Source organism: Saccoglossus kowalevskii, chromosome 22, assembly GCF_978046115.1.
Source record: "Saccoglossus kowalevskii chromosome 22, keSacKowa6.1, whole genome shotgun sequence".
NCBI classification, from domain to species: Eukaryota; Metazoa; Hemichordata; class Enteropneusta; family Harrimaniidae; genus Saccoglossus; species Saccoglossus kowalevskii.
This window is the reverse complement of record NC_140662.1, coordinates 28,668,438-28,729,521: the sequence shown is the minus strand read 5'-3', so window position 1 is coordinate 28,729,521 and position 61,084 is coordinate 28,668,438. Positions and strand designations below refer to the sequence as shown.

Genomic DNA, 61,084 nt, shown 5'->3' with positions numbered 1-61,084 from the left:
TTTAAAATATGGCACTTCCTGTTCAACCTAAATCCAATATGGCTGCCAAAGTGAAACCATGTGACATATCAAATTTCATTTCTCAAACGTGCAAGGTCTTCTCAGGGAAATGATATTTACAAACTTTCAAATCAATCGGCCTAGCCATTCAGTATAAGAAGATATTTCAGCATTTTTGCCATTTTTCAATAAATGAATGATGTTATGACATAATTTTGAAATGGCTAGATGCCTGACAAGTTTGCAAAATAGGACACTTCCTGTTTAACTTAAATTCAATATGGTCGCCAAACCATGTGATATATCAGTTTTATCAAATTTGAAAGGTCCAGTCCAGCGATGTTATACACAAATTTTCAAGTCAATTGGCCTTGCCATTGGCATTCAGTAGAAGAAGATGTTTCAGTATTTTTACAGTTTTCAATCAAAAACGAAAATGGCGGCCAAGAATTTTATTCATGAACTTGGTAGTAAATGTGCCACTGATGGTGTAATTTTAATAGGGCTAACCCCCTAACAAGTGTGCAAAATAGAGCACTTCTTGTTCCTGTTCTTTCCTTAAATCTAATATGGCCGCCAAATCACGTGACATTTTGTTTCGCAAACTATGAAGATGCTATACAGAGAGTTTCAAGTTACTAGGTCAAGCTGTTCTGGAGAAGATGTTTTAGTATTTTTTTAGTATCAAAATCACTTTAGGTTGAACAGAATGGGACCATGGTGCATTTCATTTTATTTGCTGACTGGAATCAAAATTCACAGATATGTTAAACATAATAACAATAAAATTGAAATAATTCATTGCCATCTCCAAATAAGTACATATTATTTTTCATGAATCCTGAATAAAAACAGACTATGAACTGGCATGGTAGACAGTAGACTAACTACCTTTTAACATATTCTTACAGGTGAGAATTGAACGAAGGATGAGAATTCCCACTGAAACTAATTCCGGAATTTCCTTGCGATTTAGATTACAGGATGGAAAATACTTGCAACGAAAATTTGATACATCTGATCATATACAGGTAAGGTTTTATATGTGTGTTTTTTTCAGAATTAGTTATGCATATTAAAATTTATCTAGTATTGAATATGGTCACTTCCGATTACATACTTTCAAAACAATACATTATTTACTAAAAAATTTTCTTTGTTATAGGCTGTACTAGATTATGTTGGATCATGTGAGATGTCAACAGAGGACTTTAGTCTTATAACTCCAGATAGAGACAACATACAAGTTGACAGTCATGTAGACAGTACACTGTCTGATTTGAAAATCTTACAGCCAACTACATTTACTGTAATGTGGAATGCTAATGAGTTTAATACATGGAGTACCAGTGCTCAGGCTAGCTCTGACAAAATGCATATTGTAAACATAGTTCATGTGTCTGATGGATTCAATTGGAAGTTATTTAACTCAAATCTTGAAGACGAAATAGTTCTCTCTGTAGTTAGAGCAAACATCGTTTCAGATATGTTAAGTATATACAACAAGTGTATTGGTCTTGTGGGAAGACGAATTACGGTTGATTTTAAAGGAGAGGAAGCAACCGATTTTAGTGGTTTAACAAAAGAACTGTTTACTCTTTTTTGGGAGGAGTTAGTAAAATACTATTTTGACGGGGAACATGAGTGTGTTCCACGTGTGGATCCTGATATACATGATGACTTTTATCATGCTGTAGGTAGAATTATTACTCATGGGTATGTTTTGATGGGATTTTTACCTCCCCAGTTGTGTAGAGTTGCTCTTCTTAAAATGGTGACAGGTCATGTATCTAATGATATTTTAGTAACATCATTTAAACGTTACCTATCAGAAAGTGATGTAGCATTTTTGACGAAATGTCAAAATATGACTGAAACCTACTCAGGAAGGTGTTTAGATCGGTTAACGGGCATATTAAGTCGTTATGGGTGTCATACAATTCCAGAACCGAACAAGCTTGAAAGCAGTATAATAGAAATAGCTGAGTGTCAACTCATTAAAAAACCATCTCATGCATATCAGGTAATTCGTGAAGGTCTTGTCGAGCAATTTCCGGGACTATATGAAGGGGTCTCCAGTGAGACGATTATGAAAACATATCAAACTCTAGAACCGACTGCTGAAACTTTTCTGCAACTTTTGACAACTGAAGGAGATTATCTTCCATATGAACAAGAAAGAACTAAGGATTTTTTCGAAAGATTCATTGAAGATTGTAACATTCATGACTTACAACTCTTATTGAGATTTTGTACTGGAAGTAGTGTTTTACTTGGTAAAAATATAAAATTAATATTCAATGGTAGTCAGGGTGTAGGCAGGAAGCTGTCTGCACATACTTGTTCCAATACTATTGACATTCCTACAAGTTATGTATCTTATAACGAATATAAATCTGAAATGTTTGCCATTTTGCATTCTTCCTACGCGTGGGATTTCAACTTAATGTAGAATACATTACTCATTGAAATATATTAGGTATATACTGTAACACATGTTTTAGCTAGCATGTTATTTTAGCTAATTTAGATGACTTTGCTATTGTAAGATGTATAGCTAATTTAAAAGTATACATTCACAATGAGATTGTTTTCAGTTTAGCTACATTAAGATTGTGTTAATTTGTGCATTGTGGCAAAATCGCTAAAATCGTATAGAGGTATTTCATTATATTCTACACTTGAAACAAAGTTCTGTTTAATGTTTGATTTTGGTTGATTTGCAGTTATAATATTCGTAACGTTTTCAAAACCTAATTGCATTTTATGCATATACGTGTTCAGTAGGATTCTTGTATTATATGCATGATTAGTAGTGTTTATTGTGTTGACAATATCTTTTAATGTGTATTTTTAATACATTCTTTTTATATTGTTATATCGATTGTTTAAATAAACACCATTTTTGAGACTGTATCATTCTATTAATCGATATTTGTTATTTAAATTCTAATGCATTTTTTACTTCAAAAAATTATACAATTTATGTAATTATGTGTTTATGATTTCCATCAATATTTTTCCAAGAACTGCTCTCAATAACGCATTTGAAAATTTGCTTATAGGCAAAGGATATACCTAATTTGTAACCAATTCAATTATTCTAATTATGTAAATTAGCTAAATACCGCTAAATTACATATAAATTTATTCTGTTTTTGTCTTTAAAATGGAGATAAGCTCTTCATGCGGCGGCCATTTAGCATCCATGGAACATGTCGGCAAATTATGTTGAACAAGTCAATGACACCCTCCCCCTGCATATTTTGGTGACATTGACATTAAGAACCCGCAAATAAATCAAGATAACCTGATGTGAAAAACTAAATGATTGTACCAAGTTTGAACAGAATATATGACACGACAGTAATACAGTTCTGGAATGGTGGAAATCAGCAATTTTGATGATTTTTCAATATTCAGATGGCCGACAGTCAGCCATTTTGAATCCAATCTGAAAAATAATGGTAAATGTATGTACCAAATTTGAACGGAATCCGTCCATGCATGACTGAAATCCGGTTGCCGAATCATAAAAATTGTCTATTTTGATCCATTTTTAGCGCCAAAACTCTGCTATCAGACCGCAAAACAAATTGGTGCGCATATGTAGCCCAATTTGGTTGAAGTTTGAATAAGATCGATGTAGGCATGTCCGAGAACAGCTCCGGATGAACGCACGGAGGTCAAAACTATAAGTCCACTAAAACATCGGGTTAATTGTAACTATATTCCAGAAATAAGGCAATAAATTAAAAAATGCCATGTAATTTTATCATTTGAGGCTGATACAAGAATGATATTAAACTTAATAGTCTGGAAATAGGTCTTAGATCGATATTAGAAAGGCCTTTTTATGATTTCTAATATCTTACTTCAACGATTTTTCGAGAAATTCATGAATTGTAGTATAGAAACTAAATCAATAATATTGAACAAGTCATTGAAAATGACACAGTCCCAGTTACATTTTTGAAAGTTCTCTTTGTGCTCGTCATATTAAAAGCGGAGGGGTTGTCGCGAGCGTGTCCTTGAAACTTGAGTACCAAGTGGCGTATACAACAGATTGTTTATTTACATCAAAACATGTGTTCCGTGTAGGAGTAATGTGGCCAAAAATAAAAACAGCTGTTATTCGGCCATCTTTGATCTGATTTTGAAACACACTGATATGTATGATGTATGTGCCAAATATGAATGAAAATGGTACATAAATTGTGGAAATATAGTAGTAAGACCAAAAAGTTAGATGGCTGTCAATCGGCCATCCTTGACCAGATTTTGAAACAAATTGTCATGGACATGCATCCTAACATGTATAAAGTACATGTATGTGCCAAATTTGAATGAAAACTGACAGAGCACTTCCAAGATACCGCATACAAAAAACAAGATGCCTGCCAGTCTACCATCTTTGATCCAATTGCGAAATAAATCGTCATGGACATGTATCCTAACATGTATAATCTATGTACCAAGTTTGAATGAAAACTGACAAAGCATGTCCAAAATACAACATTTTCAAAAAACGAGATGGCTTCCAGTCGGCCATTTTGAATCGAATCGCTGAACCACTGCATGTGCATATGTCCCACATAAAGTACTAGGCACATGCAAAGAATAAACGAAATCGGTCCAAGGGATTTTGAGATATGACTCCGGACGGACGCACGGAGACCGAATTATAAGTCCCCGTTTTCGGACTTCGTCGGGACTAATAAAAAAGTCAAGAGTAATATCTCATAATGACTAAAATTGCAATGTCCCAATTCCATCTTACAGCATGTATGAAAAGAAGCTAAATAAATGAATTTACGCTTAATTTCTATGGTTCATATGTCTTTTGTGCCAATGAATGTTTTCCAGAAAGATTTTACTTATAAATAAGAACTCTGAAACTGTTTCCATTGGAATCAGACCCACATTTTTACGAAAGCATGCCCACTTTCTCTGACACAAAGACGGTTATTCCTTGATATTTCATAACCCCAAGAACATGTTTTTATCATGTAAATTAATATACTGTTTGTAAACATTATATTATTAAAATGTAATGTTTATTGACCACAAAATAAATTACTAAATTTAACTAAACTAAATTTAAATGACAATCACATTGAATCACGAGCTTACAAATAAATAATGTCGTGGTACAAATAGTAGCGTAACAAATGAATAACACATAACAATCAGAAACAATAACAACATAAAACGTGCAAATGTGGATTGCTGCGCATCCGGGTACGTTTCCGGAAATTAATTGGGATATTTGGATTCCGCGAACTAGCAAATGTCCGAGGCACACAGCACAATGTAATAACCATTGTTGAAACTTGTGTTATTATATTTTACAAATCATGCAATTGTTGTCATGAACAAACATGCGAGTATGAGAATACTTTGATCTACTATTAAGAGTGATATGCCCTAATTAAATGATCAAAATTAAGATATATTGAGCACATGAATACTATGCTGTATTAGAATATTGGGTAGGAAATATTTTAAGGGCGACGTGGGTGTGATCCTAGCAACTAATTAAATACCCATGATAACACAACCGGAAAAGGCATTAATGTCATATTCAACACATATTTATTTGTATTTGCAATATGGAGTGGTGGACATTGTAACATTTTATTACATTTACAAAGAATGTTAGAAAAGTTGTCAATCCTAATTTGTTAAATAGTTGTATATGCCGTACAGTATAGTATAGTTTTTTGATATTTTTACGTTGATTGTAGAACTAATTAAATTGTTTTATTAGTTTCATTTTATAAATTTGCAGAATGCAAGTCTTGGAAATGCTGGTATATCTTTTGTATGAAATGACACATAACACCCATAGTTTATACTATACTACGCTAAATGCTAAAATGAGATAATTGTTATTACTAAACAGTGCATAACAACTAATTAAAAACAATATAAAATAATGTGACATAAATTGTAAGTTAAAAGTACAGAGCCCTGGCTGTGTGAATGAAAAGCGCACATGTTTGGATACTTTGCAACAACCCATTGCACATGTTTATTTTTAAGACTGCTGATACAGTCACTGGATTGTGTTGTCAGCAGAAGTTGAGATACATACATCCTGTCTCTCCCTGTGGCATAATGGTGTGTCTCAGACAGTGACATGGTGATTGTGAAATACCTTGGAATGTGCTGAGCCCAGTGTTGTTGGCAATGAAAATAGATATGACATCATTGACCCGAGTCTCCTACTTTAAATTGGTAGAGCTTGGATTAAGAGTGGTTTATTCCACTACCAAAATTGGCATCCTCTGTACACTGATTTGTCGACTATTTCGAGATAACCAATCATTTCGTTATATACATTTTATTATTTGCATGGCCATAAATTAACTAAGGTATTTAAGTTGAGACATAAGGGAAAATCTTTAGTCAGGAAGGTGACCTGACTTGATCCTGTAACATCTTGTGATGCTGATTCCTGACTCCAGTGAGCTGTACCCTATATAGGGGTACATATGCAGACGTGCTGTGCAGTAATCCCTGCTGATCAACAGGAACCACTGAAGCTCACTGCCTGAACTACTCCCGTTGTACCAGTGCTACCAGTAGCAGCAGATAGCAGTGCAGTTGCCGATACTCCCTGGACACAGAGCACGAGTTTAAATTGTAGTGCAGCTGCTTCGCCAGTGTGCCAGATACGAAGGAACGCAACATTGCACATTGCTGTTCAATGGAGAGTGGAGTGTTCCCTGCAGCATCGATCAAGTCTCTAATTTATTTTATTTTACAGTGTACCCCCACCCCCTGCTGTTATTTGTTCATTAAAGTACAGGAAACCGTATATATTGTGTTGTGTTAATTTGTTATAATCGTTACTGGTATATTTCTTTCTCTGCACAGTCTCAGTTGTGGTGATATACATTCACCAAACGATCCCCACCCCGTGACAGCGGATGAGCTGAGAGGGAGGAAACTTATAAGATAAGCACGCTACCAAAGACAAAGACTATTAGACCGGTATTAAAGACAAGCTCCCCGATCCTGAATACGGTGTAGCCCCATAAAGGCCCCCCCGCATTTAACGTCACAATATCATAAGGACACTAATAACTGCACAGTTCGTTGCAAAACAAAATTCCTATCTGTACTAGTTATGATCTACATTTCGTAAACATTCTACTACGTATAGAAGCACCTCTGCATAAATGTCTATTCCATGTGAATCGCTTTGTCGTAAAGGATTTGACAGTCGTTGTACGTTTTGTTCACTAAGATGAATGTCAATGTCAGGAACTATTACAATCTCGTCATCAGCCGGTTCTTCCAATAACACGTTATCAACTTCGAACTCATCCAAAATATTCTCGGGAATATTCCCTATGTGATTGTTAAACACGCTCTGAACCCCAGTGGACTGCAGATTTTGTTGTTGGATCAGACCACCAATCCAGAGTTAAAGGGGTGTCCAGTTATGCTCTGAGCTTAATCTATGGTTGTTATACCCATTTGCCCAACGATGAAGTGCATCGTTGATCCGAGGAATATAAACGTGATGCAAGGCATATAAATGCATTTCATTGTTGCAATCTAATAGCCCTGTATCTTCCATGTGATAGAACACTTTATAAAATGTGTCACAAACGAATTGGTAAACATCTCGCCAAAGTCTTTCTATCCTTTGATTGTGAACAGATCTTCCAGTCAAATGGCTTCCACGGTTTGCTCCACGCACACGCTCCATAAAATTGCCAATGTGCACATTCTCCCCTCCCTTGTCTGTACGAACACGGCTCGGTAAACCAAAATTCTTCACACATGACAGGAAAAAACGAAATGCTGTTTTTGCCCTGTTGTTTGGTGACACGTACAGGTATGGTATTATTCTTGAATATCCATCGATTGCACCGTGAATAACCAATCTCCACCTAAAACGTGAAAAAGGATAAGTACAGAATCCTCAACAAAGTATTACTGTTATCTTTTTCCCTAATATTTATTCAATTGATACAGCACAGCAACAAAATAGTAATACATTTATGTATTCGCATAGAACAGAATGAAACATTAGTTGAAGACGTATTAAAACAACTTAATGCGCACTTGTATCACAGATATGCAATTGGCGATACACCAGGATCTGATTTGAGTCCTCACCTAATAAGAGCATGATGTCCATCAATATGCCAGATGGAGTTTGGCGAATTTACTCGATATCTTCTTCTCATCACAACATGTGACCATCGTGTGGCTACGCCAACAGGGTCAACCCGCAACAATGATTCTGGGCATCGACGTCTCTGTACACGTATTTCCTGGGCCAAGAGCTGACCATGCATTCCTTTATATCCTATGTTTGGTCTTTCATGATTTATGCCACGTACTATGGAATCTAGTTCATTATCTCCAATCTGTGTGTATTGCGAGCGTACGCTGAGTCCGTATTGTTTCATAGCATTAAAGAGGGTTCTTCTTGATACCCAGCCGAATAATTAATTTTTAACAATTTTCGCAACGCTAAAACCACACTTAAGCAATATTTCTAGCTGTTCTTTCGGTATGTCATACTTTGAAGCACCGCGACTACCTGTACATATACGTTGAGACGTATGGCCATTTACAAATTGATGAGAAATTGTAATCGACATATGATGATTCCGTAAAAAATCAATAAGTTGTTGAATGTTTTGGCACAAATTATCATACAACACTGCAGGTGAAGCCAATCGAAGACTCATTCGATGAACATTTAACTGCAACTGTTGTAATTGTTGGATGGCATCTTCACAGTCTCGTACATTATTGACTTGTCTGCGTTCAAACCTAAAGTTAAATTAAACAGAAATTGTAATTAAATAAGCTAATACATTTGTTTACAAATCATAATAAAAAAAGCTTAAGAAAGAACTCTCATTTGCTGCAGGAATCGAAGGCATGAAATAGAATTAACAATTAAAAAAAATATATCAAAAAATATAATACGATATCACCAACATTCATCTGTTTATATAGTAAACATAGTTTGTAGACATAGTTTCAATGTTGTTTGGTATGTCTGTGGATTAGTCGAGAGCATTGTTCGCCAAGTTTGAAATATCAGTGAAGTGGTGTGATGTGAATTGAATAATTTATGCAAATTATGCATTAATATGCAGGAATATCAACCCGAAATAATTATAAGTAGATTATTCTAGAACAACTATAATATGTTTCGTTGAAATATGTTAAGTACTTGTGAGATGTCTGCTAACTATCTGATTTAATAATTATATGCACAGATGCCAACACAAACACAAACTTTATGTGGATAATGCTAAGCTTTGTTGGAATGTGTTGAAGAGTTCTAGAAATACCAGTAGAACAGCACAACATTTGGTAATTATAATGCAAAGCATAAAAGTAATATGGATGGATTTCAACTAAAATATAATCAGGTTTATACACTGTCTCTAAGTATCAAATATGAACTCAAAAAACCATAGTGCAAAATGAACGAATTTACACATACCAGATTACGTACTGTACATATAATAACAACAAATGTGGCCTCATAAACGCAATCAAGCAAAACAATAACATTATTTTAAAATTGTACTGAAAATGTAAATGGTAACTAGAAATAACAACAATACAACATTGAACAAGCGAGCACGTTAGAATACTTCGTACCTTCTTTGAATATCCAAAATCAGCCGGACTGATCTTTCGAGAAAATCTGGAACTCTGTCATTATGAACTCTTTCTGCCCTGTTCGGTAGAGGTGCTCGCACTTGAATATTGCACACGTAAATCAACAAAATAAACAGTGTACAAAAACAATAAAACCAAGACGCGAATTTAACCCCAACACCCATATTGCTAGTTTACAATATGGCGCAAGCACGTGACTCATTAGTGAGATACAGTGTACTGCCAACGCCGTACTAACAACTTTAAATCGATAACGCCTTACGAATGGCGTTATTGGCATCTTTACACCAATAACGCCATAAGCTATGTCGATATCGCCTAAATGAATGGCGTTATTGACACTTTTACATCGATAACGCCATACGCTACAGCGATATCGCCTAAATGAATGGCGTTACTGACATCTTTACATCGATAACGCCATTAGCTATGGCGATATCGCCTAAATGAATGGCGTTATTGACATCTTTACATCGATAACGCCATTAGCTATGGCGATATCGCCTAAATGAATGGCGTTATTGACATCTTTACATCGATAACGCCATAAGCTACGGCGATATCGCCTAAATGAATGGCGTTATTGACATCTTTACATCGATATCGCCATTAGCTATGGCGATATCGCCTAAATGAATGGCGTTATTGACATCTTTACATCGATAACGCCATACGCTACAGCGATATCGCCTAAATGAATGGCGTTATTGGCATCTTTACATCGATAACGCCATAAGCTACGGCGATATCGCCTGAATGAATGGCGTTATTGACATCTTTACATCGATAACGCCATAAGCTACGGCGATATCGCCTAAATGAATGGCGTTATTGGCATCTTTACATCGATAACGCCATAAGCTACGGCGATATCGCCTAAATGAATGGCGTTATTGACATCTTTACATCGATAACGCCATAAGCTACGGCGATATCGCCTGAATGAATGGCGTTATTGACATATTTACATCGATATCGCCATAAGCTACAGCGATATCGCCTAAATGAATGGCGTTATTGACATATTTACATCGATATCGCCATACGCTACAGCGATATCGCCTAAATGAATGGCGTTATTGGCATCTTTACATCGATAACGCCATAAGCTACAGCGATATCGCCTAAATGAATGGCGTTATTGGCATCTTTACATCGATAACGCCATACGCTACAGCGATATCGCCTGAATGAATGGCATTATTGACATCTTTACATCGATAACGCCATAAGCTACGGCGATATCGCCTAAATGAATGGGGTTATTGACATTTTTACATCGATAACGCCATAAGCTACGGCGATATCGCCTAAATGAATGGCGTTATTGACATCTTTACATCGATAACGCCATACGCTACAGCGATATCGCCTAAATGAATGGCGTTATTGGCATCTTTACATCGATAACGCCATACGCTGCAGCGATATCGCCTAAATGAATGGCGTTATTGGCATCTTTACATCGATAACGCCATACGCTACGGCGATATCGCGTGAATGAATGGCGTTATTGACATCTTTACATCGATATCGCCATACGCTACAGCGATATCGCCTAAATGAATGGCGTTATTGGCATCTTTACATCGATAACGCCATAAGCTACGGCGATGCCGCCTGAATGAATGGCGTTATTGACATCTTTACATCGGTAACGCCATAAACTACGGCGATGCCGCCTGAATGAATGGCGTTATTGACATCTTTACATCGGTAACGCCATAAACTACGGCGATATCGCCTAAATGAATGGCGTTATTAACATCTTTACATCGATAACGCCATAAGCTACAGCGATATCGCCTAAATGACTGGCGTTATTGGCATCTTTACATCGATAACGCCATAAGCTACGGCGATATCGCCTAAATGAATGGGGTTATTGACATTTTTACATCGATAACGCCATACGCTACGGCGATATCGCCTAAATGAATGGCGTTATTGACATCTTTACATCGATAACGCCATACGCTACAGCGATATCGCCTAAATGAATGGCGTTATTGGCATCTTTACATCGATAACGCCATACGCTGCAGCGATATCGCCTAAATGAATGGCGTTATTGGCATCTTTACATCGATAACGCCATACGCTACGGCGATATCGCGTGAATGAATGGCGTTATTGACATCTTTACATCGATATCGCCATACGCTACAGCGATATCGCCTAAATGAATGGCGTTATTGGCATCTTTACATCGATAACGCCATAAGCTACGGCGATGCCGCCTGAATGAATGGCGTTATTGACATCTTTACATCGGTAACGCCATAAACTACGGCGATGCCGCCTGAATGAATGGCGTTATTGACATCTTTACATCGGTAACGCCATAAACTACGGCGATATCGCCTAAATGAATGGCGTTATTAACATCTTTACATCGATAACGCCATAAGCTACAGCGATATCGCCTAAATGACTGGCGTTATTGGCATCTTTACATCGATAACGCCATAAGCTACGGCGATATCGCCTAAATGAATGGGGTTATTGACATTTTTACATCGATAACGCCATAAGCTATGGCGATATCGCCTAAATGAATGGCGTTATTGACATCTTTACATCGATAACGCCATACGCTACAGCGATATCGCCTAAATGAATGGCGTTATTGGCATCTTTACATCGATAACGCCATACGCTACAGCGATATCGCCTAAATGAATGGCGTTATTGGCATCTTTACATCGATAACGCCATACGCTACAGCGATATCGCCTAAATGAATGGCGTTATTGGCATCTTTACATCGATAATGCCATACGCTACAGCGATATCGCCTAAATGAATGGCGTTATTGACATCTTTACATCGATAACGCCATAAGCTACGGCGATATCGCCTAAATGAATGGCGTTATTGGCATCTTTACATCGATAACGCCATATGCTACAGCGATATCGCCTAAATGAATATCATTATTGACACTTTTACATCGATAACGCCATACGCTACAGCGATATCGCCTAAATGAATGGCATTATTGACATCTTTACATCGATAACGCCATATGCTACAGCGATATCGCCTAAATGAATGGCATTATTGACACTTTTACATCGATAACGCCATATGCTACAGCGATATCGCCTAAATGAATGGCATTATTGACATCTTTACATCGATAACGCCATACGCTACAGCGATATCGCTTAAACAATTGGCGTTATTGACATCTTTACATCGATAACGCCATACGCTACAGCGATATCGCCTAAATGAATGGCGTTATTGACATCTTTACATCGATAACGCCATAAGCTATGGCGATATCGCTTAAATGAATGACGTTATTGACAATTTTACATCGATAACGCCATAAGCTACGGCGATATCGCCTAAATGAATGGCGTTATTGACATCTTTACATCGATAACGCCGTACGCTACAGCGTTATCGCTTAAATGAATGGCGTTCTTGGCATTTTTAGATAGTTATGTCAATAACTTATGCTAATTGCCTATGTGGATCACGAATTTAATGTTTGCCTCACTATTTATGCCGAAATCCTTTACATGCGTGACGTTACTGACATTTACGTTTGATATAAAAAGGAAAAATTACATTGAACATATCATCCAACACACTTTGTTATCGACAAATCGCCATTGATAAAGCCTCGATGATTTGATTTAATTCTAAACACCATTGACTACTTCTCGGTTAGTTATTTCTTCATGGTTAAACACTTATAACACGTTTATATCGATATCGCCTAAAACCAAATATGATCTATTGATAACGCTTCTTGCTAAACACTTGTGCAATCGTTATCGCTTCCCAGCTAAACACTGTTTAATTGTTAACGTTGATATCGCCATTTAGTAACAACTCCATGTCGATATCGACTTTCAGTCTAAACACTTGTTACCCCACCATGTCAATAACGACCCAGTGATGTCGTTATCGCCTAATTAACAGCGTTATCGCCAAACGCTTCTCAAAACGCTGCGTTATTTTTTGCACTAACGGCGCATAAATATCGATAACGGTGTTAGGACAACGATAACGACAAATACACATCGATAACGACATTTGGGCATTCTGACTGGGTAATTTTAGTCGATATCGTCTTATATTTTTGTCGTTATTGCCATCGCTTAGTCGATATCGACGCATGCTATTTATTGCACTAATGGCCCGCCATAAGCCTGAGCATACAAGATCTAGCCTGGAAATGGCTCTCATCATACATAACGGACATGCATCAATCTATTGTCATTAACAACCACTCATCACAACAAGTTAAGCTTCATTATGGGGTTCCCCAAGGCTCGGTACTTGGTCCCCTGTTATTTTCACTGTACATTTATTTCACCACTTGGTAAAATTATTCGTCGTCATCAACTAAACTTCCACCAATATGACAAACAACTATACCTATCATTCACCAGAACCAATACCTCATACCAATACAACTGAGAATTGCCTCCTTGAAATCAAAGATTGGATGACCAACAACAAACTACAGCTCAGCGATGGAAAAACGGAAGTTATGCTAATCCGTTCCAAATATGACCTGTCTCTCAATCCACTTAAATGTCTTCAACTTGGATCTACATCTATCAAACCAGTACAAGCCGTAACATTTGAGTAATATTTGATGAAACCCTTCAATACAGAAAACATATCACCACTACATGTCAAAGTATTTACATGCACATCCGACGTATTGGACACATCCGACAGTATCTATCCGCTGAAACCTGTTCTAAATTAGTATGTTCCATTCTTGTTGCTAAACTGGACTATTGTAATGCCTTACTGTATGGCTTACCCGACACACAAATACATCTACTTCACAGGACACAGAATTGCGCTGCTCGTCTCATCACACGTTCAAAGAAGTTCAATCATATTACCCCTGTTCTAGATCAATTACATTGGCTCCCAGTTATTTACAGAATTCAATTCAAGATCCCTCTACTCACACACAAGGCACTTCATGGATTAACACCAACCTACATATCAGACCTGATTCAACTCCGTCAACCTGGTTGAACTCTTCGTTCAAGTAATACATCTACACTTACAGTGCCCAGAACCAGACTCAATACATATGGCGATCGCTCATTCTCACATGCTTCTCCGTCATTATGGAATCAGTTACCAACATACATTCGTTCTGTAGCCAGTTTAAACATTTTCAAATCTAAACTTATATGTTTCAGAGAGCATTTCTGTGAACTGACAGCGTCATTGGGCATCATCATGATGGATATTAGGCGCTATACAAACTCCTAATTATTATTATTATTATTATAATTATAATACTTGAGTGTTAATTTTAAACATACAAATATTTCAGTGTTTCAAATAAGGACCAGTTAAACACAATAGTGCAGTACTACAACTCTGCAACTATTTAAAAGATATACTTTAGGGATAAAGTGTTTTGATTACAAAGCTGGACTATAACCCTCATGTTTACACCCCAACTATCCTTGCTGTGTTGTAATCACTGAGGCACACACAGTCAAAATGTACATATTGGACCACAACTTTCTTAAAATCTTTTTGAACAATCAAACTAGTACAAGATTTTATACTGATGAATAAAATTGGATTAAAATTATCCATGAATCATACACAATAATTATTAATGACACAAATAAGAACGCCAACTGGCAAAGTTTCCTGCTATAACTAACCCTTCATTATCATCAAAGACGAGATATACTTGTAGTTCCTTACAATACAACCTCTAGGGATGTCATGTATACATGTATACTCTCACTGTACTCTATGGCATGTGGTTTAAATACTATTGATATATAAACAAAACATAGCAATGTCAAACTGAATCATTGTTTAAGTCATTTCTTGGTAAACGTGGTAAACAGAAGCAGATAATTTTTCAAGTAAGGTAGTGTTTCCAAATTTTCAATAGTTTGGAATGTATTTGCTTCTGGGAGTGTCAAAAATGGGCTAAGTAAAACAATGATATTCGTACTCAATATCTTGTAAACCTTGCAGTAAACATGCACGTTCATGTCTTTCTATATCATTTCTCCCCGTTACTATGTGTTATATGTATGACAGGAGCAGCATAGCCGTTACAACATAATACGATGGGCATAAATATTAATACATTTTAAATACCGTGCTGGATCTAAGTACTTTTTGTAAACCTTCTATATGTGGTTAATTTATCAAGGAATGAGATTTCGCCATGCCATTTAGAATACAGAATAGAACTTTCTGTAACCCCTTGTTCTTTTGGTTTGTACTATGAGAAATGAATTACAGATTTTACACGAGTGATGTAATTATGCATTTATTTATTATAATCATTAATTAATATCATAGTACAAACTGATAACAGTCACAATCAGAGGTAGAATTGTATAGTCTAGAGTTAGTTAGTTTGACAGATACGAATTCAATATTATAAAGCATTGTATAACATTTACCGGGATCACAGTGAGTTGACATATTACTGGGGTGCATACAAGATTCGTACGGTAAGTTTTTTAACTTTCAAGGAAATTCCTGATAAACATTTCAACACAAAGCAGGGGACTTTATTATTGGCGCTATGCAAACAATTTGACTCATTTTGCAACGATTTTACCTCAAATTTGTTTTTATTATCAGAGATATTGCAACTTTTTTGTGATTAGTAAGTTGTTAATTATCGTTTGAATATTGCACTTTCGGTCTCCTCAACCGTTTGGAGGACCTTCCCAGGGAATATTGTTAGTCTCCGCTGTAATTACTTTTGCCAAATATTTTTGCCAAATGTTTTTGCTGTTATTAATAAATTGGGTCACAGCCGCACTTCCCGAGGACAGTTTTTTCGAATCACCTAAATACATTTCACGAGCTGACAGGATAAACACAAAACGTTGATAATTCCAAACTTTAGAACCATTCTTTGACATCGGAAGAATCATTGTATAAAATATTTTTAAATAGTCCCAATAGAGAGATGACCACGTTTTTTAATTTTTCATAATACATGATTTCCAGTTTGTGAGGGACAATAATTTTGTAGCATATATCATAGAATAGAATAATTCTTTATTACATGCTTGATGAAATCTGACATTTCAGTTTTGATAATTGCTACAATTAAACTAAAATAAACTACAATTAAACTACACATACAATACAATAATACATTTCAATAAACAACTAAATCACACTGAAAATATAGCACAACAATACATTAATTGATTTTCACTTCTTCTTTTCTTATTTTGTAAGCTTTCTGTATGTAACTATCTATTTTAAGTATGATTCAACTTCAATTCATTTGTTTCAATATTCACAGACATATTCCTATTTCTTGCTATGATCTCCGAGACTGCAGTCCAATATCACTACGGCCGGTGTCACAATTCGTGTGTGATAAGTAGATAAACAGCGTTAAAAAACGGGGAAAAAGATACATGTTACGGGAACCGTCATTGGTGAATTAAACCAACGGGAACCAGTCTCTGGAATTAGAATAAGAGGATTCATTCCAGACTAGAGCAGTGTACGGTGCATTGTGTAAAATACTATGGATTTAAAGCAATTAACGACATTTAGAACTCTTCACTTATATAAAGGAAGCGAGTGCAATCACCAACTGTCTGGAGTGAACACATATCACGCAATTATTACGCATGTTGTGCTAGATAAGATAAAGATAAAAAACTAAATCGGGTGCAAATTGAATGCCTTTTTAGTGTTTGTGTCAATTTATTTATAACACAAAGAAACTGTCGGAAAATCTGTGTAGTCGTATTATCTCAAACGCTGCCGCCATCAAACAAACTCTTACCGCATATTGTTCATGGCTGGTATTAGTAGATAGATTACGCAACATCCTGTGTGTAGATAGTTTTAATGCCGCCTTTCATGTCTGAATTTATGTTTAGTATTAGTAGTAGTTGTTTACTTCAACTGTATAAACAACACATGTTAATTATCTCTGTATTACTGAGAAATAAAGCAGTTCTTCTTCAGGTTTGAAACAGTCAACATCGCCTTGTTTTACTCTCTCGCACACACACATACGTCGAACCTTTTCCCACATTAGAATTTATGGTGCCGAGACCAGGATCTTGAACTGAAACAGAGAGTAAACCAAGACATCATCGATATGGCAGAAACTGACGGTCAGAAAGCAAGCAAGAAGCGTAAGGGCAACAGAGGACAGATGAACAAACAGATTCACAAAGCCGAAGAACTCATGCAAAAAGACGAATTCCTGACATCCGATAAAGATGTGATGACTGCAACAATACAAGATATAAGGCAACGTCTAAAGACCATTCAAGAATGCGATGACAAAATACTGGATGAAGCCGAAAACGATGAAGTATACGCCAAAATATTCGAAGAAGCAGATAACTACGGAATCAAGATAAACGAAACTTTGGTGCATTTCCAAAGCTTTCTAGAGAGAAACACTGAACAAAGACCGGTAACAGAGACACCCACATCACCCGATACTTCGATGACATCAAGAACAACAAGAACGGTCAACCTACCCAAGTTACAGTTACCAACGTTTGAAGGTAACATTCTGAAATGGACCACGTTCATTGACGCCTTTAGGTCGTCCGTAGATAATGACTCTAGTCTGGAAAACATCCAAAAATTCCAGTACTTGATGACACAACTAAGTGGTGAAGCAGCAAGAACTGTCGAAGGTCTGCAGTTAACCAACGCAAACTACTCAGAAGCACTGACACTCTTAGAACAAAGGTATGGTCAACCACATAAGATTATTTCTAGCTACATGAAGGCATTATGGGAGCTACAACCATCCGATAATTCTTTATCAAGTATGACAAATTTTTACAACAATCTAGAAACCTACATTCGTGGATTGCGATCTCTTGGTAAAAAGGAGGATTCCTATGGCGATCTACTTGTTCCGATTATTTTCGAGAAGTTGCCTGCAAATACAAGAACCCAGATTTTACGCGAACATGGTAATAACGCCTGGTCGATAACAGAATTGAAGAAAGCCATACACAAAGAAATCCAAGCTAGACAAGCGGGTAAACCGATAGAACAATTCAATGAACAACACGCCACTGAAAAATATTCACCCTCTACAACATCTTTTCATGTTGGATACAAGTCAAACAGATATTCCGATTTCAATCCTAGACCCATCAAATGCGCATACTGCAAAGCCGCCCACTCAGCACATGCTTGTGAAATCATAATTGGACCCGATAAACGTATGGCTATAGTGAAAAGAGACAGATTGTGCTTTAATTGCTTAGGACACCATAAAGTACACGAGTGCAAGTCTAAATATCGCTGTAAATTCTGTCACGGGAAACACCATTCTACGCTCTGCGACAATGCTAAGAAGACACCCGTGAAATCACAAACTTCCGGTATTGAAGACACACACGTCAAACTGACACCAACTACCAGTCCAGTATTACTGAAAACTGTCTCTGCAACTATCTCCAGTTCAAGAAAGGGAACTTCTGTCAACATATTACTAGACGAAGGCGCCCAGCGCACGTTTGTTACCCAAGATATAGCGGACAGTCTTCAGATTGACACCCGGAAATGCCGAACAGAAAACCTAAATCTCGCTACATTTGGTGCTAACAAGACGACTGTTCAAGCAAGACCTATTGTTCATATCACCCTACAAACAAAGCAAGGACCGGTTTCTATTGACGCCCTGGTTGTACCAAGAATTTCCACTCCAGTCACTAATTACGTGAGTGTTACTGTTTCTAAATACGAATATCTACAAAAACTACCACTCGCACCTCATGTCGAAAAGGACACTTTCGAAATAGGGCTTTTGATAGGTGCCGACTACTATTGGTCCATTGTGCAAGATAACGTGATTCGGGGTCCTGGGCCAACTGCAGTTCAGTCGAAATTGGGCTATCTTCTATCTGGACCGACCAACATACATAACAATACATCAGTTATGAACGCTACGTGTTTAAAGGTTATGGTAGGCAGTACTAACGACGAACTCAATTTCTCGCGATATTGGGACTTAGAAGCCATCGGTATTTCTCACAAAGAACACTCCCGTCAGACTGATTTCGAAGAGTTCAAAGAAAATAATTTGACCCGCACCAGGGATGACAAATATGTAGCTAGTCTACCATGGAAGGAAGATCATCCTCCCCTTCCTACAAATTTTAATATTTGTCAAGCCTGTACGAGATCAATGGTGCGACGCCTTTCACCGGAGCTGTTGCACACTTACAATGAAATCATTTCTGACCAATTGTCACGGGGATTCATTGAAAAAATTAAGGAAGACAATCCAGAGGAAGGACATTATATACCACACCACTCTGTTGCAAAGTATTCGACAACCACGCCAATACGAATAGTATACGACTGTAGTTGTACGCAATATCCTAATCCAAGCCTCAACGATTGCTTAGAAACAGGTCCTTCATTGATCAACGACTTGGTGGAAATTTTAATCCGATTCCGTGTCAATAAGATCGCGTTCACAAGTGACATAGAGAAGGCGTTTCTTAACGTACAACTGGCAGAACATGACCGTAAATACACAAAATTTCTATGGTTAAGCGATCCCACGGACACAGAAAGTGACTTTGTCGTATATCAGTTTGCGTCAGTGTTATTTGGCTCAGCCAGTTCGCCATTTATTCTAAATTCGGTTGTCAAAACGCACCTGGATTCCGAAGAGACCCCTGTAGCGGACGACATCAAACGAAATATCTACGTAGACAATGTGATTAGCGGTATCAATAGTACACAGTCAACGTTGGCCAAAGAATATTACGAAACCGCAAACGACACCATGAAACGCGCAGGTTTTACCCTTAGATCATGGGCAACCAACGACGGGGAACTACGCAAATTATTTGAACAGCAAAGTAAGAACGACCTGAATGATATTGTCAATGTACTCAGCCTTAAATGGAATACCGTTGACGACCGCCTGACATATCCCGAAGCACGCAAATCTACCGTAACCACAGTTATCACAAAACGGGAAGTGGCTAAAATGGTTTTCGCGCTGTAGACCCGCTTGGGTTTCTCTCACCAATCCATGTTCGCGCTAAACTATTTCTTCAACAACTGTGGAAAGAAAAGTTTGATTGGGATGAACCCCTTCCGGGACTACTAAAAAATGAATGGATTAAAATCAACACCGAGCTGAACTCCGCTAGAGACATTGATATCACCAGACGGTGCATCAGTAGTAATGAACCTAACCCTGAATGTACACTACATGTATTTGCTGACGACAGATCAAAGGCATATGGTGCTGTGCTGTATCTTCAACATGGAAATAATACTTCACTTATTATATCGAAAACAAGACTCGCACCGCCCAAAAACTTAACACTACCGAGATTAGAACTAATGGCTACTTTAATCGGCGCGCGATTCGGACTATACGTACAACAAGCACTGACTAATGTGAACATTACCAAGAAAGTCTTATGGTCCGATAGTCAAATTACAATTCATTGGATCAAGGGAAGTAAGAAACTACCAACGTTTGTAGAAAACCGTGTTCGTGAAATTCGCAAAGCCACATTTGACGATATTCGATATTGTCCTACCAAGGAAAACCCGGCGGATTTACAAACACGCGGTATTACCACTAAGGCACTCCACGAGTCGAAATTATGGTGGAACGGCCCTGAATGACTCCCAACTGGCGATTGGCCAATTAGTGACACATTTGACAGTGCTGTGTTATCATGTGCCATCGAATCAGAAAACCGTCAAGATACGTATACTCAGAATAACACAGATGAAGCGAACTCCAAATCGACTTATTCACAACCCGGAATACATAACGTCATAGATATTCAACGTTTCAGTTCACTCAATCGTTTGCTGCGAGTTATGATCCTTGTGCTACGTTTCATCTCCAGGCTTAAACATGGCAACTCACAATCGAAGGAACACATTTCAGCACAAGAACTTAAACACGCCGAAACGTTATGGATTAAATCGGTTCAGCTAATATGCTATTCAGACGAGATTCGCGCACTGAGAACCCATACGAAATCGCGACCTCCTTTAATTAGACAATTACAGTTATTCGTAGATGACAGTGGTATCTTGAGATGTGGTGGTCGCCTACAAAACGCAGTTATTGAATACTCCGCAAAACACCCAATACTACTTCCGCCAAAACACGCGTACACCAAACTTGTAATAAGAAACGCGCATGAAGCAGTGCTACACGCGGGGACAATGACAACAGTAACATTCATAAGACAACAGCTATGGATTCCACGCATTCGACAAGCCGTTAACGCCGTGATCCGCAACTGCGTGAAATGCCTGAAATTCGGCGGAAAACCATACGCGAAACCTGCTACGCCACCGCTCCCAAACTTCCGCTTAGAAGAGAGTGTGCCCTTCACAATTACAGGACTAGACTACACAGGTACACTTTATTATCGAACTCCAACTTCCAAACACAACAAATCGTATATATGTCTTTTCACTTGTGCAGTTACTCGCGCAGTTCATCTTGAACTAGTGACTGACATGACTGCCGACGCTTTCCTTCGCGCATTCAGACGCTTCGCAGCCAGACGATCTCTACCTAAATACTTAGTGTCGGATAACGCATCAACATTTCTCGCCGCCGCGCAGGAAATTGAACGGCTAGTGAACAATGAATCAGTGAAAGGCTATCTTGGAAATAAGGGAGTTACGTGGAAATTCATTCCAAAACGTGCTCCCTGGTTTGGTGGCTTTTACGAACGTCTAATCGGCATTACAAAAGCGTGTCTAAGAAAAATATTGGGAAAATCCTGTGTGTACTTAGACGAACTGACCACTATTCTCACGGAGGTTGAATCTGTTATAAATGACAGACCATTAACGTATGTTTCGGGAAACAATGAAGACCCATCGCCCCTCACACCTTCACACTTGTTGTACAGGCGTTTGATCACACAATTACCTCATGACGTCATCGATGACGACGAGTTACTCGATCCGAGTTACGGCAACGAACGATCCACGCTCCAGAAACGCGCTATACATCTAGACAAACTCCACGAACATTTCTGGCAGAGATGGCGAAATGAATACTTGCAGACGCTACGAGAAAGACACGCGCAAATAACTGACAGGGGACATTCGAATAACGTAATCAAAGTCGGAGATGTTGTACAAGTTCATTCGGACACTAACAAACGTGTTAACTGGCAACTTGCTGTCGTACAACGACTTGTACATAGTAATGATAACCTAGTTAGATCCGCGATCATAAGGACAAAGACCGGCATTACAAATCGACCGATATAAAAACTGTACCCCCTTGAAGTACAAGATGTTAGTTTTAACAGTTCGTCCGTCAGCGATACAATTTCAGCGACTCAACGAACAATAGAAAATGTGAAAACAACGCGTCCAAAAAGAATGGCTGCACTCAATGCAGAGGAATTTATTAGACTCTCGAGTTAAGACAATATGTAATCTGTATATCGTACTGTACTGTAAACAGTGTGCTTGACATTAGTTCGTTTGTTGTATCTAAATTCTTTCGTTTATTTTTAATTTACACATTCTCTATATACTTGTATTCACATACGTATTGAATTTATACTACTTTTTTTGGATTACCGCGTAGATGTTCGAATTGTTATTATATTTTCTCGTGTTATTGTTTCGATATTTGTATTAATTCTTAATTTTCACTTTGATCGTTTATTATCTCGCCGGCCCGGAGTGTCGGAAAATCTGTGTAGTCGTATTATCTCAAACGCTGCCGCCATCAAACAAACTCTTACCGCATATTGTTCATGTCTGGTATTAGTAGATAGATTAGGCAACATCCTGTGTGTAGATAGTTTTAATGCCGCCTTTCATGTCTGAATTTATGTTTAGTATTAGTAGTAGTTGTTTACTTCAACTGTATAAACAACACGTGTTAATTATCTCTGTATTACTGAGAAATAAAGCAGTTCTTCTTCAGGTTTGAAACAGTCAACATCGCCTTGTTTTACTCTCTCACACACACACACATACGTCGAACCTTTTCCCACAGAAACAAAACTCAACAGAAAACATACACACTTGGCATTAGCTCTGTTTCCATAGCTCTTTTTGTGTCAGTCTTTAGTCTTTGTGATGGTATCTTAGTTATTTCTGACATATTTTGTGTCATTGAATTTATTATTTAGATTTAATATTTTTATCGACACAGAAGAGCTATGGTTCTTCCCATAGATTCGCGTAACATAAACGTGCGACGCCAAATGGCACAAATGTTGATTAACCTGAATAACCACATAGTAGTTTACCACAGTGAGTAGAGAAGACAACTAAAAATTCACTTGTATATTCATATATGTTTTATTTGTAATCATTATCAAGTTGAAATGCACAAGTTGTACTTGGGTGCATTTGTGTATGAGAACTAAATCGCGAAAATTATTCCATTAATACTGTATTAATTCCTCGCATTTACTACATAACACTGATAAATCAATCGTTTATAATTTTCAAAACCATCGTAAGTGTATGAAATAGAATGTGTTTTCATTAGTCACAAAATGTATAATGTAATCGGAACACTATTGTTTCACTTAGTTTTATAACCATTATTAGTCGTCGTAAAGTAAGAACTTCTATAGACATTACAAACTACCTCTCTCATTTGAACTATTATTACCAAACGCTTCAGCGTGGTATTAAAGGGGAACTAAATAGAGCCTATTTTGGTGTTTGTATTTATCAAGTTATGTATATTGATTATAAATTTGAAAAAAAAAATTAAAAAAATGATTATCTTCAGAGTTATGATGATTTAAATATGAGAAACCATAAACCTGCGAAGGACTTCCGTTTGCGCCATCTTGCCATAAAAAAAACGCCCTCATGTGGTATAAACAGGTAAGGTAACAAAGCATGATGACGAAATAGTATCTGATTAAATATAAGCAACTTAGGGAGCCATAGCTGGCTGGACTGGTGAATTGACTTCTAGTTTAGGTTGTTTCGACTTTTACGTTAATGTTATTTACAAGCATATCAACATACAAACATTATGGATGTGCGATTGATCGAGACAGGCATTTTGTTTTGTTTTTTGTCTAACTGTCTAATAAATGCTGTTTCCAGTACTGCACTGTGCGGCGTGCAAATTATTCAAAGTATGGATGCTGGAGTATGCAATCTTGAGTTCGTAGGGTGGTGGTGGAAACATTTTCGTCCATGTATTCACGGGGCTGCAATGGCAAATCATGGGACAAGCGTCACAGGAACACCAAGCAGATTGTTCACAGACTTCCGTGTAATTTGAAATAAAACTTTCATCCGAACAAGGGGCATCGTCAACGATATACTCTCATCACTCACACTGGACTGATCTGAATCGTCACAGTATACCGTACTCCCCTGATCATAAGCCCGGGGGCATGAACACGTAAAGGAAAAGTAAGGGATGAGCTTGTACTCGAGGACCAACTCAGAAAAAATGATTTTGTTTTGGGGTTAAACACTGTAACCATCTTGCAAACAACGAAAAATCATCCAAAACAAAAATATTCGTTCACCACGCCGGGCTCGGGAAAATAATACTTATTTTTGAAAAAAATGCGTCATTGATTTGAACGATACTTACAATGAAGAAACAAACATGTTCATAAAAAACACACACATTTTATTACAATACGATTTACATACCGTCTGAATTTACGGTGAAATAATGGGTAGGGTCTGTGAGGCAACAGTGGACGAAGGCATTTATCATTATCTTCGTTTTGGTATGTTTTCGATCGTACGCAAACTCTCGACGCAAAACAATTTTCCACCATGAGGTTTTTCAGCACGATTTGACCTGGAACAACTTCCTTTGACATAACAGGTCATGTCTTTCATTAACCAATCAAAATGACGTGTCGTAATGATGAAATTTTCCGATTATTGACGATGATATTTTTAGCGCAATGCGGAAGTGAATTACCGCAATGTTAAAATGCGATCTGTAGCACTGATTGCAACGAAAAAAAGATGATTTTTCCCCCTAAAAACTGGCGATTCGCAATTTCCGAGATATAAACGACGGTTAATAGTAACCGTGGGTAAACTGAGTGTGGAGGAAGAATTTAAACACCTTTCTCGGTCGCCAACATGTCTCATCGTTCACCCTAGGCCTGTCATGATAGTCTCAAAGTAAACCATGCCCAATAACCAGGTACACGCCTTGACGATCACATTTTTGGCTTTTCGAAGGCTACTACTCATAGAATATGGATTACTCCAGAATTGCAACATCGATGTTTATCCTGAGTAAATGACAGAATAGAAACGATGCGAATCACGTTGTGTACGTTCGCCATGTACTCTGAACTTGAAATTAATGCGAGTTTTCTCATAAAACTAAAAGCATGAACCAAACTAACATGCCAATCACGATTATTATGAAATGAAACACACCTTTTACACGCATATTTTAAAGAATATCGTCGACGCCCAGTAAAAACCAATAAATAAATACCAAGTAAAAACATAGGGATGGGCTTCATACTCGGGAGGGGCTTACGATCGGGGAAGTACGGTACTTTAACGCAATTGGGCTTTCACTCTCAGAATACTGTGTTTCAAACGCATAAGGCTCTAACCCAAGTTTTAAAAAGCACATTGTGCATATAAAAGTTGAGTTTATACTAATAGTACACAATGCTTAGCAGCATGAATGGTTATGTACAATGGCGTATACGAATGCGATCAGATACTAAAACGTCATAGCTTTGAAAAGTACCCGGATGTTAAATATGTTCGTTCGTTAATTATTCCCCTCCATGAATGGCCTCCATGGCAAGCACTTCAAATGCCTATCCAAGCTACAGTTATAATTAAAACAAAATTAAACCACTGCAATATTATTTCGATTACAGTTTAGAATATACACAACTATAAATTAAGGCCGCATTTAGGTTCGCTTTAAGATTTTGTTTTCAGGCTTGGGTGGTACCAAGGTGGAAAATGGTTGCACATATGGGGGGTAATTCCTGGAATTGCAATAGAGAGGGTTCAGGCCGAAATACATATATATATAGTGTTTCCATGTTTCGTCTGATATTTCTGTGGTATTCTGCTGCTGTAAATAATGCAAGATTTGTTCCGAAATTCAGTGTGTTGTGTGCACTCCAGGGTTATTCGTTTTTTGCTCAAAACACCCCTATTTTTTAATGGCAGAGTCGAATAGTTTCACTCCCACTGGGAAATCTACATTGTTACTTGAATGAGAGCTAACTAAACACATTTTCCAGACCGGCGAAAGTGTATGCAACAGCCAATTTTAACAGCCTGTCACGTGAGTTTAGTCTGAATGTCAATATCAAAAGAGGCTAATCCATTTACGCAGGTATAACTGGGAATAGAATATGTGAGGGATTGTATCAACAGAGATGTGTATAATGAAAAGTAACATCTATCCTTCTTTTGCATCGCTGAGCATTTCTGTTTTAGTATACTGGTTTGAAAATGTTGAATTTGCATGATTTGCAATGTGTTTTTTTTTACTGAAACTCCCCTATTGATCGAATCCCGGGTTTGAAAGAGAACGGCACACCACGTGATTCGTTTGAATACAATGGTGAAGGCACGCAAGCATGACTTACAGGTCGTCACAGGGGAATAAATAAAATTGACAGGGTATGTAACAAATGTGACTCTAAGGATGTGGGTGATGAAAAACATTACTTTTTTCATTGTGACAGTTTTTCAGAACACAGAATTTTGACTATCAAACATTACCAAATGGAGAATTGTTTATTAATGTTTTCTCTAGTGTAGACAAATATATTTGTAGTATTTTAGCTAATTTTGTTTTTCAGATTTTAAAATTATTTTAGATTAGTTGTGATACTGTATGTTTCTTACGTTGGACTTTACTCAAGCATTGTTTTTGTGTACGTTCCAAATAAAATATCCTATCCTATCCTATCCTATCCTATCCTATGTTGTCAGCAGTAGTCGCTGAGCTTCACGCTACAACTTTACTTGTGATGTTGCTTGTTAGCCGTGGATTGAATTAATCTTGATTACCGGTTAAAATGTTGTTATTTGGCGTTGGTGATCTTTATTTGGAACTGGGTAACGTCGCCAGCAGAAACCTCCTGGGATTTTGATGTTGATGGTTGCGCCTCCATGGCAATCGCTAATTTTACTGCGGGTGGATCTTCCAAGAGCCCTTCGGGGTTTTTAAAACTCATTCAACATACATAAAGTTCTCTCAATCGTAGTAGTCCATGTGATGTACACCTATTATGCCAAACATGTTGCTGAACGATTTTGCCAATGAAAACAAGCCGGTTGGCGATCCACTCCACTAAAAAAAAACTAGCAATATGTTTTCGGCTGTTGCCATGGTAGGACATGAACGTGAAGCTAACGTCGGTTTATAACTAAAACCGGGCACCGTATACAAAGTTCGCAAAAAAACATTCAGTCCTTAGAAGTCATTTTATTTTATTGCTAGGACGTATGCTGTTGTTAGGGATTGGTCAGTTACTTCGGCCTGGGGGGTGGATCAGTAGCGGGGGGGGGTTACCCTGTTTTTGATTTTGCGAATGGGGGGTCACCCTGTTTTCCACAATTCACACACGCGCTTATGCATATATATTTTTTTAAATTTTATTTCAGAACAATAGATTAAAAAGTTAATCGTACAAATGTGTTCTTAAAAATAACTATTACCCATATTGCCTATAAATTTGTTGATGCAAAAAATGTTATAGGCTAAATATTTTGGGGTTGAAGTTGACAAATAACTAACAGATTATGCAATGCGGCAGAGCCCCATGCAATTATACAGTTAAGTTTTGAACACATCCCAAGTCCATGTGATATCAGATTATTTTATTTAAAGTCTGAAGTCACCATTGTATAAGATATTTACTGGATTTATCCAATTGTAGCTGGAGACGGAAAAACACAGCACTTAGTACAAAGAGCAGTGACAGTTTTTGTTCAGCAAATCAAAAAAGTTAAATGGATTCATGCCTAAATAAATAGTTTTTTTGTTTTTTTAACTTTTAAATATGCATATTTTGCTCTGTAAAATACCAAAATCCAACACAAATTTATACAAAAATCAAAGTGTCCTTTGTTTTCATAAGCACAGACTGTGCTTCAGGTGTAAAGCTTTCCTGGTCTATAAGATATGAAAGATATATTAAATCCAAATTAGTTTTTAAACCGCCTAGATTCAAATCCTCTTTTCCTATCTTATAAGGGCGTTTATCAAGTGAGTACTCCACAGCTTTGTTTTTATTTACTATCTTTAGCAGCATAGATTTCCCTACTTCCTGCAGCCTTTTCTGTAGTCGTTTTTTGGCTTTATGCTTCCCCTTCCCTCCTAAGGTGACTGGTCTATTAAATGCAAACACTAAAAATTACGGCAAACCACGATATTTTCAATGCACATCATACATTTTGTAATCATGTCTGATCCAAAACTGTTAATGTTTCTTTGTTTTCCGGGGGGGGGGGGTCAGCATGTTTTAAAATATAATGTTAGGGGGTCGCCCACTTTTTGTTGTTGATAGGGGTGGGTCAACTGAGATTTACAGCTGACAAAATGGAATCTGTCGACCCCCCCCCAGGCCAGAGTAACTGAACAATCCCTTAAATTTATTTCCAACCGATAGTATTTTCTAGATTGCAGGCAGCATTTACAGTTCATTCAAAGTTCAAAGTTGCGTCGGGATTACGTTGATACAGTGTAACAATGTCGGCGTCGGCGATCTCTTACCGGTGTGCAACGTAGCCAAAATAAAAGGCATGAATATAAGACTAGTGGGAGGTAATAAATTTGGGGTCGAAAGTATTCAAAAACAGTTTTTGGCTGTTGCCATGGTAGCTGTGGACCAGGATTGTTTTGCCAATTAGTGACGGTACGACCTGCCTGTCAATTATAAACAAAATTAGCCAAGCCAAAAAAAATCTCAGTAAATTGTTGCCCACACTCAAGCGGATTAGAATGAGCTACGTCCATGCTTTTTAATCATAGAAATGTAGGGTGTGATACATTTGGCGTGAAGGTATTAACAAATTCAGTTGTTGGCTGTTTCCATGGAAACGGTGGTCAGAATTTGTTTTCAGATTTTACCAATAGTAACTTTGTGCCCACACTCAAGCTGAGCAAAATGAGTTATGTCTGAGGTGTTGTATCCAAAATTTGTAGGAGATACATTTCCTGATAACTAGGGTGAAGGTGTGACCTACCTGCTAAGTTTGAGCGAAATCGGCCAAGCCAAACAAATCACAGAAGAATTAATACGTGAAAACACTAGAAATCACACACACACAGAGATACACAAACTTAAAGTGATTTTAAGGGCAATCCAAGTGGAGCGAATCGCCAATACCATGTTCATTTGCATATTGACCGTGAAAATACCAAAAACATCATTGCATGGGTGATATGCAAATTAGTTTTAGTCAAAATAAGTTACTGCTTAGAAGTACCATTACTGTTGTTCAAATTTCATTTCACTCGGCAAATATATTCATGTACCCAAACGTAAAGTATCGTACTTCTAAATATTGTTTATTTCTGCTATGTTTCGAAAAACGCTACTCTTGAACGGACTACTTTATTCGCTCTCAGACCTCATTTGCATATGGGGTGTGGAAGTACCGATTTTGATTTCAGGGACGAATCAAAATAAACTGCAGTATATATGTAATAATGTGGAATACTTCCTTTCACTGTGATCATTTTTCCGCTAAAATAAATTCCAGTGAAAATGCCATTTCCCTCATACTCTATTGAGACTTGACACAGCACAGTGAAAATTTGATTCACACCGTATGCTTGAAAACTTTTCATCGAAAATAAATTAAGTGAAATTCTGTGTGATTTCATGAGAGTTGAAAATGAAAAAATTATATGACACCCAACCCTACCACTCCATACACAATGTAACCACACCTCAAAAACATCCCTTCACCAGTGTATTCTATTTGAATTCAGGAGAAATTTAAATAAACAAATTATATGACAACGAACTTAATTATAATTTCAACCTCTAGTTCAGCACTGATTAAATAAACTACCTCGTCTTTATGCCAACTTGAAGTTATTTAATGCCTACATCAGTGACTTCAAAATCTATGTTTCAATTCCAGGAATTTCACTTGCTATTAATTGTATGGGAGTGCCAGTCTTTTATTTTCTATTGTAATGTCAATTTCTTGTGATTACTCGGAAAATGAAGCTGTAACCACAGACCACAGTGCTGCAACTAAATCCTGGTATAAGCACCGGTTAGGCAGTCTTGAACTATGCATGTGAAGCCAGCTGAGAGGTATATCCAATCCTATAGATTTCTCATTGTTTGGTAACTATTTGCTGCAAATGCAACAAAAATCAATATAAAAATATTACCCACACAGCATTCTACAGGTTACTTGTAATTTATATAGTTACACTAATATATATATATATATATATATATATATATATATATATATATATATATATATATATATATATATATATATATATATATATATATATATATATATATATATATATATATATATATATATATATATATATATATATATTATATGGAATGTACAGTAAGATCACTAAAAACTAAAGACAATAAAAAATGATTAACAATAAAAAGTGAAAACAAATTACAAAATTAAACACACGAAAGTACATTACATTTACAATTATGCTCCTACTACGGGGTGATGCGGTCTTATTTAAAGTTTAAACGTACAATGAGTATGCTATGTCGACAACATGTTTGTTTTTATAAATTTGGCCAATGAAATATTCATTGCAATGTTTTTATTTCCCATTATAATTATCAATTTGTTCTCTTTTGTCAAATTTGTGTAATTATTTATTTGCTTTCCGGTTTCAATATAATGTCTAACCATTTACAATGATTATAAGGTACATGAACTAATGATATTGCCTTGACAATTTACCAAGTAATGTATGAGGTCATTACAAACTCTCTTTCTCATTCTAGCTAAGTGCTTAAATATTGTAATTATATAGTTTTACTAACCATATACCGGTATTCTATATTTATTTTATATTTAAAATGGTTCAATGAATGTATTCGTCCAGAACATAATTCCGAATTTCATTATTGATATTCGTATATTAAACTCCAATAACATCATACTGGATAAAGAGTCGATTTTACGTCGATAGTCCATCAAGCATACATCGAGCATAGGACCAACACTGAACGTCATACTTATACAATTTACGGGCTTCAAGTACGCTTTATATGTTTTGTCGACTACGTCAATAACGCTACAGACACCGTCGAACGTTCACCTGTAAACACTTGGAATTAAATCAAATGGATACTTGGAGGGTTGTCATAGTTGTTTTATAACAATCAACTGCGAACGAGGACGACACAATGGCGGATAAATCTGACATGTTCCAGAAACCTGCAAATTGTTCACTTCAAGGATTTTTAGATGATTTAACAAAGATCGGGTAATTGCAATGTCAAATAAACAATAGTTTGTTTAACATACACGACACGTGTAACAAGGAACAATTTTACGTTTGAAACTTTCACGCAAAAAAACATGCTTTTATCGCTTAATTGCCCGCAGTTTGTATCTCGGCGGCTGCAATGTCAGGTGCATCCTGGCCTCTATCGGCGGTAAAGGATATTTCTCGTCTATCACCAAATTATATTTCTGCACAATAGACGATAGTATGAGAAATAACTTCATTTTTGCGAGTTGCTCCCCCAAACAAACACGAGAACCTATAAATAAAAAATATAGATTGGAAAGGAGTAAAGTGACAAAGCAGGCTCTAGATGTTTCCTCTACAGTTACCAATGATATATCAATGCTGAGAAATTATTTATTTATTGAATAGACGATATAGTATATAATGTGTGAAGCTTAGGGTGTTTTTTTACTTTTTAAAACGAAATCCCAGAAATGTTCCTCATGTTGGGTTGTTACGGATAAACTATCCGTAGGGATTTTCATTCAATAGAAACAGTGATCCACGCCTAATGAGATCATGGACAACACACAAAAACACTACATTACGAAGACGAAAAAATTATTGGCGTTACGTACGTGATAATTTGAGTTTTATGTTGAAGTAGCCAAGTATACTTGGTTAATATTGCATTATTAAAATTCACTCACCTGAACCAAATGGAATGAATACATCAGGTCTGACGAATTTACCATGTGAATCCAGAAACCTGTCTGGGTTGAACTGATCCGGATTAGACCACCGGATTGGATCGTGCAATACACTATATATGTTAGGCCACACAAAAGTATCTTTAGGAATGTCGTAACCAGAAACAGTTGTATCACATGCAGTCCATCGCGGAATAGACAGCGGAACTGTACTCGCCATTCGAAGTATTTCAGTAATCGTGGCTTCGGTATAGGGTAGATTTGGTTTGTCACATACTTTTGGAGAACGATTTCGACCAACGATGGTATCTAACTCATCTTGGATTTTTGACTGCACGTTCGGGTTTTTCACAAGGAACAGCAACCCCCACAACAATGTTGTAGTTGTTGTTTCTGTTCCAGCGCCAAATGTGTCAAGAATTAGACCGTATATTTGATAATACTTGAAGTTTAATCCACGATCTCCCATACTCTCATTGGGGTATTGTTGATTCCATTCTTTTTCCATCTTCAAAAATGCATCAATTAAATCTCTTAGATTATTTGGATCATATGTCTGATCGTGTTCTTTGATGAATGGTTCAATGAGTTCATAAATTAGGGTGTTGTTCCGAGTTTGTTTTGGTCCCAAGAATATATCTAACAGTCGGCCAGAACCGGGAAACAGAAAACCTATCCCGAAATATGTAGGAGCGAGGTTGAACAAAGTGTCGAGACAATTCATACATTTCACAAAACGTTCATCAGTGTAATCAAACCGCTCACCAATTGTAATAGAGCAAATTACATTGTATACAGAATTGGTCACGTGAGCTATAGGATCAAATGGTCCACCATGGTGGTCTTCAAACTCGATCAGAAGATGTTGAACTTCGTCTAAGATTCTTTCCTGCATTACCGACTTGCCCATTCCAAATGTACGCAATGCACTGATGAACATTTTACGTTTGAATTTCCAGGGCTTCCCATTCGCCAATACCACCCCTACAAGTAAAAGAAATGAATAAGCACAACATAAATTACCTTTCTGATTCAGTTTAACCTTCATTCAACTATCGAGCAATCCTGTCAAATACATGTTATTGAACATAACGATGATATGTTGATATTTTTCAATTTAAACCAAAAACTATATTCATCTAAAATGTCAATTGCACGATCACTATAACAGTGTTCCAATGTTTTCATACTCAAAAGCAGTGCAAATGTGCATGAAATATTCAATACATGAAAGAAGTCTATATTGTCTATATTTTGTTCAATACTATCGTTGTATCTAGTGCGGTGGTACATATATTTGCTAGTTGCAACAACTTGGTAACTATTGTGCAGGGGCGAACTATTTAGAGTTGGTATATATGAGTATAAACACTAGCGAGACTGGCCACTTTCACTCTAATGCGAGAACGCAAGAAAGAGAAATACATTTCTTGTATTCGTGTTTGATACTTTTATTTTTTATTTTATTTTCACGAATTACCCAGTTTACAATTGATTATAACGCTAGGCGCGTTTGAGGGCTTAAAAGGCTATAAAAAGACGCATCATAGTACCATTTCTTGAAAGATGTTGAGACCTTTTTGTCCCAGCCTAACCATTTCGATCACAGGGATGTCAAGTACTATCAATTGTATGTATTTCAAAACATGTCCCTTCAATAACACTATCTCAAACGCTATTATGGAGAATCCCCTCGTAAACTTATTAAAACTAGAATGAAAAAAACACACCCATTAATCAAAAATTACAAATCAGATACTTTACAGAACATACCTCCCCCAATAATAATCTAAACTAAGTTTGGCATTAAATAAAATCATTATTTTTTTCAGGCTTTTTCGAACACCAGCACTGGGTACGAATGTTTTACGGAGTTGTAGTTGTCATTATTTTTAAACATTAAATTGATAAATTTAGCGTACATTTTAACAATTTAAAGTTAACTGTTCTATTTGTGTGCAAAGGTTGGTCCCTCGATTACTTACAGAGTTCATTGTTCATCACAAATCTGAGGTTGATTATGCAAATGAGGCTGTTGTGTTGTATTTGTTGACACTATATTTGTGAGCTAAGTAAAGTTTGATTATTGAGGGCGCCATTTAATTTGTATTACACATAATTATTGATATTGTAGACATTGATATAAACAGGATTTATTAAGGATATTTGCATAATTCCCATGAGACTTAGCACTGAGAAGTCAGTTTAGGTTAGTAACATCATTGGACTCATCTGAAAAACATCTTTCTTTCACCTCTTTGACTTCCAAATTTTCAAAAACAAGGTCAAACAAGGCTAATCTAAATCTGTATACATTGTTTTGACATGTACAAATTATATATAATGGTATATAACAGAAATGTTTACAAATATTGGTGGAGCAATTGGATTTAATGTTTGAAAACAAATACACCAATGAAGAATATACACAAATTGTTTTCAAGACGATATAAAACACCCCCTGATGAGTACCCTAACCTTGACTGCCTTGATTTCACAAGGGTTAATGCCCCTACACCAATCTCTCAAATTCAGAATGTTAAAGAATAGAACAACCACTCCATTAATGTATTTGATTCAGACAAGAGTGGCAATCGTACACCAGCTGCAAACATCAGACACCGGGATAGAGAATGTCAAAAAAGGTCAAATCAAGCTGACTTTCAAGAACAATCATTAAGAGCTCCCAGTTCCCCGTCATCTGTACTGAATTTGAGGCCCTTACAACAAAGATTGCTCGACTCATCAAAACAATAACAAGAAACACATGTACAGCAGCTAATGGTATATCGTCGTATGCCTGATTATACAAAGCCTCTGTGAAGAGGATCTAACGAAGTAGGGAAGTGTGCTAAATAAATATGATGAATGTCCACTAAACAGTTCTCATTTGATTATTTTGATGTCAGAATTAAAACAAAGATAGACACAATGTCACTTATCCATGGATAAATTGTGGAGTTGCTGCAATATTTTTTTAAATGGTGTTTTGACGTCCGTTAAGGATATTCTAAAAATATTTCACATTTTGCTGTGTGATTTATTAATTATATGAAATACATGCAAATATGCTAATTTAGTCATAATATAATGCGGTTTGTTAATTTTGTCTGTTTTACGTATATACGCATGATATCGCCATGAAATGTTCATCGAAAATTGATAGATATAAATAAAATTCTAAAAATAATTGTTTAATTTTTGCCAAAAAAAAAATGTACTGAATCCTTAATGAGACAGTAACTAGTAATATAGTAATACTATGCTATGGTTTTGCTATGAGTGTTTTACCCCAAATATTATAGTTTTATCTTTGCACGACTCTCTGTGCCGGATAAAGGACAGTTTTTTTTTTCAAATGAAGGCATAATTTGCTATTTATGTATATTTAAGACTATTAAATTATTATAGTCGGTTTATTTGTGGCCACGTGGTTATACACTCTGAATATGCGTGTATGTCGTTCTCGGGTAAATGGTGTTAAAACTACACAATTTATCGTTTGAAACCCCTGTATCGTAGCCATGAACAGGCAATATATGTATGATATTACAAACAAAAACGCTTATCCGACTACAATTTTGCACATAGAAGAAAATTAGAGCTCCATAACACGACTCGAATTTTCAGTGACGTCATGAACACGTGTGTTTTCGAATGTAAATATAAATTAAGGACCTTTAAAAGAACTACATATAGCTGTGACGCCAGATAGTGCTGAGTCGAGTTCATTTTACATTTCATAAAATAATTAAGGTTGGTGTTGGAAAATAGTTTTGTGGTGTATATACACGATACATGAAATAATCAATACTTGCCACCAATCAGCTTAAGTAATTACGAATCAACTTACACTGTAAATACAAATCTTACCGGTATTTAACGTTCCTAATTTGACAGGCAACTGTGGTCTTTCTGAAAAGCTGTCAGAGTTTTTCACCAGGGCTTCGTGTATCGTCTCATAGCTATTCAGCACGACAATGAGTTGTTGACCAAGATACAAGGAAAATACATCACCGTATTTACCAGCCAGGCTGCGTAGTGTCTGAAAGGTGGTCGGATTGGCTAAACCAATCAGATTTTGAATTAACAGAAGGCCTCGAGGACCCGGCGGAAGATTAGTATGTTTTGTGTTTTGTAGACGTTGTATCATCCAATATATACATATAAAGACGACCACAGTCACTAAGATCATTTGAATATCGAATAAATCCTGCAGCATTGTAGTCAACTTTTCAAACACGACCATTTTGAAATTGGGCATATATCAACCCGGAACAATGCATATACGACTAATAGACGATTACCACACGCAACATGGCATTGAATATACACCGAAGACAATATAAAGCTGGCACGCAATAACTTCATGCAATAGAAGCTGGCACGCAATAACTTCATGCAACAGAAGCTGGCACGCAATAACTTCATGCAATAGAAGCTGGCACGCAATAACTGAATGTAATATAAGCTGGCACGCAATAACTTCATGCAATAGAAGCTGGCACGCAATAACTTCATGCAATAGAAGCTGGCACGCAATAACTGAATGTAATATAAGCTGGCACGCAATAACTTCATGCAACAGAAGCTGGCACGCAATAACTGAATGTAATATAAGCTGGCACGCAATAACTTCATGCAATAGAAGCTGGCACGCAATAACTTCATGCGATAGATGCTGGCACGGTTTGACTTCATGCAATAGAAGCTGGCACGCAATAACTTCATGGTTTGTTTCGTTTTTCTTTTTTTTTGCTGCACAATAATTAATAGTATGGCTCAAATCATAACATTAATGTATCTTGCTAATTTACTTTGTTGTTTAACCATGCAGTTTGAAAACAGTTATGTTAAAATAAACTTTACTAATTTATCGTATTCTTGTTCGTGTTAAACCTGTTGAAGTCCTTCTAAAATTAAGGTTAGTTACACATCTTATAAAGCAATCATAATACAAAAAACAAATAAATTATTAATATATCACACTCCAGCGCAAAACCACACATTGCCACTATGTACCTTACGCTCTAAACACAGTCAATATTTCAGATTGTGCAAAAACAAACAAATTTAATCAAATCGGTAGCAGTAATTTTATTATTTTTCAATATTTAACATCAACCGATAAAATACTAAAATGTGTCAGCTTGTAATGACGCCATAAACTTGGCCAATATTCAACATTTAAACAAAATTCGATAATATATTTATTTAAATCAGCTGCTGACATTTCAAAAATTAATTTATCTTGTAATGTGATATATCATTAAAAAAAAGTACTCTTCAACATCCGTAGCCACGCCCAAATCTTTGTATATATTTATGTTTTTAACAACTACTGCAGTCATTAAAAACACTTTCCCATGTGATATATCAATCGACTCGGGGAGAAATATAACAGTAGATTTAAAATATGTTAATCACACAACACGCCTCCGCTCTCCAATTTTTCCCTGAACCTTGCTAATTTGTGACGTTTTCGGTCAAATAATCTTGATATCGCGTATATTCGACCATTTCAACATCATATTTACTTTTTCAAAAATGTATCAATCTTATTTATGTCACAAATTACGTATTTTTAATCTATGCATATTTTACTTTCGATTGATATATCATATGAGAAAATAAATATGACTTTGCAATAGCTGTTACGGTTTGAGTAAACATAAACACAAATACAAAGATTGCATTAGTTGGATTAAACACGAGATCACCCGAGCGTGGTAAGAGAGTGGCAATAGATTGTGCAATATGGTGACTTAATCTACTGTTATTTGTTTCTCGATTGATATTATATTATCTCACGAAAAAATAAATTTGAATTTGCAATGAGTGAAGGACGTTAGCGATCTGGGCTGGACAGTTACTGGAAAGCTATTTATCTAATGTTGTTTTTTGAATTGACTGCAGCCGATTTAGTAAAATGTCAAATATTGATCGAATAGTAGGGCAGCGTCTTTTCTCCCAAAATAGCGAGCATATAAGTGTTATATAATTGAATGTTTTATTTAAATATTAATACCAGCAATTACCCGTTTTATGATTTGTATCAGACCATAACTGCGTAGAGAAAAATAAATACAAACAAACGCTGTTTTACGACATTATGTGCCAGCTTTTACTGCATGTTGTTATAGCGTACTTACTAGCTTCACACTGCTTTCCAGTGATACAAGTCAAAGTGACCTTAGATATACCTCTAGAGTATATGCTCACGCATTGTTACAAGATAAATACGATCTTTCAACCCCGACCTTTAAATATGCGATTTGATCATTCTGTTCTGATTATTATGTCATTGTTCTGACAATACACAATAAAAGACTGTATCAACCACTACCATTTAACAGAAAGAATAACAATATATATAACAAACAACGAGCCGCTTTATTTATTCAGTTGTTTATATTCGCGTACGTCCAGCCCTGACTAATATGTTTTGTTTAATGTACTCGGTAATGGTAGATTCATTATAACATGTAGCCCAGTTATAGCAGTGGGTACAACAAATAGCAGTGGAAGCTGCAATATTGTCCAATATTACCTAACATCATATTAAAAGTGTTTTTCATTAAAATGTACGAAATGTGTAATAGGTCTAACCCACATATATATATATATCATGGATTACATAGAGCCAAACGTTTGCCCACAACCTTGCAGGCAAGAAATTGCAGATTGTTTGTGATGTCCTCCAATGGATAAACAATATGCTAATTTGCATATATAGGGAAACGACGACGCAAATGCCTGAGTTCATCATTATTTGTGCAGAAAATGCTCAACTATCATATCATGTGATATATCAAATAAAAACGTATTGTAACTTAAAAGTAGCCATTAAAATTCTGGATAGATATAGATGGTAATATATGTATAACTTAACGCATGCTGCGGCTCATGTATTAGCATATAGAATTTTATCGTTATCTTTCCAAGTTGTGGGCGATTTATTCATCCTCCACCCCAAGGTTTTCCCACTCGTAACAATGTGGGGTGGTTCAAGAAACTGGAAACGCGCCGTTTGCAATATCAGCTGATGACGCTACCATAACCGAATCCCAAATATTACAAACTATCAGGTTGTTAGCTTATATTGTATATGCTTGTAATGAATATTAGGAGTGTTGTAGGTGATGTAGAGTGGAAACATGTGATCGGAATGATACACCTACAAACAATTCATGCATTTGTGCGACTAGGAAACGGAAATGTTCAGCGTGTGTGCGGTTATAATATTTCCTGTTTTTTTCACTGAATTTCGATATAACCGGAAATAGACGAAAAGTAGGAAGAAAGCAAATCCTTTAATTTCACTTTCGGATAAATTTATGATATACTTTTCATCAACAATCATACATTTATTGTTATATGTCAATGTTATATCCAATTAAAGCGATTAAAGGACAGCTGTTTATCAGTATCGCAATTATTTTTCGTTCTCGACGAAGTACATAAACATTATAACAGTATTAAAGCGGGGGAGTCGTCACATACGCATGCTTCTGTTGACCATAGCATGTCATTGTTTACAAACACGCGTCTACCCATGAGCCTTTGCGTTTTTAGCATGCGTTGTTATCGTCGCTTAGTGACGACCCTTCCGCTTTGAGTAGAAAATAATACAAGACTATTACGAGAATATCTCAAAGTATGCACGAAGACAGTACAACGGGAGTATCGACCGACGGTGTACTGTCTGAGTACACCTTTTCCTTCATCATGGGAATACTGAAATTCAAAATGTTTAGAACAGAATCAGCGAACTACTTTGTGTTGAGTCCGGTCAAACCTTTGTGGGAGCCATGTTTGTTTTTATTATTAAAGGACGCTTACGTGCGTAATCATTCCATATTTGGAATTCCTAATGTGATAGGATGAAAATACCCCGTAAAATACCGCAAAATTATATATTATTATATATATGCCGTCTGTTTTTCAATCAAGATATTACCCCATAAGCTTAGCATTATTGTGCCCAACCAGCAGTACACAAAACGCATACTGTTGTCAGGGAAGGATTGAGACTATAACCGGGGATGGTATGAACCGAAGATCTTTATTCGGAGTCTTGACATCAGATAAGTACAAATGTTGTATCTGGGCGTTGGCCCAACGGCCAAGCCCAGAGAGCAAACAAGCGGACTAGGTCCGGTGTCTCTCCCTGAGTCTATATCTGTGTCTCTCTAAGTCTCAAGTAACATGTCTTTTTATAAGCGAAATCACGTGATCCAAATTGAACACCTTTTATGATAGGAAAGTGATTCAATACATCCGCATAAGTTTCCCGAAATACATTGAATAAAATACATTGAATACAAATTACAAAAATGATATTAGCACCTCCACATCGTGGGTAAATTTGTCGCAGGTGATAATGTTCACGAATGATATTGTTACAAGTGGTGTCATATACAGCAGCTGCCCATATAACACATACTTGCTAAAAGCGACACGGATATTGTTTTATAAACCACGCTTGTAGATAGCAATGTGAAGATACGCTTGATATTGTTTCAATACAAGCGCCACCCGTGCGAATCCTGACCAAGTCCATGACGGGTGTCAGTACGAGCGATATGACATGGTACAATCGATTTAAATTAAAGCGTCCTCGCTTTACGATAATGTATTAAAAAAATTGAAATTGAAAAAAAAAACTTAGTGAGAATATACTGAAATCAATATAGCTTCAAACAGCAATGGTGAATAAGCATACTTAGCAAGAATCGATATATCTTTAGCTCTAGAAAAATGTACAAGGATACAATTGAGCACAGGGCAAATCATATTCAAATTAGCCAATTAGCATACTTAGACAGTTCAATTAAACTCGGAACAGTGATTCTAAATCTTTTACCCATGTTGCATTTCTACTGAGTTCCAGCGATTGGCGATGCAATAAAAATACAGGCTCGTATGATATTATGTCTAACGTATTTATTAGAATATTAACAATTATCATAAGATTATAATGTCACCATTGTACAGTAATATATTGGCACGCAAAACTCACTTCCATTATCTGATATAATCTGAAAATAAAATGTCTTTCGAATGTTACAAAACGCATTTACCTTCTTTTGCCCTAGATCTTTTTTATTACAAAATGTATCAAGGCTCATTACATTACGTTAACCAATCAAAATGCTGGATGGTGCCAACGTGTTCAAATTACCGTAGCGCATTTAAATATGTTAATGACAACTCAGCGACTTCATGGTGAAAAAAACACGCAAGAGATTTACCGATGTTTTAGTGCCATCTGTTATAAAAAGGCACGATTTTTTTTTAATCAAGAAAAAATAAATAAACGTACCGTCCCAAATAAGAATGTACCAGGTTGAATTTTTCGGGGAAAAAATAAACGTACCGGTACGTTTATTTGGGACATGAGAGTATTTGGTTTTGCAAAGAGTTGTGGGATAGAACTGTAGAGGGCACTTATTTGGAGGGGGCTCACATCGTTTCCAAACAGCCCTATGTTAAAATCAGCTTTTTACCTCTCCTGTTTTCAAGCAACGCACAAGTTATTTTTAAAAATGTTATGGTGATATTGTTTAGTGCAATGTTCTATCCCGCAATTCTTTGCTAAATCCTACATGGAGTTAACACAAGTTTCTTCCCCAAAGAAAACAATTGTCCCATTGATCATCAGTGCAGTGAGTCAGGCAAAGGTAATTAGATACCAATAGATTGAATGGTAAACTTTTGATTTTCAAAGGATTTTGTTAGAATATTATTTATTAACTTATGGTACATGTATAAATGATAGTTTTAACATTCAACTATTTATTTAAATATTTGGGAATGAAATGAGGAAAGCATTTCCTTGAATTGATGGCGTCCCAAAATTCAGTAGGAATTCCAAGTGGTTATTCACATTCTGAAGCTACATTTATATCAACAATGCAGAAATAATAAAAATGTAATATAAAGATTGAAATAACCATGAATGATTGTTATTGGTGCGTTTAATAACAAGTGTATAATGAGATTAATAAAAAGACTATAGTATTAGCACTGAAAACAAAGGGTATTAAGTGTAAAACCGAGCTGCAATCAAAGAAGCTGTTCTCTTATGCATCTGAGAAGTCATTAGATATTTTAGGCAAATTTTGTACCACAGCTGAAATAGAAGACTGTAATTGAATTGACTGTAAGTTGAATTCTATGTAATTAGAGGTAGCCATAGATTAGGCTGTTTAACAGCTGAGAAACTAGGGGTTTTGAAAGTAGGTTTACATGCTTATACAGTTAACACTAAGTATATTTTTAATAGTTTTCCAAGGTGTTTTGATGGTATAGGTAAACTAAAGGGGTATCAAGCTACGATACATATTGATAAGTCGGTGACCCCAGTGGTTCAAAATCCTAGGCGTATACCATTTAGCATGATGTCAAAGCTAGAGTCAAAATTGGATGAGCTGATCAAGTTAGATATTATAGAGGAAGCAGTGGGTTCAACTCCATGGGTCAGCCCAGTAGTGATAATTCCCAAACCATGTGGTGACATAAGATTGTGTGTTGACATGAGGTCAGCCAATAAAGCCGTATTCCAATGGTAGACGAGATACTGCACAATATGAACCAAAGTGTACAGCAAGTTAGACTTGAAATGGGGATTCCACCAAATTGAGTTATCAGAAGAGTCCAGAGATATAACTACTTTGTGACACACAAGGGACTTTTTCATTACAAGATATTAATGTTTGGTATTAGCTCCGCTCCTGCACTTTACCAGTACAATATAAAGCAAGCAATAGCTGGGTGTGATGGAGCTGATAACATAGCAGATGATATGATAGTACATGGTCGTGACCAGAAAGAACATGACCAAAGATTAGTTGAAGTGTTAAAACGTCTAGAAGATAAGGGACTAACACTAAACAAAGACACAAAGTGTGTGTACGGCATGGACCAACTGACATTCATGGGACATATGCTGTCTAAGAGGGGTATTGGTCCTACATAAGCTAATGTGAAAGCGGTGATTGATGCTAGAGAGCCAGATGATGCAAGAGAAGTCAGAAGTTTTCTAGGCTTGGTTAACTTTTCAGCACGGTATATCTCTGACTTAGCAACAGTGGCAGAACCTCAAAGAAGCAAAGTTCGTATGGGGAAGTGAACAGATAGATGCATTCAAGGCATTAAAAGAAGCACTTGCTACTGGCATACTTTGACAAAGATGCTAAAACACAAGTGTTTGCAGATGCCAGCCCAGTTGGTATTGTGGCTGTATTGGTCCAAACACAGAAAGGTGAAAGCCGCATAGTCGGTTATGCAAGTAGAAGTTTGACTAGTGTGGAGCGTCGCTACTCCCAGACAGATATAGAAGCACTGGCATTGGTCTGGGCGTGTGAGCGGTTCCATGTATACCTGTATGGGATCAAGTTTGAATTACTGACAGATCACAAACCAATGACCTATATTTACTCAAAGATTTGTTGCTGAGAATGCAGCACCTTCAGCTATACCAATACAAACAACTGAGCAAGAATCTGCACTGGACGACGAGTTGACCACACTGAGAAGATGTATTAAATCGGGTGACTGGGGAGACTGTCCTCCAGGTTTATAAAGCTGTCAGAACTGAATTAAGTGCAATAGGACAAGTTGTACTAAGAGATACCAGAATCATCGTTCCAGCAAAATCTAGCTCATGAGGGACATCAGGGCATAGTGAAGACTAAACAAAGATTACGTACCAAAGTTTGGTGGCCAAGGATGGACCATGAAGCTGAAAGGAAATGCAGAGCATGTTATGGATGCCAATTGGTCAGCCAGCCATCAAATCCAGAGCCAGTACAGTCTACTCCCCTACCAAGCAGTCCATGGGTAGATGTTGCTGCAGATCTGCTTGGTCCGCTACCCTCTGGTGAGTATCTCTTGGTTATAGTAGATTATTATAGTCGATACTTTGAAGTAGAAATACTGAAAACGGTGACAAGTGACAAAATTATAGAAGCCATGGAAAGGTGTTTTGCAACTCATGGTCACCCAGTGTCAATAAAAGCTGATAACGGTCTACAGTTTATATCAGAGCTAAATAACACATTGCTAAAGTGTATGAGAATATCACAAGCGCAAGGTCAAGATTGGAAGAAAGAGCTAAACAAGTTTTTGTTAGCTTATCGTACAACTCCACATTCGACTACGGGAGTATCCCCAGCTGAGTTACTATACCGCCGCAAGTTGCGCACAAAGTTACCAGAATACTCAGAAACTTCTTTGAAAAGAGAGGATGATAGAGCTGTACGTGACAGAGATAGTGAAATGAAACAAAAAGTGAAGGACTATAAAGACTTTCGTAGACATGCACGTGAGAGTGACATTCAAACAGGTGACACAGTGTTACTACAACAGAAACGAGGAAACAAGTTACCTACTCCATATAAAGAGGTCCCATACAAAGTGGTAAATAAATATGGTAATCAGGTCATTGTGGAGTCACCGAAAGGGGTTAAATATAAACGAACTACTTCTCATGTGAAAAGATTTCTTGATGAAACAAGTGTTAATGTGGAACCTGACAAGGCGTTTTATAATGGACATGTCTGGGGATAGTCAGTTAGAGGAACTCCCTGCTATTGAACAATCTGAACTTGTAAATATTCCAGGGACACCAAAATCTGTACCCAACTTGAGACCTCAGCGCAATATTCATGCACCAAGGTACTTAAAAGGATTATGTTACTTAGAAAACAACTGGTAATGACATATGGGTAAGAATAATTCCCGTCTTGCCAGTATGGGTTTTTAAAGGTAGTACAAATTACAAGGAATTTTTGAAGTCTAAAACTTTTACTGTTTATTCTGTTTTGAAACTGTTAACGTGAACTCTTATTAAGTTTAAACTTAAACTGATGCCTGAGACATTTATGTCTGGAAAAGAAAAGAAAAGGGATGTAGTGTATTGACCCATCAGTGGGTTCACATGAGTACATTAACGTTATTAAGCTAGGGAGTCTTATTGCATGTTAACACGGAAGTACTATTAAACATCCAAGATGGCAGCCCAGAGCTGAGTTCAATCTGTTGTGTCTGTGTATTTTAATCCAGACCACCCACTGTCTTATTGAAGACAGGGACTGTTCATTGCCTAGGCTATTTTATTGACTATTGACACACCTTTGCCATTTACGCAAGTGAAATAGCAAATATGTGGTAATATATTATACAAATTGTTCTATCAAGTCATGTTATAAAGTGAAAAAATACGATAAAATAAGAAAGAAAATTTATCGCACTACAATGGCAGTGTGCCATCTGACATATACCTGGAGTGAATTAACCATGTGCAAAGACAACATTGTTGGTTTGCATAAGACAGCCCACACACATGCTATAGAAAGTAAAATCCTGGTATTAATAACAACATCAAACCAGAAACATAGAATGTAGATGCATGGACCTGTTTGTACAGAATACCAGTTCATCCCTCATTATTAATGTGGATCATGTTAAAAAGATCTCAAACCATTATGAGGCGAATGAAAACAAATTCGGTGTTTCCAGTATTAGGCTAAAAAATATTGGGTAGTTAAGAAGGGATTTTATTTTAGATTTGTTTTCCCAACATGTTAGTCTACATCAAATACAAACATTTTAAACAATTGTTTTTCGACATGATGATATTAATATCAACTTTTGTTCAATTTACAAAAAGGTGAATCATTTCCATAAAAATAAAATGTGGCCTTAATAACAAATGGCAACACATGTCATTGTTTCAGGTTAAGGTGAGTGACAATAACTGTTGATCGTTGGCACCATTTATGGCAGCTGGCGACAGCAAAACTTTCACTGATGTACATGTGTAAGTAGACATCAGCACAAGGAATAGGCCCCTATCAGTTTCTGCCTAATAAATGACAGTTATGTACATTCCTGCTGTGGCCATTTACCTACAATAGCAACATCACAAGCATGATAAGAGCATTTCTGATGTACACATTGCAGCTCTTGCTGTTTCTTGCATGTGACAAAAAATCAGCCCAAATCACAAGAAAATTGTAGTGGGCCAAACGATAGCCATGAAAAAGTAAGATGGGTACAGCCATGCCAATGTGGTGAATGAAATGCAATTATTGTATGAGTTTCTGCTCAATATTATACAGTGTGTTGTAGACTATGCCGAATAATCAATGGCGTGTTCACAAATGATCATGAAGATTACTCATGATCACATACTTCATATCCATGCCCCTAGACACGGCTACATCCGAGGTCATCATTTTGCCAATGCAATTCTTGCATTCATCATTGCTGGCTGCATAGACCAGACTATTAATGTACAAGTATTTACACATATCGGCTCTAATTGTTGGCTTTAGATGGTAAATTGAGATGCATGCATCGTGACAACGGTGGACTTGCAGGACCGGTAGGTTAGATAATTGTTGCTATTCGCACCGTGCATGTGCACATCACACAAATCATATGAGTTCACAGGCCATAGGCCGAGTAAATAGCTGTCATAATTTATGTACGATGCAATGTTTGGCGATGACATGTTGCCGTAGCCGCAATGAAACGTCACGTTTATTTTGGCCATTAGATTCCCTGACTCATAATAAGCGTCTTTGGTTGATTTCTGGCACCCAAATTGATTCTCGATTCAGTCCTAATTACGCGTTTAAGAATTACCTGGTGATCCGAAATTGACCTCGCATGGAAATACTGCCGCCTACGGCGGGTCCCAGGTTCATTGCATCCAGTACAGTTGCTGGTTTTATAGATACCTATAGCTGCCAACTAGTTACGCATGTAATTAAAATACTGTGTCTATCATTGTAATTTTATCCGACAGTAAAGCAACAAAGTTTATTAGTGTTTTAGTCGATAAGGGTCTCAGGCGGCGTGTACGGTGCTTGTAAATTACATACTAGTAGTTTATTTGTTAACAAGCAGTATATATGATATTACGTGTGCGCGCGTGCGTTCATGGTGCCAATGGCGTGACGACTTTCTTTTAACTTTACACCTACCACGTGACGACAGACCTACAAAGTCACAACCCTCACTATTTTCATAATTTATATTAATATTTAATCGAACTTAAGTCAAGTTTGTGTAAATTTGGGTTAGTAAAGGAGAAGATATGGTACAATTTAATAAACCTAAGCTTCGCAAGCATTTCTATGTTAAGTCACGCGATATTCAATTTTTATTTAATTAAACTTAATTAAAACGAATCCCTATATAGGAACGCGTTTTAATCCAGTTCATATCGCATCTATATTAAATATTAATTTAACTATATTAAAAGTTAATCGAGTGCGTGTCGTCACAACGTCGGTAGAGATGATTTTAAATTAACCATCATTTTCATATCATCCCATCGATATTCTACTCTCTCTTACCTATTAAGTGTATAACTTTTAACACTACTATATATGTTTATTTTCATCCAAACTATTAAAGTTGCAAACATGTGACACAACTCTCGAAAGGTGTAACCAGCCTTCAAGAACAAACTAAGCCCCTTAACTTAGTGAGAGCAAATCTTAGTGAGAGCAAATTTTACAAATCTAGCCTTGCAATTTAGTAGTATATGAATGAATGTGAGTTATTTTTATTAAATTAAAAAACTCAGTTATATTTTGTCGTTAATCATTTTCCTTTATTTGTTATTACTTTGGTCAGTATTGTATTGCGGATGGTGCACAAAGTGTGATTGGAATAGGGTCATTATTGTAATGTAAGTAATTAAGACTTGGTTATTTCTAATTATATGGTATTATTACTAGAAGAATCAATATTATAATTTGCAATTGTAATTAAAATTGTGGACGTGCCATATTAGACTAGTTGATGTTATATAGTTCATTAGTTCATATATGCGCCACGTGGAGGGTGATCTAAGGCCATATTTATGTAAGACAAGATGAATCTAAATTACTAGTATATGAATAATTTCCTATACATGTAACCGAATAAGATGACAATAACAGTGGTGTGAAAACGATAAAACATGTTTAAAATCTGCTTATTCCATTAAATTTAGATAATTACATTCTATTCTAAACTCGTGTTCTTTGTTGTAGTTGCAGCTTATTGATATGTCATAATCCAGTCACTTAACAACAACAAAACAGTACGGCGACTATACTGTCTCTGTGAACAAGTTCATATTTTACTAAGAACGATGGTTATTTAGTTAGCCATTTTAGAGATGGTCGGTTTTATTATGAATTTCATTTCAGATAAAATAAAATAACAAATGAGCCCACCTCAAACTGACAAAACTGTGATATCTTTTCAAAGATTTCGACTTAAAATAGAGTTTAAATTCACGTTGACGTTCTCAACTTGGCGGTGGTTACCTAATGTTCTATGAACAGATGAATTACAGAGGGGCAAAAATTACTGGAAACATTAATTGTGTATAAATATTGGTCAACTAAACAATAATTGCGTTTTTATTATTTTTATTTAACAGGAATGAGTATAGTGAGCACAAAACTGGGACAAAAGAAATTTAGAATTTCATCCAATATATTAAAAGAACATCTACAAATCTTCTCAGGATGACTAGAATCAGATTATATTATCTTTTTTTAGATCTGGTATTAAGCTCAGAAAATGTCAAATCGTTTTAAATTGTTTGTCTGGTTCAGACAGCATGATCGCGCCATGATTTTTTTTCTTCAAATGACAGAAGACAACTGAACAAAAAAATTGGGTTCGAATTACAAACTTTCGTTGTGGCTAATTACTGTCATGTTGCTGCATTCCAATCAATCACAAGACATCTATTTAATTTTGGTGACGTCAATACCAGTGAACTTTGAACACCAATAAATAATATCATGCTACTGTTTTAAATATAAAATCAACATGTGAATTAGTTGAAAAATTAAGATATCGAAAAACGGGAGACGCTCACTGCTGTCATTTACAGTAAAGTTGCTATGGTAATATAATATGCATATTTGTTGTAAATTTATCAACATATTCAACAGGTCGTGTGTTGGTGGACAATCAACATTAACTTCGCGAATTAATTAATCTAATTTCATTGGTAATGAAACAAATATCAGTATATACCCTGACTTCATTAATATAATACATTGAGTTTGAATATGTACCATCGGTTGTTTTTGTCAAATTATTAAAATTTAATTAATCTCACAGAATGCAACAATGAACTAATTCTAGTCCAACATGTAGAGATCAATCATATATGACATACATAACGAGGAATTATTGTTTTGAAACGCTATAAAAGGAATCTGAATGTGCCTATCTATAAGTACAACACTGGTTATAGTCAGGTACGTGACTCAAGTTTGTTAATATACAGTTATGTGTTTGTATATTGTTTATTTTATTGTATTAGAAGTATGTGATACTGCATTGCTATTTCATTGATGGTAATTCAAAGCACTATTTTGAGATAATACTACGCTGGGTTGTAGTGTGTTGTGCTGTGTTGCGTTGCGTTGCGTTGCGTTGCATTGTACTGTATTGTGGTGTTGTGTTGTGTTTGGGAGTACCTTCTAGAATCCTATGCTTATAATATTACTTGACAAGGTATTACGTTAGCAGTTTACAAAATATCACGAGATATTTTCGAAAACCGTTTACTACAACACCAGTATTTTCGATTTTGTTGTTGTTGTAAATACGACAACCACTGCATCCGCTTTCCCATGCAGCTTAATCAATTATTCGATTCACACAAAATATGAAACACACCATATGAAAGTATTTACACTGTTTATTATTAATAGTCATTATAATGACTAGATGCTTGATCAAATCCTTCTGTTTTGCCTAATATAAGGACTTGCAAGCGTTTCTGGTTTACATGAATAACATTGTCTTCAATTGTTCATAAACAGTCATGGTGATTCTTCAAGTGTTATGCGCATGCGCCTTTCTGGGTATGTATATTATATGTATATGTATATTACAAATATTGTTACACCAAAACAAAAAGTCACACAGATATATCGTAATCAATGATTTGATTAAAAATTGCGATATTGGTATTAAATGAGTAAGACAGTTATTCATAATAATACATAATATGTATTGCTCCATAGTCAACGTAGATGCTGGGACATGGTCAGCATGGAGTGCAAATTGGGGCGATTGTCCAGTGACTTGTGGTACAGGGAAACAGACTAAAACAAGGACCTGTGACGTGGAACCTTGCGATGGAAGTGACACCAAAGAAAGAAATTGTATGAATGTCGATTGCCCATTGGAAATAGGTAAATTATAAGAAAACATGCTACGATGAACGTTTCTACCAATCTATAATGCAAGTTCATTATCAAACGACAATGTCAATTTTTCTCCTGGGGAATCTACCCATCATATTAAATATTAATTTTCTCAAATGAGTTAAGTATGCTCGTTATGCCCGCAGTAAATCCGATGTATTATGATTCCACGCGGTTCCCTGTGACGCAGAGCCTGGTGACGTGGCATCTACTCTTATGCAGTGACAACTTAATGCATTTTACACAGAGCCCGTTATTCTGGTAAATCCGTCATCATATCGTATGTATCCTATAACGTAATAAGTCGTACATTTGTTTGATATTGTGTAGATTATGATTACATGGGATGCTGGAAAACCTCAGGGTCAGTTGTTACATTGGAGAATACTGGTAACGCTTACGTGGATGCCAACGATCCAGCTAGAGTAAGTACGGCCGTGTATTCTGGATATTTTACCCGTTCTATGACTACGTTAATTAGCTCAGTCTATTAAGACATTGAGCAGGGGCGTGCAACTAAAGTTGAAAAACGTTTACACGAAACCCATGAATAAATATGTCCGAATTTATTTTGTTTGTGCTTCTGGGTATTTACAAATACATTTATTTTACTCTGTTTTTAGGGATGTGCGAGGGCGGCATATTCTGTAGGAAAAGACTATTTTGCGCTGAAAGACAATGGGGAATGCTATGCAGCATCATCACAAGCAGACTATGAAGCGGGCGGCCCAGGGGGTTCATGTCGATATGGAAAGGGGACTTCGAGTGCATTTGATGTTTATAAGATTAATCGTAAATACATACAAATATTTGATTAGTATTATAATACACATACACTCTGTAGACAAATTTCTGAATACAACAGATACATTGACATCTAGTATGGCAGCATTACTTGCCTTTGCCTTTCTATTTGCTAAACAAAGTTTTTTTTTACATATTAAGAGTGTTTTGTTTTACAGAAATATTCTCTCAAATCTTTGATTTGCCAAACGATATGATATGACATGATGCATTGCAAACCCAAAAGCCTTGCATATAAAGAGAAGATGGTAAAGTGATATAATGTGATGCCAAAACATATAAAACAACATCTTCAAATGTTCTTTTATGAATCCTTGTCACCTTAGTCACTGAGCAATACTGCATTACATTTTCTATATATTTTCATGTTGCCGAGAATTAACAAAGATATATAATTGTGCCACTTTGTGCGCTGTTAGGGGTTGTAGCAGTTAATCGTGGGATTATCTATGTGCTTTGTAGTCGATTAAATTATTCTACACATATGCAAATTTTATATCTCGCAATTACAACTAATTGTTTTTGTTACGTGTATAGCATGGGTGTGTCCAGATGGTTCTGACTACGCTGGCTTTTGTGAGATTCCCCGTGTACGGACACCAATACCTAAAGGAGTTTGCACCACGGCACATTTTTGTCACGAGGTAGGAGGTACAACAACTCAACCCGTTGCGATCTGTTGTACAAAAAGTAAGTCTTTGTGTCATTTGGGCGAATAGTGTTTATATTATAATAACATCAATTAAGTAATTAATTAATTAGAATCAATTCTACTAAACCTTTTCCGTTTTTAACAAATTCTAGATTTCTGTAAAGATCACTGTGGAGAAAAGATCATAGAGCGAGATTGTTGGTGTGACACGGCGTGTGTTGATTTTGGAGACTGCTGTGATGATTTTATGGATGACTGTTCAGGTATTATTTATTTTGCTTTCACCTACTATTTCACAGATCTCGTAGTTAGCATCATTAATATACACAATGTCGTTTTTAATATTATTGCTAAGTTTTGGATTTGAATTGTAGTGTGTTTTGTGGAGACAAATCTACTGATTAACCAATCATATGCTCTGCACCACAGGTAAAGACAGATGCTCGGCAGTCGGTGACCCGCATTACACAAGTTTTGACAACAAATACTACCACTACCAAGGAAAGTGTGAATACATAATGTTGTCTAGCAAATGTCCATTTGAATCTATGCCACTTGAAATTATTGTGAAAAATCGTGATTGGCCGTGGGTTGGGAGCACCGTAACTACGACCAAGGAAGTCCATGTGATGGTTGATGGCATAGTACGTGTTTTTAATTATTATTGGCATAAGAGAGATGACTACATTAAAGTGACTGTGTCCACAAATATTGTTATTATGTAACCGGTCAGCATACCATGAAGCTTATATTCAGTATGTGTTCAGTGTATTACTCGCAGTGATATCCCCAATTATGGAATATTTGAAGCCCAAACACTGTCTGGTGCGTCGGTTGGTTTTACCATTGCAGCATTCCATTATAAACAATGCTTTAATTGAGTTTTCATGCTTTCACTTTTACGTCATTAACTTTTCGACACCAATAAAGTTTTATTATTTTATCGCTATCGAACTGAATGTCAAAATGTTGTACAGTCGCAATGCAATATCCCCTGCCGTCTGATATTGCATGGCAATAAATTAATGCCAAATATGGTAAATAGAATGTTATTGATAAAAAGAATCCGTCATATACGAAACTAGTTGAGCGCAGATGTATTAATTGCAAAGTTTGTAATTGTCTACAGGATATACTGATGAAGCAAGGGAAACAATTGGCGATTGACGGCACCATCACAGCGGCACCTGTCGATCCTTCTCCTACCATTAGCGTAACGATAGCAGGAATTTATTTGGTAAGATTAATCTTAAAATCCATCGAGTTTGTTCAGCAATGTTGTTTATCATTATATAAATCGATTTATACTTTTCAATGTTATAGGTTGTGAGAACTGGCTATGGTATCACTGTATATTTCGACGGACAATACAGCCTTCAGGTGGACGCGTCTAATGCCCTTAAAAGTAAACTATGCGGTCTCTGTGGTAACTTCAATGGCAATATCAACGATGACTTTATGAAGCCTGATGGAACCCAGGTAAGGATTGTATTCACGTTATTCTTTCCATATTCCTGAACGCAAAATAGCAGGTGAGCTGAATGATTAGTGCCGGCATAATTCTACACAAGCTCGGGTAATTAAAAAGCCTAGACGAAACATTCCCTTTTTTCACCCATGCTGTTATGGCAAAAGTGTTTATAATGTATTTTTTTCCGTATATTACCTCCACGATGTGATCGACATTAACGTTTGATAAACTTCGATATTTTATAAAAGATGTTGTACATCAGTCAGAAATTCGCGCTGTAAATGTAACAATAATAATTATGCACGATTTAACAAATATTATATTTGCGGTTAACGACCTCGTGTCTGACTGGTGACGTGTTTCATCAAACCAACTGTTTTGTTAGAGTAGTCGGAACGAATAGTGGTTTTTACGAAATATAGTGGGAAAATATAGAAATTTTGTGCGTAAAAATCGACAATGTTAATTACCAAAGGTTGTCACAGCTCTGCTCATACCTTTTTGTCTTACGTCAGAGTCAACTAGAACAAAACAGTGTATGACGGCGCACAGTAATTTCATTTGTTTCCATGTTTGCCAACAACAAGCGCAAGTCTGACAAAAATGGACTTAAACTATATCGTGATTTGTAGTGGTAGCGTTTCCAAATAGTTGTCTTACTACCGGGGACACTTTTTTTTAGTTGCAGCAAATCACGCCATTATTTTATGTTTTGGTGCAAACATGCTCAGAACGAACGAATTTGTTCTGTATATGTGAACTCCCTAAATCAGATTCTATTTTTAAACACAACAGGCACCTAATGTTGTTGCCTTTGGAGACAGCTGGATAGCACCTAACCCAGATTGTAACCCGGCTCTGAGATCAGTGGACGAAGTGATGCCACGTCAGACAAACGACGAGGCTGTCGACCTTTGCAACGAGTTATTTAACACAGGTATACCATAAACGTTATGTTTGTACCAACATAATCAAAACTCCTTGAGTATTCTTTTGTCAAACTCTGGGTTTGAATTTCCAATCAAAAGTTGTAAAGCACTACAGTCTCTGTATCGCGTCTTGTTCGATATTCGACTCATAGCGACGTATACAACGCGTGTAAAATACCAAGTTTGTTTACACAAATTGCGAACACGGTCTGCGCGGCGACTGTAGCGCCTTAATTACGACTATTTGTGAAGGCTAAATTGTCTCAAAAATTGCAAACAAACCGAAATTTGTTAAACGAAAAAGCATTGAACTATTCTTCACAAATTTTGTAAATATGTTTTGAAATGCAAATCAACTGTTCGAGGTGACATTTTTCATTTTTGTATATAAACCAGAACCCTTATGTATTTCAGTGTTACACATTTAAATTCCAGTGCATTAAGAAAGATATAAACTTTGTTATGTATACAAAGTAAAAACAGTTTGGTTTGTAGAAATTGTGGCTGAAATGAAATAGTATTCACAAAACATTTCAAAGCTGGTGTCAAGAAATCCATTACCAGCACTGGCAAGAAGACGCGAGTGATCACGAAAATAGATAATGTTCAAAGCTTTGTATTGATGAGTGTATTAGAGTACACACAGACTAATGATCAAAACAGAGAAAATACTTGCAGGTTGCTAGGATAAAAAGGTGTTTTGGTCCGCCAAGTCGAGTCCAATCTTTGGCTTGAATTGTCATTATTTCAAGAATTATAGGATATATTTGTACACCATTTCTACAAACACATCTAAATATATGAACATGTACATACCTTAATATTAGTACACGACACGACAACTACGTATATGCGATTACTTAATACGTTCATATTTATTTATAAGTATCATTTTGATATCATCTCAACCAAGTAATAATTGTTATCAACATTACGGACTTTCGTGCCAGTGTCCTGTAGTGCGGTAATCAAAAAATCACTATTATAGATTTTATAGAAAGAGACGACACTAGCTTTTTACACGACAAAATATCATCTGGCCTTGTGTAGTAAATGTCTATTATACTGAGTAAGTTATTTAAACGCGACCCTTGACATTTTTTCATTCTATTATACACTACGAACAGGAAATATTCCTCAGTGTCACACAGTTGTTGACAAAACTAATCACCAAGTATCCTGCGAGATGGACATCGGTTTCTCCCTACCTGATACAACCGAGGGATGTGCTATAATTGCCGACTATGTGAAATTGTGTATCCTCGAAGGCGTAGACATCGGAGACTGGCGATCAGGCACCCAATGCGGTATGGATTATATAGTCAATTAATTAATTATTAATAATATCGTATTCAGTAAATTGAATGAAATCACCACGTATAAGTTTAAGTCAGATGTGATAGACTATTTTTGTTTTTGTGTAGAAATCGACTGTCCAATAGATGGTATGAGCTATACTCCCTGTGGTCCACTTTGCCCAGCGACATGCTTAGATCCCCATCCGTTAGGTTCATGTACTGAACAGTGTATTGAGGGGTGTTTTTGTGCAGCCGGATTTGTCTTGGATGAAGGTGGCGTATGCATCGAAGAATCTGAGTGTGGTTGCTACTATTTGAACACGCTTTACAGGGTATTTTATATTATCAAACCGTATAGATATGCATGGAATAATCAATGCTTCATAACGTTCTGCAAAATAATCAGATGAATATTATAACATGGCCGTATAATATATTAAACAGGTTTCATGTATAATTGTGTTTTTTAATTGTTTCCAATTAGCTTCATGAAGAAATGCCCAACGAAAAGTCTTGTTGTTGCAACGGTAAGTGTATGCAGTTTGTAGTCATGAGTACGATACGTAGATTTTTACCTAATATCCAAGCTCTCATGTTACACACACTAATTAAAGTGCGGGGTCTTTTATTTTATTTGTTGAAGTATTAACCACGTACGCACATTGCACCATGATTACGATTATGATCACAGTACATAACATAGGTCAGATGAACATTTCTATAAATCACGCTCATTTTTAAATTTAGTTTTATTAATGTCGAGTTTACTACACAATTATTCTGTATCTCTGGCCAGTTAATTTCATATGGCAAACAAGCAGGTATTGTATTTGTAAACTGAATTGTTCAAGTTGTTTATGTGAATACATACGTGTCGTTAGTAGAATAATAATAATAGTATGTATATACATATTCTCAATATTTGCATATTATATTTTTATTGTACATTTACAGTTACAGACAAGATTTGTGTTGGTCCACGATATTTTGAGGTAAACACGGAGAAGGTAGATTGGTTGACGGCAAAAGACACATGCGAAAACAGAGGTGGAATGCTGGCCAAGATAGACACAAAATCAGTTGATACACAAATCAGGAGATATATATCTGAATATGAATTTGATCTTAGCGTCGCTAATGGTTTCTGGTTTGGTTTAAATGATATTGACAATGAAGGAACATTTGTCTGGACCGACGGAACGGCTCTGGTTGATGGTGACTTCACCAGATGGGCGAGACGACAGCCAAACAATAATGTAGCCAAAAATCCATTAGGTCAAGATTGTGTGCAGTTATGGTGAGTACATATTAATTCAAGATGAACCTTGAGCCGGGAACAGCCACTGGTGGCGCTGTGCAGTTTCGAAATCTTTAGTGGCTCGCAAAGGTAGCAGCACTTGTTTAGTTGTTTAGGTCGTTTTTATGTATCCCACAACGCATGCGTGACTGTACCGTGGCATAGTTAGTACAAAGTGTTCGTCGATATGAATAGGGTAATGTCACATACCCGCTGTAAACTGTGGGTCACTTATCAATGTTGTTGACATTGACACATGTTGGCCACGTTTATGGGTTATATCTACACACACTTCCACTTAGTGAGAGGATACTTTGAACTTCATATTTAATTGACCCTTTCACTAGCAAAGTCTGGCATCACCACTCATACTTTCATAACTCTCACCACAAGCATCTACATTGTTTCTTCCTCAACACCAAAGTACAATTCCTTCCTTTACTATCAACATGTATTTAAATAATCCATGTCTACCTTTAATTTAGTGAACTTCGCCAATTCTGAGTTCTGGTTCCCATATTTTAATTTATAAGACTGTTCAAGTTGTTCAAGTTGATATGAATATACATCAAACTGAATTTCGTTGAACACATTTATTATGCTGCTTTAGAAGTACTCATAAAATGAATAATGTTTTGGGATTTTTTTGCCATAGAAATAGAGCATAGTGTAGAGAACAGAATAGAGCAGGAAGGTTTTTTCCTAGTAAAACTATGTTTTTAAGTTTGAGCTAACAGGGATGCGTCGGCAAGATCAGACAAGCAGCATACAATAATACGTTCATTGAAATTATACTATATAAAAAGGTGTTGATAACGAATGTCATATTAATTGCATTTAATCCTATTTTCTCAGGAAAAAGAAAGCATTTAAATGGGACGATAATAATTGTAATGAAGCTGCTGGATTTGTATGCGAATACAGTAAGTATATATTTGTATATGGATATGTTAAAACTAACCAACATTAGAAAGGTTTAAACTCATCGTACGTGCATTATACCTTATATGTAAATTATTTACACAACATTTCTAAAAGTAAATGTCATTATTTCTGTCTCATTTCAGGTTTCGCCACAGCGTGTCCATAATCACTCGTTGTAATTCAATATATGAGATGTCAAATGCACCGATAACAAAATATAAATGTTATCGCATTATTGCTAGTATATCGCCGCAAATGCATTTATCGAATTATAGTAATACATGCTTGCTTCACGTAAATATCATTCATATAATTAACTAACATTCGTGTAATAGCTTGATCTACAAGCTATGTTCTGTATTATATATGCATGTGTATTAAATTAAATAATATCATCCAATATTTTTCATTGTTTTAATTTAATCAGTTTGTTTAAAAATGAATAATTAATACTTATGCCAATAAGTGGCCCACAATTGACAGAACATGTTCAATTCATCAAGTCAAAACTCTATTACCTCGCTGTAAAATTGTAATAGCAGAACACAGCAAAACCTTAGCACTTCACGGTGAAACCCTATTGTTTAGAAGAGAATGGCGTGAATTGGATTAGGAAGACATTGTAGATAAGGTTATGTGTAACAGCTCGAATGCATTATGGGCCATGTATATGGAGATTGATTGGGAAAAATGAAGAAAAAATATTGTTTTGGTAACTGTATAATGTAAATGATTTGGAGGAAATCTGCATAAAACACTTTAAATATTCTCACCGCGGTGTAAATATTTTCATCGCGGTGTAAATATTTTCACCGCGGTTTAAATATTCTCACCGCGGTGTAAATATTTTCACCGCGGTTTAAATATTTTCACCGCGGTTTAAATTTTCTCACCGCGGTTTAAATATTCTCACCGCGGTTTAAATATTCTCACCGCGGTGTAAATATTTTCACCGCGGTTTAAATATTCTCACCGCGGTTTAAATATTCTCACCGCGATGTAAACATTCTCACCGCGGTGAAAATACTGGTGAAAATGTCGAAAATTCAAAATAAAAGCAGAACAATTCTGGAGAAAATTTCGGAAATTCGAGAAAAAGCAGGAAAATACAAGTGAAAATGTCAAAAATTAGAAAAATCGTCAATGGCCGTAACAAGCCACCGTACCAATCAGATTTTTTTCGCAATAATTCTATTATTTCAGGGATTATTATTATCTTTTTAGTGTAAAAACAAGACATATATTAAGCAAGTCTTGCAGAAACACAATTAGAGTCATGACGTCATTTGATGGTATTTGAGGTTATTACTTCTCACAAAATTACTAATGCATGCAGAAAAGGGATTATAATGCTAGGATTGTTTTGGACAGTAAGTGATCTCGTCGGTCGCTACCAGCGATTGCCTTGTTGACTGCAGTATTTTTGTCACAACCTCATATTATGCACAAAGTTTCTTGTCGCAAACAAGACACACTCCAGAACTGCACTCCGCCTCCACGCGTTGTATGTGAGCTGTTTGTTAAATCATTGCTGATTGGACAATTTAAACGACGTCACAATTTGAACAAATAGTTCATGATTTTGTTGGAAATTCAGCGAGCATATTCTCCCACAGATTGTCATGAACAGTACTAGAAGGGAAGAAGCACGAACACAAAAAGAATAGCGTCATTCAATGTAATATTAACACAACATTACCTGCTGCCAATAGACTGCAAAGGTAGAATTTGCTGCAAAATTAAAAACTAAGAATATTTTAGTAACGACGCTCTGAATGACTATAATTGTTATTCACTTCACGTTGTGTTTTTCACATTTTATGTGTTAGTATAAGAGGCTATTTAAATATTATTCTAATGTATTGCAAAGTTGACCCAGTTTTAGCACCTTAGACGTCTGAAGGTTTCTCTCACTGACGTGACATATCTCACTGAGACATTGGAATAATGACTTTATTTAAGAAGGCTAACATAGTAAATATTCACTTATCTTTTCTATGGCTCTATTGAAAATACAATCTGAAAAAACTAAACACAATATAAATGTATGCAATCAAATTACTGTTAAAATGTCTTGAACAAAATCTTTAATGATGCAAATGACTGTTGGGCACCGGTATTCAGTCGGCTGTTTTTTAACCTGTCGTGTATGCATCAGAACCCGTCTTGGTATGTATAACATTGGACTCTGCAGATTTGCTGTTGAAATTATGTACGGAATTTGTATACGAAAACAAAATCATGAATGAAAAGACTAAATAATATTGTCATCTTTTGTATAACTTTTTCCAAACTTATTAGTTTATGCATTCCACCATAATGGCGTCTGCACGTAGGACAACTACGCATAAAACAGCTGTCGAATTTGGTTTGAATTTTGGGATCGAAATGCGAAATGTTGATAATCTAAGTACGAGCACGTTTGGCAAACAATGGTTACTACGACAGTCAGATATTATCAACACTTTGGGGTCCCTGAGGTTCGCTTGACCAACCTGCATTTGAATAGATATGAATGGACTCGAACCCACTGCCGTATTTTCTCGTTTCCAAGTGATTTATTGTACGTCGGTATGTAACGTATAAACATACGTTACATACCGACGTACAATTGCCACGTTCCGGCAATGGCCGTTACAAATTGTCACAGGAAATGTTTTATTAAAAATAAGTG

General features: G+C 36.3%; 4 protein-coding genes across 4 annotated transcripts; 3 read left to right on the top strand and 1 right to left on the bottom strand.

Annotated features, from left to right (window-relative positions):
* Nucleotides 1-17,779: 17,779 nt before the first annotated feature.
* Nucleotides 17,780-21,309, top strand: LOC146729489 (uncharacterized). The gene is made up of 2 exons (XM_085495874.1): nt 17,780-20,525; nt 20,675-21,309. Exons 1-2 carry the CDS (start codon nt 17,780-17,782, stop codon nt 21,307-21,309), a joined length of 3,381 nt encoding a protein of 1,126 aa, XP_085352000.1.
* Nucleotides 21,310-21,510: 201 nt separating this feature from the next.
* Nucleotides 21,511-22,932, top strand: LOC144353806 (uncharacterized). Its single transcript, XM_085495873.1, has one exon. The coding sequence runs from the start codon at nt 21,511-21,513 to the stop codon at nt 22,930-22,932; it is 1,422 nt and encodes a 473-aa protein (XP_085351999.1).
* Nucleotides 22,933-31,220: 8,288 nt separating this feature from the next.
* On the bottom strand, nt 31,221-37,041 carry LOC100368785 (cytochrome P450 2U1-like). Its single transcript, XM_002735685.2, has 3 exons — nt 36,667-37,041; nt 32,794-33,777; nt 31,221-32,396 (listed from the first exon to the last, which is right to left on the bottom strand). The coding sequence occupies exons 1-3, from the start codon at nt 37,013-37,015 to the stop codon at nt 32,218-32,220; spliced, it is 1,512 nt and encodes a 503-aa protein (XP_002735731.2). The 5' UTR covers nt 37,016-37,041; the 3' UTR covers nt 31,221-32,217.
* A 14,330-nt stretch (nt 37,042-51,371) lies between these two features.
* Nucleotides 51,372-58,808, top strand: LOC146729488 (von Willebrand factor-like). Its single transcript, XM_085496083.1, has 14 exons — nt 51,372-51,460; nt 51,659-51,827; nt 52,377-52,529; nt 52,644-52,754; nt 52,921-53,135; nt 53,621-53,728; nt 53,815-53,970; nt 54,758-54,899; nt 56,019-56,198; nt 56,316-56,521; nt 56,674-56,716; nt 57,144-57,486; nt 58,342-58,409; nt 58,554-58,808. Exons 1-14 carry the CDS (start codon nt 51,377-51,379, stop codon nt 58,574-58,576), a joined length of 2,001 nt encoding a protein of 666 aa, XP_085352209.1. The 5' UTR covers nt 51,372-51,376; the 3' UTR covers nt 58,577-58,808.
* The last annotated feature ends 2,276 nt before the right edge of the window (nt 58,809-61,084 follow it).

Excerpts from the sequence above, each read along its gene's own strand:
- LOC146729489 (XM_085495874.1), top strand. The coding sequence starts at position 17,780 with ATGGCAGAAACTGACGGTCAGAAAGCAAGCAAGAAGCGTAAGGGCAAC. Across the intron at positions 20,526-20,674 it reads CAAATTATTTGAACAGCAAA|ACCCGCTTGGGTTTCTCTCA; the intron begins GTAAGAACGACC and ends TTCGCGCTGTAG.
- LOC144353806 (XM_085495873.1), top strand. The coding sequence starts at position 21,511 with ATGATCCTTGTGCTACGTTTCATCTCCAGGCTTAAACATGGCAACTCA.
- LOC100368785 (XM_002735685.2), bottom strand. The coding sequence starts at position 37,015 with ATGCTGCAGGATTTATTCGATATTCAAATGATCTTAGTGACTGTGGTC. Across the intron at positions 33,778-36,666 it reads ATTAGGAACGTTAAATACCG|GGGTGGTATTGGCGAATGGG; the intron begins GTAAGATTTGTA and ends TTTTACTTGTAG. Across the intron at positions 32,397-32,793 it reads ATTCATTCCATTTGGTTCAG|GTTCTCGTGTTTGTTTGGGG; the intron begins GTGAGTGAATTT and ends TTTTATTTATAG.
- LOC146729488 (XM_085496083.1), top strand. The coding sequence starts at position 51,377 with ATGGGATGCTGGAAAACCTCAGGGTCAGTTGTTACATTGGAGAATACT. Across the intron at positions 53,136-53,620 it reads ATGTGATGGTTGATGGCATA|GATATACTGATGAAGCAAGG; the intron begins GTACGTGTTTTT and ends AATTGTCTACAG. Across the intron at positions 54,900-56,018 it reads CAACGAGTTATTTAACACAG|GAAATATTCCTCAGTGTCAC; the intron begins GTATACCATAAA and ends CACTACGAACAG.